We start from the raw sequence: 72,089 nt of genomic DNA, 5'->3' as shown, positions 1-72,089 counted from the left end.
TTTCCGGGTGTTTGAAACCAATTTTTGTCTTTTTTTTGCAATTGTTTTACTGTGCAATTTAATGCGAAATTCTGCTTGTGGAATTTTAAGGTCCGAACCACAGTCTGCAGCTGGTTTTGTCTTCCCATTGGTTAAAGAGCTCGTCCATCGTTTAGTGATAAGAATATAATCTATTTGGTTCTTGTATCGTCCTTCAGGCGAAGACAATGTTGATAATCTTCGCGGATGATGTTTAAACATTGTGTTTACTATACTGAGATCCATATCGATGGTAAATTGAAGGAGCCGTTCACCTCTGTCATTTCGCTCGCCTAAGCCATGCTCACCTATCGTTCCTTTCAAATGTTCGTCTACTTTCGTTCTTCCTATTTTTGCGTTCCAATCTACTATTATCATCATTGGTTTTTTCTTGGGTATATTATAGATGGTTTCATGTATCAGATGGTATGTTTCTTCTACTATATCTTCTGTCGCTTCGGATGTTGGCATATATACCTGTATAATGTGCATTTTGACTGGTTTAGCGTTTAGGGCTATTTTTATTATACGATCATTTACTGGAAGGTATTCATGTGCATATTTTGCCCAACGTTTTTGTCCTGATTTGTTAGATCCTGATATGAAAACTTTATAGTGAGTGCCTTCCCAATGTCCTGGGCCTTCCCAGTGTGTCTCAGATATCCCGCAGATATCTATCTTCTCCTTGATGAGTTCATTTTCTAGTATATACAATTTACCTGGCTCTAGCAGCATCCTAACATTCTGTGTTGCGATGCGGTGTTTTTTACGTAATGCTAAGTTTGATCTTCCAGTATCCCATTTCGCAGATATTGCCTGGTCGTCCACAATCATCTGCCCGGTCGCCCATTTCACACCATTCTACCCGGAATCGATACGGCGCCGGTTGCTAGCCGGATTGCAAAGCACAGAAATTCCTTGCCTAGTCGTCATTTCATAACGCTCTCTGAGAAGATAATCAGGTGGTTTCCCGTTGCCTGTCTGATCGCAGTATCACAGTCGGTTGAACTAAGATGTAGTTGCCGCCTGTAAGTATTTTACACCAGACCTGTATGAATCACACAGCCCCAGTGCAATAATGACGTAGCTGCTGCCCTATGTCATGCCCTCAGTTGATCCGCGGGTACTTATTCGGTTTAACCTTATTCGTACCTGACCTGCATATCTACAGGAACGTTCCCTATCAGCCATTGGGACGCGCCGTGTCGGGGTTGAGGACATCCCCCTCCCAGTTCGTCTTCTGTGAAGTACTGAAGAGCCCCTACTCAATTCAGAGCTCCTCCCCTACGCAAGCTAGGACCGGCACGGTCCTAGCTTGCGTGGCACAATATTGATAGTGTATTTGATAAATAATAATTGATTTAAGACGTAAAATTAATAGAAAGTTATTTATTATTTATTATTAATGGACTATCCAAGCACAGAATACACTAGGGTATATTTTGTGATTAGTGGAGCAGATATGTGAAACAATTGTGCATTTAATGATAGAAGTATATAATTCGGACCACATATACTACACATATAAAGGTTTAAAATCAGATGGGAGGCCATCTCAGATTTTGCCTTTTACAAAAATGGCGGGGATTCAAAATTTCGACTATACATTGTGACTAATAGCACGATAACTTTTGAACGAGACTTCAGATTTCAACCAAATTTGGTATATAGGTTTTTTTATGTATAAAATCAAGGTTTTGAACCGGAAGCATCGGTTTACCAGAAGTTGTGTTTTTCTTGGTTTTTATGTAAAAATATGCTGTTTTTTTTTCAATTCTTTCACCCTGTATGTATTCATTTTTCAAAAAGTTAAAACCACCATTGAAAAGAGCGTAAAAATATTGTTTAGGAAGTATTAGTAGATGATCTAAACGGGTGTCACTACAGATATAGGGAATTCTGTGTGTTAGAGAGAGAAGTATATGATGTCACAGCTGATATAGGGAATTATGTGTGTTAGAGAGAGAAACATGGAACTATACGTATCTCTGCTGCTATTGGTCCGATTTTAACGTGCGACGGCTCGTTGGAATGGGGGTGAGATAACGAATACAAAAAAACATGGCGACGTAGTGCCAAAAGGGCGCTTTCCGATGTGATGACGTTCGATGGGGCGCGTTCCGATGTGACGGCGTCCAAGCGCTGGTTGCGCGATACCAGATGTGCGATCGGTACCTAAATTTTTCGCGGAAGCGCGAACCAGATGCGCGGTCGGTACCTTAAGTTTTTCGCGGAAAAGGAACACAGCACGTCAACGCGTCATGTAAAAACGTCACATCAAAACGTCACGTGGGCTTATGAAATGTCGCGTAGGCCTTATGTCACGTGAAAGCGTCACGTCAAAACACGTCAACGCGTCACGTAAAACGTCACATCAAAACGTCACGTGGGCTTGTGAAATGTCGCGTAGGCCTTATTGTCACGTGAAAGCGTCAGGTAAAACGTTACATCAAACCGTCACGTGGGCTCGTGAAACGTCGCGTAGGTCTTATTGTCACATCGGCACGGGGGACTCGGTCGCAAGACCTGATTGTCACAGCGCGACGTGAGGTAGTAACATCATGTCTTTGAATGAGTATAGACGTAAATTAGCAGAATTTAGAGAAAAACTGACACAGTTAAGAAGTCAGGTTTTATTTTATGAGGATAAAAATAAGGTTATAAAACAAATAGAGAACCTAACACTTATTGGAAGCAGCATAGACTGGGCACCTAAGGAATTTAGTCAGCAGCTGCGACAAGAATATTCAAGTGCTGCGGATTACTTATTTAGGGAAACTCCAACAAGGCGAATTCATCCAATTACTATTAATGATGTTATCGACGCCGGCGCCAACAACGATGAACAAAGAAAGCATGAAAAGTGAAATAGATAATGTTTTTGCAATGTCTTGTGTAATATTAGCTTCAGTGTTTATTTTAATTATAAAGATTATATTTAAAATTGTTAAGAGAAAATTTGAATCATCATGTAATATAAGACTTGATCAATAAATAAGACGTTTATATAAAAAACCCATAACTCTAAAAAATATTTATTTTGTACACAGAAAAATTACATTGGCATTATTTTATTGACAAACCAGTCACGCAGGCGATTCACATTTGTTTCTGCACATGAAAATAATCCAGCGGCATGACATGGGGGGTTTGCAGTAAAACCAAGATTTCCAGCAGCACGAGGCGTACCATCAAACTTGCAAACATCAATAATATGAGGAAAAATTCCAAAAACGTGGCGTTTCTCATCCAAATATTCTGCTTTTTGTTTCCCTCGAACGTAGATACAGTCAGCTGTATATAACAACTCGGTTTGTAGTATCTTATTTATTTCAGATAGTTCAACTTCTCCATCAGAGTACCGGATGCCTAGCAGATTCTTCTCCACGTATGATGCAGTCTTCTTATCCACATTACTTAGCGCATGGAATGGTTTCGGAGGCAAAAAGATGTAATGACTTCGTTTATAACCTATTTCAATGGAAAGTTCTTTAGGAACAAACCACCCATCCAGAACGAATCCCTGAATATCTACGAATGCTATTCTCATGATGATTGCTCGTGTACTACTGACACCTCATGCATCTAATTTAGACTTTTTACAATTTCGGTGAGAGGGAAGTACTCCATTACACAGTCGTGAATAATAATACAATAGGCCTTGGTATTGTCGGGAAAACCGTTATTCGCTTCAATATCGAGTTTTACGTCAACGGTGGATGCTTTCATGCTTTCTTCTTGTTTCGAACAATCGATAACGAACAATGCATGAGTCTTAAAAGCTGAGAAAATAGGCTTCATTGTAATCGGTTTTGCTAAAATCCAATTGCATTCTCTCGTTTGGCCAGTATTCTCCATTTAACGATAATCTAATACTTTGGATGTTGACATTGTCAAATAAAGTAGGATCAGCTGTAGTCTTGTCGCGTTTGTTGGTTTGAAAGAAAACAACGACATAACGAGGTCTTTCAACTGATGTGCTAGTTTTAACAGCCCAAACTTCACGCCTGGCACCTCTCGTAATAGCAGGTAATTCATGCAATTCCCACTTTCTAAACGGAATAACTATAGGTTGATCTTGTTGAATGGATTTCATGAGTTCCAATTTAATATCATCATTGGGGAATATGTGCTTCACTCTAAGCTCAATATTGGTAATGTTAATCTTAGCGGTTGTAACAGTTGTAGTTTTGTCAGCGTTTTGTTTTTCTTTAATAACTATGCAATCGTTGTCATTTCGAGCTCGAACTAGTCTTATTGTTTGACGACCACACGTAATCAATGGATAATCATTAAAAATGTTGAAAACACGCTTAAGAGGCATCTGTATGCTGAATGAATGATCTGCAGCGTTTAGAATTGGATCCTTAGGGTAATTCCATCCAGCCATAACCATATAATTAGAATCTTCTTGCGTATAACATGTCATGGCACGTACAGCACTTACGATGCCAGGATCTCGCACTGTTTCCATCTCCCTTGCGCTTTCACTGTACGTACACGAATCGAAAAGGAAGCACCCACATTATTTGCTAGTGTGACGTCACCATTTCCAGTTATTTCGAGTGATCCTTTAATGCATAACAAGGTTTCGCTCATTGCAAAAAACGAGTCAACTTGATTAATGCTAAATTCAACAATATCATTGCAGTTGAATGATTTTATGAATGGTGCATAAGTTCGGTATTCAGCCTTTCGAATCGATTCATCTGGCTTACGATAAATATCAAATATTGGAGGCATTATGATGTTGTTGTTTGAACGTGTTCGTTTTCCATACATTGTAGTCATTTTTTCAGTTTAAAACCAAACGTTTGTAAAAACAATTTGTTTGCAGACGTAAGATGTTGCTGCTTAGATGGTTGCACAACTAATGACGTTCTCTGGGTAGATTTTTTAAGATATTGCTGCTGAGATGGTTGCACAACTAATGGCGTTCTGTAGGTAGATTGTTCTATTACTAATCCCATCTGCTTTTTGATCTAAGTTCCAGCACCAATGTGCTCTCTTCTCCTCTAAAGTTCACAGGTCGTCCTTCTTGATCGACAGCCAACACAGTGATATTGGTAATTTCACGCTGTGGCACAACAGGTAAATACAACAAATTGTGAGGGGTTTCGTCAATTGCGTACCCAGGATTTGATTGTATGACAAATTCGTAGAGCGTGTGAGCAGGTCTGTTACCGTCGAAAGCTCCGGTACTAATGTTGCATTCAAAGCGTATGCTAGATACTTTAATAATCCTAACAGGTAGATCTGAAGAATGTGTCTGTCTAGGATTTAGTATTACAGGAGAAAACCCTAATATTGTACCAAGACTATCATGTGGCTTAAATGAAATTTTAAATTGACTGAAGATTTGGCACTGCAACGTATTGTGGTTAGGTTTTAGACTAAATATCATTTCCGGTTTAGACGTATTGGCAGCACCCAATTTCTTTTGTATGTATTCCTCAATATCTATAATTTCATAACATCCATCGGGAAAATCGAAATGTTGCAGTTGGTTATTGACATCGTAGTAATAAAACTTGCAATTTTCGATGTTTGGTATACTGTTGTAAGAATGGAAAAATCGAAGAGCTATTTCGTAATCTTTTTTCGGATCTAATACGATCGGTGTGGGAGGTTGAAACGAGAATATGTAATTGGTGCTGTTTACTCTCAACAACTGCGACATGATGACTGATTCAGGTCAATAGATTAATAGGTTTATATACAGTAAAAAAAATTTTTTATTCACATTTTTTTATTTGTTCTAAAGCAAGTTTACATAAATGACAAGATGCTTGAGAACCGGGTGGGCCATCCCAATGAGTCCTCCAATCAGGTCTGTTGTAATGCACGAAGCAGGGAAGTAGTATCTGCAGGTTAAATTCTTGTCGATATTCCCCAGGCAATTTATGCCATATATATAACAATTCTATAGGTTCTACAGTTCGTATAATATAATCTAGCGGTATTAATTTTAGTTCTTCTTCACTGAATTCTTCAAAACGTTTTTTGTGAAACATATGGTCTATAAGCAGTTCCATGCCTTTAATATGCTCCATTATATAAAAACTTTAAGCATAAATGTCCACAAATGATTTGATTGTAGGTTTGATACTGATGGTTATTATAGAAAATTTTTGTTTGTGCACCTAGATATTTAACAAGTTCTTTGGTCGGCTTCAAATTACCAAATGAATCGAAATACTCTACGTCGTTGTTTATCTTTCTATATGCTACCCAATGTGTTCCGTTGTGTGTTGATGCATCTAGATTAACTATTGCGCATTCACGTTTTCGAGGACCGTGTCTAGGCAGAGTGTCATTCATAAAAACACCTCGAAAATGTGGTATTTTAAGTGTTTTCGCGTAATGCGCAATCTCTAAGTCGTACAGCGGACGATTGGGTAGCTTTATTGGAAGTTTTTTTTCAGATACAAACCGAATCCGCCTCTTGGTTTCTTACGCAGGTACAGACCTGAGCCGATGTGTTCCATCGCCTTATTATGACGCATATCCTCTTCCAATTTCTTTTGGGCGTTCTTTGCGTCAACCACAGTCTTCGCCACCCCTGCTGCACCGCCGGCTAAAGCCCCCAATGCAGAAAGACCTGCAAATAGGGGTATGAGGGGTAGGAAACCTCCAGATTTTAGTGGCAATACTCGTGGAAGATCAACTTTTTTTCGTCCGCCAAGTCTTTTAATTACCGATTTTGCTATTCGTACAGCTGTCAAAGCAGTATCTCTTAACGATGCTCCTCTCTTCATGGACTTTGCAATTTTAGTTACCACATCACGATTGAAAGAATAACGTCCCTTTCTTCCACGACGACGAGGGCATCCCATTCCCAACTTTCTTTTCGTTTTCATTCCACCGGTTACAAGTAAAGCAGCACTTTTTTCACCAAAGCTAGCGTCCTTAGACTTGAATCGCTCCCAAGCCCTATCGTCCAATTCTTTATCGGCCTTGTGACGTTCTTCGAGAGATGTATGATGTGAATAAGCGATATCGTGTTGTTTACAAGCTGCGTCTAATGGATTAATTCCTGGATCTCCGCGTGCAAGGCGTTTTTTTAGTTTAGTTCCAGGTCCACAATACTGATAACCAGGAATATGAAGCTCAACTGGAAGTTTATTAATTAGAGAGTTCAAAAGACCTTCTCCTTTGAACACCAACATTGGACTGATGGTCATGCATGTGGTGACATTGGTAATATATTGTTCATCTTTTTACTATGTTTAACACACGATGAGAGTCATTCAACAAGAGCAGACGCTACCAATTGATAATCTAGATATTGTACAGAAAGCAACCAACAGTAAACATGGAAAATTATTACCAAACTCATTCAGAGCCATTATTTGTGGTCCAAGTGGATGTGGAAAAACTAACGCCATGCTATCACTTTTATTTAGTCCAAATGGCGTCAAGTTTAAAAATGTCTATGTTTATTCAAAATCCCTCTTTCAACCGAAATACCAACTATTGCGAGATGCAATAGCGCAAGTCAAAGGTGTAGGGTATTTCCATTTAAAGACAATGAAGAAATTATTGATCCCAACGAAGCTCAACCAAACTCTGTGTTTTTATTTGACGATGTCGCATGTGATGGCCAACACAAGATTCGCGAGTATTATTCCATGTGCAGACATAAAGATATCGATGCCGCTTACTTATGCCAAACATATTCAAAAATACCGAAGCAGCTAATCAGAGACAATTGTAACATGATTGTACTGTTCAAGCAAGACGAGATAAATTTGAAACATATATTTGATGAACACGTATCGCCAGACATGTCATTTGATGAATTTAAAAAAATGTGTTCAGAATGTTGGAGAGATAGGTATGGTACTGTGGTAATTATGAAAGATTTTGCTCTCAACAATGGACGATATCGCAAAGGATTTGATAAATGACTAAGTTTTCACTCTAATGGCATATAACATATCCCACCAGATTGAAAACGAAAAATGAGTTCGTTGGAACTTTACCGCGCTGAGCAGATGTGACGTGAATTGTAAATTGTAGAATTCCCTCATCTTCCTTAGTCTCAGCATCCGTATGGCTTGCAAATTGTAGAAGCCTCGGAGGTGTAACCAGAGAAGGTTCCCACTGTTTTCATTCTGGTGGGATATGTTATATGCCATTAGAGTGAAAACTTAGTCTTTTGCTAGCAGTTGCCGCTAGGGCATCTATGCCATTTCGTTCGTTGCAATTCGGGACTGCACGCTGGGGTTTGTTTTGGTTGGATCAGGGAGAGCAGCATATGTGCCTCCTGATGAGAGACTAATAAGTTTCGAAACCGGTAGAGGTGCTTGCGGCACTCTCTGATTGGACTGGAATATGGTTCGGCTGTATTTTCGTTTTGCAACGAAATTGAAAATGGTTATTCATTTTTGATTTGATAAATATATAAAATTGTAAGTTGTTTGTTTAGTCGCCAGCAAAATGTCAGATGATACGGTCGCCATTGCCCTTAGCAAGAAGAAAGTTACCGAATTGGCTAGATCAATTCGCAAAAAATATTTGGCATTGAGGTTAGGTAGAACAGAGCAAGATGAGTCACTAAATAAACTTTTTAAACCAATCTCGAAGCCTCTCAAGGATATTGCTCAATCATCAAAAACGTTACATCATACTATCACTAACAAGTTTGGACATGTTAAAAAAGAAGAGGTGAAAAAGGAGGAGGAGGATGAGGAGGATGTATTTCTTGATGCACCCGATGTAGCGACACCTGATGAAAACATTATTCAAGAGCCAATCTCCGGCTCTAACGAGATTCCGATGGATGTCACAGACGAATATATCGACCACTATCCTCCAATAAGTCACAAGTACATAAAAGAATATTTGATAAGAGACGATAAAATCGATAAAAACTATGGTCCATTTTACGATAGTATTAGTGGCTGGATATTGGGAAAACGTCGAATAAACTTTGACAAAAACAATGGATACATAGTAATAATTCGAGAACGTGATTTTGAAGAACGTAGGTTAAGTGGTACGCCAGGCCTATATCACCTTTTATTTTATGCCAACCCAAACCCAGAACAGTATAATGATGAGGATTTACAAAAGTATAAAACACTGTTGATTAACACAGAGATTCATCTGGATACCTTAGGACGCCTTAAAGGTTCCAGCGGAGAAAAATATCATGCTATTATTAAACCTCTATTCAAACCATCTGATGCAACAATGAAAAAGCATGCAACTCGTTCACAAAAAGAACTCGAACACAGAACGAAAACAGCTCGGTCAGCATCTTCATCTACGGTCAAAGGAACGGGGTTGGATGACTCTCGTTTAACATACAACGCTGCACCCTTATAGTATATTTATTGGGATGACGTCAATGAGTTAGTTGATCGTCTTAAACTCTTGGTGGCTTCTAAAGACGCCGGCAACACATCTCACGACAACGAAATCGTGGCTATCATCAATGAACTAAAAGAAGCCAATATAATAGAGTAACTGAGAATGATGGCATCATTTCCATTATGAGTGTCGACAAATTCGGTCATCACTCTCGTAACAGTATCACCCAAAAGGGAGTACGAGTTACATTTCCACATACTCCTGCCGGAAACATTAATGCCGAAAATGTGAAAATTTGTAATGTTAAGGACCCATCAGAATATAGTGATGCGTCAACGAAAAAATACGTTGATAATCTAATAAATGAGATGCGTATCGTATACTTTCCAATAATTAAAGCCCATGATGTGATATTAGATCAAAAGTCCGTTAATATACAAGATTTAACAATCGGACTAAACGAAGTAAGAAAAGAAATTCCACTGCTCGAGCAAAAGCTACAAAAAATAATCGCAGATGCTATGAATACACTAAAAAAGGATACGGAGAACAATATAAATAAGTTGTTGCAACAAAAAACTAATGATATACAGGATTTAGCCGTCGGACTAAACGAAGTACGAAAAGAAATTCATAAAACCACAGTTCCACATTTAGCGATCGAACTAAATCAAGTAAGAGAAGAGCTTCATAAAACCACAGTTCCACTTCTCGAGCAAAAATTGAAAAAAATAATCAAAGATGATGTGAATACACTAAAAAAGGATACGGATAAAAGCATAAAAGAAGCTGCAGAAACAATTGCAAACCATACGATGCACGATATGAAGATGGAACAGAGGTTAAAACAAGTGGAGCAAACATTACAGGGTATAGTACATAATATTGATCTATTGCGCACACATGTTGTAGATGTAGATGCTGGAAGTCGTTAATAAGAAAATGTCTACAGAAAAGGAACAGGTGGTGAACGAATTGCATAAACCAGCACGAAAAAACTATCCTCGTCGACGAACAATAATTAATGGAATCGATGATTTGTGGCAAATGGATTTGGCCGAAATGCGTCCTTATGCACACCAAAATAAAAATTATAAACTAATACTAGTCGTAATTGATTGTTTTTCAAAATATGTGTGGACACGCCCTCTAAAGACCAAGACTGGCGAGGAAATTACTCAAGCATTTTCGAATATTCTCGCCCATACTCGACGACTTCCGAAGAACCTCCAATCCGATCAGGGAACAGAATTTTACAACAGAAAATTTCAAAATTTAATGAAAAAACACGAAATTAATCATTACAGCACCTACACGATTAAAAAAGCCGCCATTTGTGAAAGAGTCATTAGAACGTTAAAAGCAAAGTTGTACAAGTATTTCAGTTTACATGGATCATACAAATGGTTAGAAGCTCTACCTGTAATTACCGAGGAATACAACAATACAAGACACAGTAAAACGGGATACAAACCATCTCAGGTCAACAAATCCAACGAAAAAGCTATTTTAAACAAGAGTTATAGTCATTTAAAAATTGCTGGCCCAAGAAAATATAAAATTGGTGACATTGTGCGTGTCTCAAAGACAAAACATTTATTTGAAAAGGCCTACACGCCCAATTGGACAACGGAATTATTTAAAATTGTAAAAGTTAAGATAACAAATCCTATAACGTATTTGCTCGAAGACATGCAAGGTATACCGATTAGCGGAGGGTTTTACGAAGAAGAATTACAGAAAACATTAAACCCTGACATTTACTTGGTTGAAAAAGTACTTAGACGAAAAGGCAATAAGATGTATGTGAAATGGCTCGGTATGGACAGCAAACATAACAGCTGGATTAACGTTAATGACGTAGTTTAGGAGGATCTATCTTTTAATCCGCCGCGTAGCAATACATTTTTTGCAAAGAGGTTGTTGTTACCACAAGGAGTAGGGGAATATAAAAGAACTCATGCTTCAGTATCAATGTCAGTACAAGTGAACATGAGCTCTCAAGATAGTGGGTATTCTTCAGGTGGTTGTGAATTTAGCATCGATATGCCTAACAACGAAGACTATAATCAAGAATTAGATAGAGCTTTGGAAAATTATGAGGCTGCCGCCAAATCAGAAGTTTTCTACCTGCTTGCAACAAAATACACGTTATCGGGCTATGAAGTACAATGTGGTATAAGCCCTGCAAGATCATTTTCGTCTGCAGTGATTTTATCTCAACAATATAAACCTACCAGAATATCACTCAGCGCATACGAATGGTATTCCTTTATTTCAATCATCACACAACAACTAATTGATTTTTTCCAATCAACTGATGACCTCATGCACCCAACTTTTCCATGCGAAGAATACTGCACTGTTACCCCGATAGTTTACGATGATTGTAAATTCATTATTGTTAAGAAGCATGGTGTGGAGTACTATATGGAACCCATATTAAGCTGCACCCCCCACCATGGCGAATAAAGTTCGGACTAGGCAAAAAATTTAGTGCTATTTAGGTGCTAATTAGTTGCTCTATTCCGAATTTTGTTGCTCAAACCGTTTACCAGGAAATCGCGTTGAAAGTGGGGGGGGGGGGCTGCAGGTTAATGTAAAGCTGCACCCACCCACACCGAAAAAAGCTCAAACTTCTTGATTTTTTGGTGATAAATTTAGTGCTATTTATGTGCTAATTAGTTGCTCTATTCCGAATTTTGTTGCTCAAACCGTTTACCAGGAAATCGCGTTGAAAGTGGGGGGGTGCAGGTTAATGTAAAGCTGCACCCACCCACACCGAAAAAAGCTCAAACTTCTTGATTTTTTTTGGTGATAAATTTAGTGCTATTTATGTGCTAATTAGTTGCTCTATTCCAAAATTTGTTGCTCAAACCGTTTACCAGGAAATCGCGTTGAAAGTGGGGGGGTGCAGGTTAATGGAAAGCTGCACCCACCCACACCGAAAAAAGCTCAAACTTCTTGATTTTTTTGGTGATAAATTTAGTGCTATTTATGTGCTAATTAGTTGCTCTATTCCGAATTTTGTTGCTCAAACCGTTTACCAGGAAATCGCGTTGAAAGTGGGGGGGTGCAGGTTAATGGCAAGCTGCACCCACCCACAACGAAAAAAGCTCAAACTTCTTGATTTTTTTTGGTGATAAATTTAGTGCTATTTATGTGCTAATTAGTTGCTCTATTCCGAATGTTGTTGCTCAAACCGTTGACCAGGAAATCGCGTTCAAAGTGGGGGGTCCAGCTTAATGGCAAGCTGCACCCACTCACACCGAAAAAAGCTCAAATTTCTTGATTTTTTTGATAAAAAATTTAGTGCTGTTTATGTGCTAATCAGTTGCTCTATTCCAAATTTTTTGCTCAAACCGTTTACCAGGAAATCGCGTTCAAATTGGGGGGATCAAGCTTAATGGCACACTGCACCCACCCACACCGAAAAAACTTCAAACTTATTGATTTTTTTGGTGATAAATTTAGTGCTATTTATATACTAATTAGTTGCTCTAATCCGAATTTTGTTGCTCAAACCGTTGACCAAGAAATCGCGTTGAAAGTGGAGGGTGCAAGTTAATGGCAAGTTGCACCCACCCACACCGAAAAAAGCTCAAACTTCTTGATTTTTTTGGTGAAAATTTAGTGCTATTTATGTGCTAATTAGTTGCTCAATTCCGAATTTTTTTGCTCAAACAGTTGACCAGGAAATCGCGTTCAAAGTGGGGGGGTCCAGCTTAATGGCAAGCTGCACCCGCTCACACCGAAAAAAGTTCAAACTTATTGATTTTTTTTGGTGATAAATTTAGTGCTATTTATGTGCTAATTAGTTGCTACAATCCGAATTTGTTGCTCAAACCGTTGACCAAGAAATCGCGTTGAAATTTGGGCGGTGCAAGTTAATGGCAAGTTGCACCCACTCACACCGAAAAAAGCTCAAACTTCTTGATTTTTTTGGTGAAAAATTTAGTGATTTAGTGCTATTTATGTGCTAATTAGTTGCTCTAATTCGAATTTTGTTGCTCAAACCGTTGACCAAGAAATCGGGTTGAAAGTGGGGGGGTGCAAGTTAATGGCAAGCTGCACTCACTCACACCGAAGAAAGCTCAAACTTCTTGATTTTTTTGGTGATAAATTTAGTGCTATTTATGTGCTAATTAGTTGCTCTATTCCGAAATTTGTTGATCAAACCATTTACCAGGAAATCGCGTTGAAAGTGGGGGGGTGCAGGTTAATGGCAAGCTGCACCCACTCACACCGAAAAAAGCTCAAACTTCTGGATTTTTTTGGTGAAAAATTTAGTGATATAGTGCTATTTATGTGCTAATTAGATGCTCTAATTCGAATTTTGTTGCTCAAACCGTTGACCAAGAAATCGCGTTGAAAGTGGGGGGGTGCAATTTAATGGCAAGCTGCACTCACTCACACCGAAAAAAGCTCAAATTTCTTGACTTTTTTGGTGAAAAATTTAGTGCTATTTATGTGCTAATTACTTGCTCTATTTCGAATTTTGTTGCTCAAACCGTTTACCAGGATATCGCGTTCAAATTGGGGGGTCCAGCTTAATGGCAAGCTGCACCCACTCAGACCGAAAAAAGCTCAAATTTCTTGATTTTTTTTATGAAAAGTTTAGTGCTGTTTATGTGCTAATTAGTTGCTCTATTCCGAATTTTATTGCTCAAACCGTTGACCAGGAAATCTCGGTCAAAATGGGGGCGTCCAACTTAATGGCAAGCTGCACCCACCCACACCGAAAAAAGTTCAATCTTATTGATTTTTTTGTGGTGATAAATTTAGTGCTATTTATGTGCTAATTAGTTGCTCTAATCCGAATTTTGTTGCTCAAACCGTTGACCAAGAAATCGCGTTGAAAGTGGGGGGGTGCAGGTTAATGGCAAGCTGCACCCACCCAAACCGAAAAAAGCTCAAACTGCTTGATTTTTTTGGTGAAGAATTTAGTGTCATTTATGTGCTAATTAGCTAATTAGTAATAAAACTATGGTTTACAACAATTACGTTACGACTATTGCTGATAAATGTACTTACTTGAAAACGAATTAATTCAAAATTCATTCAAATTTTTTGCATATAAAGAATATATTTAGTCGGAATGAGCGAAGCGATTTCTGAAATTCACATGAGTGCCTTAAAAATGTACTTTTTAACACGTATATCATACAATATTTTTTCTACAAACGTTATAAATATATAAAATACAATATTTTTGTTAATTGCTGAAACCATGAAACCTATCACCCGTAAAAGGTAGAACTGGTTGTCTACACTCGAGGGGAATATCTAAAAATTCTTAGCGAAAATATTATACCGTTATATAAACTTGTTTTTTCTACAAACGTGTTAAAAATGCAATAATAGAGTTTAAATTAAATTTTAAAAAACCTTTTAAACCACCTTTTCAAATTGTGCAAGTTTTACTACTAATATTAATGTTAGTAAATGAAATATAAATATTTTGACTTTTCACAATTTGACAATTCACTTTTAACTGCAGTGCCTTAAAAATTTTAAAGCACTAGTGCTATAAAGTAGCATTTTTAACGCTCCAATGGAGTGCTAAAATAGCTATTAATGAAACAGTTCGTGAAGTATGCTTTTTGCGATCGCACGCGATTTTTAGAGCACGAGCGACAACGGAGCGAGTTCGCAAAAAGTACTTCACGCACAGTTTCATACAATATTTTATCTACGATAAACAAATAAAAAAAGCTGTAACTCTTCTATTCTACAATTTTTAGAACTTTGAAATTTAAAAATTACAACTACTTTCAAACCACAAAACTGTCAAAACTCTTGTTATAATTCATTGCTCATATTGTCATCACTATGACAACGCGAAAATTAAGGATTGTCACCATGACAACTCGAAAGTTACAACAGTGCGAAAAAGTAAATCCCATTTAAAATACATTGTTACTTAACGCCAGGGGCGTAGCTACCGTCGTATCAACCGTATCAATTATACGGGGCCCCCGACATTCAAGGGGCCCCCGACATTCAAGGGCCCCATCGCGGCATGTCGAAACAAAATTCCATTTGCAAAGATTGAACTAAATATTCTACAGGTATTTCACTATTAAAACGCTTTGAAACAGTGTATGTTGTTTGGATATCAACATTTTGGTGTAGTGAATTCTTTATATATACCTATATAAATCATACTTACCTATTATCTATTCTCTGCCCCATAACAACAGAGCTTTATTGTTTTCAAGGTATCTCTCATTGTCAATTCCGTTGGCTGTGTGTGAGTTATTGTATAATGTATATTGAAGAATGCCGAATTGCAATTTTTGTAATCGCTTTATCTTTGAATATTTGAAACAGTATGTATTGTTCGGGTATATTATGTATGTTCGTATAATCTGTTCTTTATCTTTATTGTATTTATGTATATCTACATTTCTCCAAGAAATTAACGTATCACCTTAAAAATTGGTCATTTTTTATGTCTCATATTTCCTAAACCTGTTTTCGATATATTTTTGAACATTTTCGTTTAATAATATTGTTGCTAGACAGGTAAATAGACGACCGGAGTGTGACGTCACAGCCAACTGCGGCTATATTCAGTGTTATGATGATCACTTGCAAACAAAGATTGTAAACACGTTGAAAAGTAAGGTTTTACCGAATCTCAAGACTTTTTAATTAGTATTCAATCTAAAAAAATAAAATAAAATATAAAATCTAAAATTTATAAAAAACAAATAAATTGTAACCTTACTTCACCGAGACATACATTTTATTGTTATTTATATAAAACGTCATGCTTTATTATTTACACAACCTTCTAAAATTGTTGTAGTAACTATAATAATACTTAAATATTGCATAAAACGGAAATATTCTCTGTAAAAACTGAAAAAAACAATAAAAAATACAAATTTGCCACACTAAACAACGTTTGTTTGGAAAACTCTGACATGACATATGTCAATAAAAATTGACACTTCTACGTCATCACTCCGGCTGTCCATTGTTATTGTATACCGGGTGTACCAATCAAAAGTAATTTTTTCTCAAAGTCACCACACCCTGTGGAATATTCTTGCATTTATAAAATACTGAAATTAAAACCCAACTATAGCCTCATGTGTTCTTAACATTCTGTTTTTCGATTCATTCGCTTATATTGGATAGTAAAAAAGTTAGGTAATAATTTAACAACTCGCCTTATTTTTCATCGATACAGGGTGTTTTTAAATAAGTATGGCAAACTTGCAAACTTTATTGCAGCTTCCAGCTTCTCTTGTACTACATTGCTACCTTGTAATGTCATATTTAAATTCTTGAAGAAGTCAAAAATATAACAAATTTACGCTACCTTGATTAACCGATTGGCATCATGAAAACTGTCTTTAAATTGAAATATTGCATCCCTAGCCGTTGGTGGATGTTGTTCTAAGAATATTGAAATTTCTTCCTTGAATTATTCAATTAATTCAAAATAAGTTTTCTTTAAACATTCCCTTTTGATAGTCAACGCACTTCGCAGTCTAAAAGAAGATGTTCATGTGAAACGGCGAGGCGAGGCGACCCGGCATTTTGCTTTCGTGGCCCGGTACCGGGTCGCGACCCACCATTTGGGAAACGCTGCTCTAGCGCGTAGTTTGATTTTACGCTCGTCGTCCGTAGCAACCGTACAACCATACAATACAATCACATTGAACATTCAAACTAAAAGATATAAAAGTTAATGTTATGACATTATAACGACAGATATAAAATAGTTACAATAAAGTTAGTGATTTAAAAATAGTTTCATTTTATTAAGTGATTGTAGAAAAAATGTTGTCTGTATTACAAGCGCAAAGTGACATTATTTCTTTCGAGTAATTACCGCTCTCCGCTATGGTCGAGTGGTAACCCTTACTCTCAAGGAATAATGTATCACTTTTCGTTCTTAATACATAAATAACTATTCAATTTGAATTTTCAAATTGTACGAGTATTGTATGGTTGTACGGTTGCTACGGACGACGCGCGGTAATCAAACTTTAACGCGCTAGCGCTATAAAGTGACGGTACTCAGTAAACGTTAACTTTTCGTTGCCATTGACAAGCGAAAAAGTCTTCTTTATCAAGTGATTGTAGAAAAAATTTAATAGATTTGCTTGAGTTTTACCGCAAGTAATTTGTGCTATATCAAAATTTATTTTATTTCTGTTAATATAATAATTAATAAATGTAAGATATTGTATTAGATTTTGTAATAAAAAACTTTAAAACTATATTAGTGATTTCTATAAAACACTCACCAGTGTACAGTCGGGCCAGATTCAGTGTGTATTTGAGATTTTGGATGTGCACTAATGTTTGGCGTTCGGGTTTTCCACATTTTCTGAATTTTGGTACCGTGCAGGTATTTTACTTGACGAGATGTTATCAAAATAAAAATCACAAAATTTGGAAAATCCGAAAGTCAACAACAATGCGCATCCAAATCTCAGATACAAAGTGAATCTGGTCGGACTGTAAGATACCTCACCGAAGAATGAAACTTCAGCCGCTTCAACACCACCTTTAAGACTAATATTCAATTGTTTTATTTTTAAAACATTCACAAGCCACAAAGATTTTGTATTTTTTTTAGAAATTTATAATTCACACTCGTATTCGTATCTTACATCAACATGATGGTTACTTGGTGAAAGTTTGTATGTTTATTACAAAATGTGGAAGTATGTATATAGTCCATATGGTGAGACCGCTCCATATAGTCCATATGGTGAGTCTGAAAACATTTCTGATTCGGTTTCTTTGTGGATTCCTATTAAAAAATGTCCCCTTTAAACAAATCTGAAGGGTACCGATTATCAGAAACAAATATTACAATCAAACGGCAGAAATCAAAATAGAAGACCAGTTAACTGATAAAATTGCAATAGAACGAGGAGTACGACAGGGCTGTATTTTATCTCCACTACTATTCAACATTTACTCTGAATGGATATTTAAAGAAGCTTTAGACGGTTGTGCGAAGGGAGTATTAATAAATGGTGAATGGTTGAATAACATTAGATATGCAGATGACACCATAGTTTTCGACGATAATCTGAATGATTTACAGATATTAACAAATCGTATAACAGAAGTCAGCAACAGAAGAAGACCAAATTTATGACAATTAGTAAAAAACCAATATTAAACGCTCAACTTACAGTCAACCAACAGAATATCGAAAGAGTTGAGCAATATACATATCTGGGTACGAATTTAAATAGCCAATGGGACCACTCGACAGAAATTAAACAGCGAATAATAAAAGCGAAAGCAGCATACGTTAGAATGAGACCAATTTTCAACAGTCGAGACATATCATTAAAAACAAAATACCGTCTGTTGAAAAGCTACATATTCACAGTTCTGCTCTACGGAATGGAAGGTGGACACTAACTGTTGCATCTATGAATCGGATCGAAGCTTTCGAAATGTGGTGTTATAGGCGCGTCTTACGTATATCCTGGGTTGAATGAATTAATAATGTAAAAGTGCTGCGTAGAATGGGGAAAGACTGTGAAATTCTCATAACCATCAAAACAAAAAAATTAGAATATCTAGGACATGTAATGAAAAATCAAGAACGTTACGGCCTTCTCCAACTGATTCTCCAAGGGAAGGTAAATGGTAAAAGAGGGCCGGGAAGAAAACGCATTTCCTGGCTTCAAAATTTACGAAAGTGGTATAACACCACTACCACTGAACTGTTCCGCGTTGCGGTAAACAAAGTCAAGATAGCCATGATGATCGCCAACATCCGAAACGGATAGGCACTTTAAGAAGAAGGAGGATATATGGCGGAATTTTTGGGCAGAAATTGTTTAAACAATTTTTTTAAACAAATACAAAAACCACCTTTTTTGCCCTGGAACATATATTTCTAGATTGTAAACTAGCCCTAAGAAAAGATAAGAATAAAAAATCTCCAGGCGAAGATTGTGTAATTACTGATGCAATAAACATCGGAGGCACTTGTCTTCTTAAGAAAATAAAAGACCTTTTTAATATGTGCCTTTTAGATAGCAATATACCCGACAAATGGCATAATGCTCAAGTAATTCTATTGTACAAAAAAGGAGATCCCCATAAATTAGAAAATTACAGACCTATAAGTCTTCTTAGTCACTTATACAAGCTCCTTACAAGAATAGTAATGAATCGTCTTGAGAAAAAATTTGATTTCTACCAGCCAATTTGGAACAAATGATCACCCACAGAGCATTAAAACGGTAATAGAAAAGACTATCGAATACAATCGACCACTCGTTTTGGCTTTTGTAGATTTCCATAAAGCCTTTGACACGGTAGAATGTGACAAAATTCTGGAAGTACTACAAGCATGCCGCATTGACTACCGATACACAAGTTTAATTTACAATACATAAAAGAACGCAACTATGTCGGTGAAACTACATAAAAACACGGACCATATCCCAATCGGCAGAGGAGTCCGAGAGGACGATAACTTATCGCCTAAACTCTTTACCGCAGTACTAGAATATGCTTGTAAATAACTTAACTGGGAAGAGCGAGGCCTGAATATTGACGGTAGAAGATTAACAAATTTGAAATTAGCAGACGACATAGTTTTGTTCTCTGACAACCTCAAGAAGATATGTACCATGCTACATGAACTTTAGTTAGTGTACGCCAGTGTAGGTGTCTCAAAATAAACATCTCCAAAACAAAATTCATGACAAACCTAGTACCTAGCGGAAATATCAATATTGGAGAAAACGAAGTAGAGCTAGTGGAAAAATACATATACCTTGGACACGAAATAAAGATCACAAGAGACAAAAAAATATGCAAACTACGAAGAAGAATAAACCTACCATAGGTAGCCTATGGAAAACTCAAAGACCTATTTAAAAGCGACATACCAATTTCTCTAAAACGTAAAACATTTGACCAATTTGTGTTGCCTATGATGACTTATGGTGCCGAAATTTTGACATTGACAGCCACAGCTTCTAAAATGCTGCAAATAGCCCAGAGGAAAATGGAAAGGTCAATGCTGAGTATGTCGCTTCGTGACCGAGTTAGAAATGAAGACTTAAGGCGAAGAACAAGAGTTACCGATGTAATTTCCCGAATTGCCACCCTGAAATGGAACTTGGCCGGACACGTCGCCCGAATCAGTGATGGGGAGTGGACGAAGAGTGCAGGCCGAGATTAGACAAAAGAAGTAGAGGAAGACCATCTACTCGTTGGACTGATGAACTCAAGAAAATGTCAAGAAATTGGATGCAAAGTGCTCAAAATAGAGCACAATGGACAAAAATGAGGGAGGCCTATGTTCAGCGGTGAACGAAAAGGGCTGTATGATGATGATAATGATACGTACTATCGAAATATATCGGTATCCGATTTTGTTGCTAACCGTAGAACTTGCAAATGCATTAGTTAATCCCACCCGACCTAGCTCCGCGCTATACATATGTGTCTCTGTTCTATGTTCAATAAATAAGTTACTCGTACATATTATTTGGTACTAAAATAATTTAGGGAACACGTACCATCAAATTATACTTCTATCTGATTTTATTTCTCAATGTTTTAGTGAACATACAAGTGTTTCGTTGTGCGTCTAATGAGAAACTGGCACCCCCCCCCCCCTATTTGAACGCGATTTCCTGGTCAACGGTTTGAGCCACAAAATTTAGATTAGAGCAACTAATTAGCACTAAATTGTTCACCAAAAAAATCAAGAAGTTTGAGCTTGTTTCGGTGTGGGTGGATGCAGGTTTGCCATTAACTTGCACCCCCCCCCCATTTTCGACACGATTTCCTAGTCAACGGTTTGAGCAACAAAATTCGGAATAGAGCAATTAATTAGCACATAAATAGCACTAAATTTATCTCAAAAAAAAAATCAATAAGTTTGGACTTTTTTCGGCGTGGGTGGGTGGAATTTGCCATTAAGTTGGACCCCCCCAATTTGAACGCGATTTCCTGGTCAACTGTTTGAGCAACAAAATTCGGAATAGAGCAACTAATTAGCACATAAATAGCACTAAATTGTTCACCAAAAAAATCAAGAAGTTTGAGTTTGTTTCGGTGTGGGTGGGTCAGGATTGCCATTAAACTGGACCCCCCAATTCCAACGCGATTTCCTGGTCAACGGTTTGAGCAACAAAATTCGGATTAGAGCAACTAATAATTAGCACATAAATAGCACTAAATTTATCACCAAAAAAAAAATCAATAAGTATGAACTCTTTTCGGTGTGGGTGGGTGCAGCTTGCCATTAAGCTGGACCCCCCAATTTGAACGCGATTTCCTGGTCAACGGTTTGAGCAACAAAATTCGGATTAGAACAACTAATTAGCACATAAATAGTACTAAATTTATCTCAAAAAAAAATCAATAAGTTTGGACTTTTTTCGGTGTGGGTGGGTGCAATTTGCCATTAAGTTGGACCCCCCCAATTTGAACGCGATTTCCTGGTCAACTGTTTGAGCCACAAAATTCGGAATAGAGCAATTAATTAGCAAATAAATAGCACTAAATTTTTCACCAAAAAAAATCAAGAAGTTTGAGCTTGTTTCGGGGTGGGTGGATGCAGGCTTGCCATTAACCTGCACCCCCCACTTTCAACGCGATTTCCTAGTCAACGCTTTGAGCAACAAAATTCAGAATAGAGCAACTAATTAGCACATAAATAGCACTAAATTTATCACCAAAAAAAATCAAGAAGTTTGAGCTTTTTTCGGTGTGGGTGGGTGCAGCTTGCCATTAACTTGCACCCCCCACTTTCAACGCGATTTCTTGGTCAACGGTTTGAGCAACAAAACTCGAATTAGAGCAACTAATTAGCACATAAATAGCACTAAATCTTTCACCAAAAAAATCAAGAAGTTTGAGCTTTTTTCGGTGTGGGTGGGTGCAACTTGCCATTAACTTGCACCGCCCCAATTTCAACGCGATTTCTTGGTCAACGGTTTGAGCAACAAAATTCGGATTGTAGCAGCTAATTAGCACATAAATAGCACTAAATTTATCACCAAAAAAAATCAATAAGTTTGAACTTTTTTCGGTGTGAGCGGGTGCAGCTTGCTATTAAGCTGGACCCCCCCCCCCCCCACTTTGAACGCGATTTCCTGGTCAACTGTTTTAGCAACAAAATTCGGAATAGAGCAACTAATTAGCACATAAATAGCACTAAATTTTTCACCAAAAAAATCAAGAAGTTTGAGCTTTTTTCGGTGTGGGTGGGTGCAACTTGCCATTAACTTGAACCCCCCACTTTCAACGCGATTTCTTGGTCAACGGTTTGAGCAACAAAATTCGGATTAGAGCAACTAATTAGCACATAAATAGCACTAAATTTATCACCAAAAAAATCAATAAGTTTGAACTTTTTTCGGTGTGGGTGGGTGCAGTTTGCCATTAAGCTTGACCCCCCCCCCCCCATTTGAACGCGATTTCCTGGTAAACGGTTTGAGCAACAAAATTCGGCAGAGAGCAACTAATTAGCACATAAATAGCACTAAATTTATCACCAAAAAAAATCAACAAGTTTGAGCTTTTTCGGTGTGGGTGGGTGCAGCTTGCCATTAACCTGCACCCCCCCCCACTTTCAACGCGATTTCCTGGTAAACGGTTTGAGCAACAAAATTCGGAATAGAGCAACTAATTAGCACATAAATAGCACTAAATTTATCACCAAAAAAAATCAAGAAGTTTGAGCTTTTTTCGTTGTGGGTGGGTGCAGCTTGCCATTAACCTGCACCCCCACTTTCAACGCGGAGCAACAAAATTCGGAATAGAGCAACTAATTAGCACATAAATAGCACTAAATTTATCACCCAAAAAAATCAAGAAGTTTGAGCTTTTTTCCGTGTGGGTGGGTGCAGCTTTCCATTAACCTGCACCCCCAATTTCAACGCGATTTCCTGGTAAACGGTTTGAGCAACAAATTTCGGAATAGAGCAACTAATTAGCACATAAATGGCACTAAATTTATCACCAAAAAAAATCAAGAAGTTTGAGCTTTTTTCGGTGTGGGTGGGTGCAGCTTTACATTAACCTGCACCCCCCCACTTTCAACGCGATTTCCTGGTAAACGGTTTGAGCAACAAAATTCGGAATAGAGCAACTAATTAGCACATAAATAGCACTAAATTTATCACCAAAAAAATCAAGAAGTTTGAGCTTTTTTCGGTGTGGTTGGGTGCAGCTTTACATTAACCTGCACCCCCCCACTTTCAACGCGATTTCTTGGTAAACGGTTTGAGCAACAAAATTCGGAATAGAGCAACTAATTAGCACATAAATAGCACTAAATTTTTTGCCTTGTCCGAACTTTATTCGCGATGGTGGGGGGTGCAGCTTAATATGGGTCTATATGGATGAAGAAGAAGTGAAGCAAATTGTTGAACTTAACACCAGTGTGATATCGCCTCGTATGCAGTTGTTAGAAAATTTGAACTTTTGTGAATATTATTATAATGTTTTAGATTTTTGTAAAAATGCTGCAGATAGTTTAAACCCCTTGCAAATATTGTACGAGTTTTGTTCTATAATGTCAGATGATATGACAAATAATGCTCTTAGGGAGTTCATTTATTTTTATAAAATTAAGGTAATTAATGATTTAAATAAATGATAAAAATTGCAAATTTGGAGTTTTATTTCACATAAAACGTGACGTTTTATCGTAAAACATATAAGATTCACATAAAACGTAACGTTTTATCATAAAAAGTATAAGATTTTTATTATGATGTGATGATAATATGAGGGAAGTGTTCATAATAAAACAAATAAAAATGTCTACATATATCTTTATTAAGAGAGAGAAAGAAAAACATTTATATATGTTATATCCGTTTTTATCAACTAACCTTAATAATGAAGTACCTACTTATTTCCCATCAGGATATATCAGGTGTCAGCCATCTGAATCGACGCATCCAGTTTCAATGCCAATGTCAGCGAGAACTACTACGTCCAGGCTTTCTCACAACCTCAGCATTTTGTAAATCATATAAAACCATTTGCCGGTGTTTAATATTTGTTCGTAATAATTTAGATTTCATTCATGTAACTTTATTTCTTGTATTTTCAAAATAAAATATTTTTTAAAAAGTCAAAAAAGTTTTAAGTGATATAAAAATTGGCGCAGTCAGTAGGATCTGGAAACGTTGTTAGAACACGGAAAGGCCTAACTAACAACGGTGGATTCCAATCCTTTGATTCAGAAACGAACCATCCAAAAGGCAGAGCCGTCATCACTTTGCAGATATCTACGGATTAGGAACACCTGGTGAAGCCCCTGGTAGAGACGCTGTCGAGAACAAGACGACTAGATGTTTTTGGATTTAGTGTAAGTCTAATATTGAATCATCTCGTATATTATTATTACATTATTTTACAATATTAATATTATTATTATTGAATACTGTTCGATATTCCAATATTGATTATACTGAAAATCAATAAAAACAAGTACATATTTATTCTCATTATTTGACGTTTATACTGTAAATCGTCAATTTTTTTTTATTATTTATTGTTATTATAAAACGCCTGAAACACGCACTTTTCGCTCATCGGGCAGTTATTATAAGAACATTTTTTTTAATACTAAATACAACCACTAAATATTTTTCTGATTATCTTTTAACTATTTGACGTTTATTCTGTTAATCGTCATTCCTTTATTTTCACTATTGTTCTTATATACACGTCTGAAACACGCACATTTCGCTAATCGGACAGTTGTTATAAAAACATTTTCTGATATATTTTTTATTATTTCTGATTATTATTTGATATTTAAATTGATTTATTTGACTATTTTTATTTTTATTTTTGATATATTGATTACCTGTTTTATTTAAATTTATTTGATCATGACTGACAACAGTAATACTTCTCGTCCCGCCGTCCCCGTATCTCATATCGAGAATGAACCCGAAGTAGAACCTTATAAACTATCCGAAATATTTTCGATCGTACCCGAATTTGAAGGCGATCAAATATTTTTACAAACTTTTCTAAATGCTTACAATATGTCTACGCGTGATCAAAAACAACTATTAGTAATTCACATAAAAATAAACTTCGCGGAAGAGCAGCGCAACTCATAAGCTCTAGAAATCCCTTAGCATATCTAGAAATTAAGCAACTTCTTAATTCCCACTTTGGAGACACTAGAGACCTATCTTCTCTCATACAAGATTTACAGAGAGTCAAACAACTTCCAAATGAATCGGCTCTTACATTCCTCAATCGTGTCCAAGTCCTTAATGCAAAAATGCATGCCAATATCCAGAAATCTGGCCTCACTCCTGAAGAGAAACAAGCCCAAATCGTACTAATCGAATCAATGGCGCTCAATACCTTATTGACCGGCCTAGATCCAAAAATTGCACATATTGTTCGTGCTAGTAATCCGAAAGACCTTCTTCAAGCTCAGGTCCGCATCAGACGAGAGCTACAACTATCTTATTTCGAGATACAGAAAACCAATCGCCCCAATCCTCCAAGACCCAATCAAAATAATCAAGCCATTAGAAGACCAAACTTTCAACCACCTAGATGCACCTTTTGTGGACGCATTGGCCACTCAAACAACGAATGTCGCTCTAGACAGAATTCCCAAAACAATCCCCAGAATTTTAACGATACTCGAAATTTCAGTAGCTATCAAAACTTCAATACCGCCCAAAACAATGGCTTTCAGAGGCCAAACTTCAGCCCTAATAATAACTACCAAAACACTAGACCTAACGACCACCAGCAAAGACCTCAATTCAATCAAAATAACTCACAAATACGTCCTTCTGTAATTCATAAAAACCCAAATTTTTCGAATGATAGACAGAGAGCTCATTTTGTTAACTACGAACCTGACTATGTTCATGATTATACCCCAGCTCCAATTGAAAACTATCATTACGAAGATTTCTCCGATAATAATTATTATCCACCTCCTGATTATTACAATTCATTCGATGAATCGATTGATTTAATTGATAGCCAAGACTATCAGGATTTTCTCACAGTTCCAAATCAAAACCACCCACCAGACAATGCCATTTCAATCAGCGAACCTTTGTCTCAAATAGAAAATCAGATCCAAACTCTAAATTTGGACGACATGAACCCGTCTCTGAATTTTCCAGAACAGAAATTTCTCTGAGCCCTCCTTTTGCTCTAAACAATAAAAATCTTTATTATATAACAGACGCATCAAACAAGTTTAGACTACTTATCGATACCGGTGTTGGTATCTCTATTTTTAAAGAAAATACCGCGAAAAATTTCAAACCGCTTTTTCCCGAAAGTATTAACATACAAGGTAGTACAGACCAAAAACTTCTTATCACCGAATCCACTTTATTCCCTTTCCAAATGGGAAACGCCCATAAAGTATTTATCTATAATTTAGATATTGATTTTGATGGAATCTTAGGCCTCGATTTTTTTGAACATTACGAATGTACAATAGATTTCAAGAACAAACAACTAATCACAAATTTTCAAACATTACCTCTCTACAAAGTAGAAACTAATTCGCTTAACAATGAATCTCCTAATCAAATTAAAATAGATCCCAGATCCGAGCAAATATTTAATCTAACATGTCATCTGTCGAATACAGATGCAATTTTGCACAAAAAAGATAATGATAAAGTCCATACTCCCAACGCATTAGTACACGTGAATGAAAAAGAAAAATTTCTGACATCTATTATAGTAAACTCAAACACAATCCCCAAAACTACCGATTTTTCTGATACCGCAATAATTGAACCCTATTCAAACTACCCGATTCTAAATTTCCAGTCAAACGATAACTTAATAAATTATTGCTCTGATAAAATATACCGAAACGACAACATCAAGTCTCGACTTCCAGTACAACATATTAACAAGGAAGAACGAGACCTAGTAAAAAATCTTTGCTTAAAATATAAAAACAAAAGAGCTAATCAATCTGAAAATATCGATGAACATCCTTTCAATATCCTGCCTTATGCAATTATTTGTCCTAATAACACAAAAAACAAAACTAACGAATTTACACCGTACAAAATTATTTTTGGATATACTTCTATTAGACCACCCGCAATATTTTATAATGCGAAAACTCACGGATTTATGCCCTACGAACTCATTTTTGGTTATAATTCCATTAGACCACCCGAAATATTTTATAATGCTATAACTCACGGATTTATACCGTACGAACTCATGTTTGGGTATACTTCTGTTAGACCACCCGAAACATTTTATAATGTAAATTTGCTTATATCAAAATACTTTAGGAACTTAGGTAATCCTAAAGGAAAACCCAAATTAAAATTATTGTCCCTTTCGAAACCCACGTAAAGTTTGTTACTTTATTAAATACCAAATCCAATAGTAGTAAATATCAAAGTAAATTTTGAAAATTCATCTATCATGAATTCTCTTTCAAATTCCTTAGACTCATTTCAGTCATCCACTCCCAGTATATGTTAACCCTAATCAACAACACCATTGGAATCTACTTTTATGAAGAATTTATTTTATTTATTAAGCTCCCTTGAGAACCCTTGAATGCATAGAGCTGAGAAATTTAATTTTCCCCACAATTAGTATTAAGTTATTAAGTACATAATAATATTACACTGTACAACTATAATATAGACTATAGACAATATTACATTTATTTTTATTAAATACTTAATATTTAAATATTTACAATGTACAAATTTTATTATAGTCTTTCCATACATTTTTTCTTAACTACTTGTTTCCATTGCTTTCTGTCTAAAGCTTTTTCTTTCCAATTCTCGATATTTATTACTTTTTCGCAAGTCTTCATATACTCTGACATTTAATATCCTTCCTGTTCTATCTTTTCTTCTTGATGTATTGATTTTCGTGATAGTACCATCTTCAACATTCTTTCCTTTCCCATTCTTTCAATTTGTCCTAAATATCATATTCCATATGCTCTGATTGACATCATTATTTTATTATTTTTGACTCGTTATTTAAGTCCCTTATTCGATACAAAAAAAAAACAAATAGTCTGGCTAATTGACTAAGCCAAAGCCAAAGCCATTATAAAAAAAAGTCTCTTATTATTCCTTCTACTCTATTAATAATTTATTTTCACACCTCTGTATATTGCTCTTGCATTTTCTCTCCCATCTCTCTAAAAAGTCTATTTCTGATTTTTGTACCTATGTTTCACATGCATATGTAGCTGTATGCCTGACAACTGTTTTGCAGATTATAATTTTTGTTTTCTTGAGACATATTCGAATTTCATTAATGATCGCCACACTCCATACTTTTTGTCTGCTTTTACTATTTTTATCTTTATCTTTCCTTCCCCGTGTCCCTTTTCACATAATTTCAGACTTACCTGAGTAAACTTTGAAACTCATTCGAATAGGCATTTTTCGCATCCTGTCTAAGGAGAAATTATCTTCCTTTTTATCTCTTTCTCCCTTTATCATGCATTTTGTCTTTTCCTTATTTATTACTATTTCCTTATTTATTAGAAGACTAAACCTTTTGCCTCATTTCTAATATTCTTGATTAATCCTCTTAGTTCTTTCTTACCTGTCATTAATAGTGTTAAATCTATACATTGCCATACATTGATGACCATTTCAAAGAAAATATTTCCTGCATCTTTATTTTACTTTTTCTAATTACTCCTTCTAGTATCAAAGTAAAAAAGGGTCATTGATAATTTGTACCCTTACTATAATCCTTCGTTTCTTTCAAAATTCCTTGGTTTATGCCCTTGCCCTTGTTTGCTATTTCGTTATTGTGTTATCCATAGGCATTTTGTTTTCATCATGACGATTTTAATTAGTAGGCTTATCTCTTTCATTAGATCGTATATCTGTTGCCACTTTACCTTATCTTAGTCGTACTTGAAAAGTCAACGAACAGGACATAATACTGAAGTTTATATTCGTAGCACGTAGTGCGGATTCCTTTTAGCGCAAACTTTTGGTCTGTCGTCGACCTATTATTTCTAAATTCTGCATGATATTCGACCAATATGTTTTCCTTATATTGATTTAGCTTTTTCTTATGATTTGTGTCAAGATTGTCTAAACTAACTACTTATAACAGCGCGATATCTCTATTATAGTTGTCTCTACTATAATAGTTTTCACCTTTCATTTCGTCAAATTTTGTGTATAGGACATACCCCTGCTATCGCACACTCTGTTGACGTTTTTCTGTTTCCCATGTGCTTTTATCAAGTTATGTATCTCTTTGGGTAGCCTTTTTTCTTCGGCTATTATCATTTCCGCCGATATTTCTGTTATTCCTAGACTTTTATTTTTTTTCGTCTTTTTATTATATTTTTTATTTCTTCCATTGTACAAGTTTCTATTAATATAAGGTCATATTCGCTTTCATGGATTATTCTCCTTCCTTCTTCATTTTTGTTTAGCAGTTGCAAAAAGTAAGTTTACCAATTTCTCATTAACTCCCTGATTTATTTATTAATGTACCCACCTTCATCATTTTTCGTATATGGGATATTTTTCTTATATCCTCTTTCCATTGTTCTTGTTTCCTGGTAAAAGGATTTAATGCCCTTTTGTTTGGAATCTTTCTTCGACCTCTTTGAGTTTATCTTCATTGTATTTTCTTTTGTTTTACACATTATTTAATCATTGTCCTCAATTCTCTGAATTCTTATCTACTACAGTCACTATTATTGGTTAACTTTTAATTCTTATTTTTCTAATTGCTTCTACCAATTTTAGCATTTCCCCCATCACACCATTCCTTTATTTTTGTTTTCCATTTTTAACTATTAACTAATTAATTTAACTAAGGTAACTTTACTAATGTTTAACACTGCTTCCTGTATGTTTTCACTAAATCTTTTAAATCAAAATTTCAAACGACAAATGGACCCTCCTGGTATACAAAGACATGTAACCATTCAGAGATTTTATCGACAAAACGACAGAATCTTAGCCAATTAATAGATACCACTGAATAAAATGTAGCTTGAATACTATCATTCAAATCTGAAGTCCAAACTCACATACGTCTCCTCAAACAAATCTCTAGTTCCGTTATAGTCAAATATACAGAAATAATCGCTGATACAAAACAATACGCTTTCCGAGAAAAACATGAACTTATTAACGGAATAGGTTCAATATGGAAATCAATAACAATAACCGGAAACTTAGATTCGTCAGATGACGAATATTTCAATGAATGTATAAATTTAATAAGATACCCCGCGATGACTATCAAATCGAAAACTTATTAAAAATTCAAATATCGGTTACCACTTCTTTCATTAAGAGTTTCAACGCGACAATCCGAAAATTACAAATAGATGAGGAAACCTTCAACAATAATATTAAAGAAATTAGAAAATCAATAATGAATATCTCTGACCAATTAAAATTCTATAAATCTCAAATCGATATGCTGAACTTTTGTGAATTGCTAATGGAAAGCTATTCATTTATCAAAGATTCGTTAAATGATATAGCTATAGCTATAACTTTTGCTCGATTAAAAATATTACATAGTTCAATCATTACCCCGTTTGATTTAATTGAATCGCTTATATTAGGCATATATCACAATCATTACAGAAAAATAATCTTCCCTATCTATCTATACTTCAAACCTCCCTCAATATCTCGATATTATCGAATTACATGCCTATCAATTAGACACAAGAATTGTGTTCTTCTTAAATATTCCTTTAACTGTTTAACTGATGTAGAACAATATACTTTATATTATCTCTATCCAATAACAATACTGGATAATCGAACAGGTTTAAATTCGATATTAACAACAACTCATAAATATATTGCGCGAAACGATGATTCTTTGTTATACCTTACAATAAATAGATAGCCTCGAGTCATGCAAAACACTTCGAGCCAGAACCAAGATCTGTTATCCAATCGACAGCGACGCCATATGCGAAGCCCAACTTCTGAAGCGACAAGAACGCGTTTCTAGGACATGCCAGACTTCCGTAATATTTGCCAAAGACTACACCATTCAGAAGATCAGCTTGAATTTTTGGCTCGTAACAGTTTCTGACCCACTGCCCAATAAAATCAAATGCTAATTCAGAGAAGTCAAGTCAGAAATCATCAAAACTAACCACGTGCTCAAACTACAACCCACTTGCGATGCCCTTATTGGTAGTACAAGAGTACACTCCCAGAAATTGATTGACGCTTACGACAATGTTACGTACTAAAGTCATCCAGTTCAAATACCATTCAGTTGTTGCAATCACTTCTCAGACAAAATCTTTCCAAGACAAAGACCCAGTATCCACCTAAGCGACTCCATAGACGAAGAAGAGCAAATCGCACTGAATACCAATAAACAGACACTCTGGAAGTTGCTGCCACGCGTCAACTTCCTTCTAACAAGGGGAGCTGTTATATCCGTTTTTACCAACTAACCTTAATAATGAAGTACCTACTTATTTCCCATCAGGATATATCAGGTGTCAGCCATCTGAATCGACGCATCCAGTTTCAATGCCAATGTCAGCGAGAACTACTACGTCCAGGCTTTCTCACAACCTCAGCATTTTGTAAATCATATAAAACCATTTGCCGGTGTTTAATATTTGTTCGTAATAATTTAGATTTCATTCATGTAACTTTATTTCTTGTATTTTCAAAATAAAATATTTTTTAAAAAGTCAAAAAAGTTTTAAGTGATATAAAATATATATATATCCTTATTTTTATAATATAAAAGAGAGAAAGAGAGATAGTAGCTTATGGATATTCGACACTATCATTCGTCTCAAAAGAATCAATATTACTGCCTACTTCAGACTTCTGGTTCAGAATCATCAAACCTGTTATTTCTAGGCATTTCATGTAATGCATTAACGCAAGACTCATAATCTTTTAAATCAAATAAAACGTGTGTAAAGCAACTATTGCACCAATAATATGGTTGCTGATATACGCATTCAACGATCTCATCAGCATCATAAACTTCGTGAGTATGATCGTAACGCACCAGTAAAAATTTATTTAAGGTCTCATGGGCATTTTTGAATGCAAAAAAACATGATTTGCACACGTTTAGGCGATGCTGCTGAAGATAATATCCACTAACCCATACACAATAACTGGAGTGTTCATCTTCAAATATATTCCCCCAATCTGACTTTCCTAATACGGCATTTCTTAAATGTGCCGGTATGTGTTTAGAGCAAGCAATGAATTCTATTCCTTGATATGAAGGAATAGAATCATTTTTAGCACTGCTTATCATCGCTTCCCATTTATATAAAGGAAATTTTTTTAAAATTATTTTTGTTAATTTCCACGGCAAGGGGGACTGCTCAATGAAATATGATGCTGATACTGTTGTTTCACAGATTTTTTTGATAGACAGGTCGGCCAATGATGGAACATTCATCTATAAAAAAAAATCTATTCTAAAATACTGTAATGCCCCAATGGTAGGGTTCTAAAACTATTTGGAATTAAATATCTTTTATCGTCATAAGGACTTAGCGCAATTTTTGTTTGTTCTATACTATAGACGTTATGGCTATATGACCGAATGGAGTGTTGAGTAGCAGTTTGTTCCTTAAAATCATTTAAACAGTTTACATAATCATCGAATTTTATAACATTTTTTACTATATTATATTTAGTCCCTTTTTGCTTTTTTAGTGATTCGACCAGATTGAACTTTAAAAGTATACATTTTTGATCGTAATCCCACAAATTTTGTCATAATTTCTCCTTTATTTTCATCCTTCATTACTCCTAAAACTTTTTTATTTACGCGAGGAATATTATAGATATTATCTACAGCGTAATCGGATGTATCAAATTTTGATAGATCTTGTTTTATTACTTCCTCATATGCATCATGACAGTACAGTTCATAAATAAAGCTATCGGTATCCATATACATTAAATTACATTTTTGCCCAATTTTGGAAGCATATAGTCGTAATGAAATTGGTACATACATAATTTTGATATATCTAAAACAGTCATGCCAATGTATAAGGGTTTATTAAAAACTAGATCTGATTTAATCAGTTCTATAGCTACTAAATTTTCATTAAATATCTTTCTGCTATGAAACCTGGCACTAGAAATTAAATTTTTAGCACCATATCGCCCATTCCATGATCTGACTAGTTTTACTATTCTATGTTTCCTTATATTCTCCATAGTCTTTCCAAATACACTATTATTGGCCAATTTGTATAAATTTCTTCCAAAATCGTTCGTAGCTGCAGCTCTAAGTCGAGTATTTAATTCTATGTAGGGTCGCAGCCACGCAGACTGCTTAAATTTCAAAATTTTATGAATCTTTTTTAAAACTAACCCATTAGCCAGCATTTGTTTTAAATTTCTATAATGAACGATATATTCTTTTTTATTATAAAGTGTTGTCATTAGTTTAGTATGATTTCAACCCAAAGTTTTGCGGTGTTCGGCAGCGAATGGAAAATCGGAGTGCAGATCATGTAATTTGCGAGGATAGTCCAAGTCAACTTGTAACATGTACCCTACGGGAGAGTCATCAGGTACAGACATAACATCAATGTCTTTGTCATCCATCCATTCGAACCCTCCGTAGGGTAAGGGTTCTCCCATAGCCCACCCATATAAATTATTGTTATCAAAATACATTAAGTATTTTGAGGGCTGTGCGGGGTCATAATTAGGCATGTACTTATTATTGGCCTCCGACATTCTACCGCTACATATTGAAATTCCTCCACGAATTGCTTTCTCCATAAATAGTATCATGTCAACGTCACGCAATAACTCGAGGTTACACCCCACGTATTTTAACATACAATCCCAAGAATAACCGGGCATTGTGTAGTACCAGGCTGGATCTAACCCATAAGTTATAAAACATTTTTTGCGGAAAGTTTCAAAAACATCTGCTAAAAGCAAAATATCGGTCTTTAAGTACAAATCTGAATATTGACCTAAATTTTCAATGTTAAAGGTATCCCAAACTATTTTAGCATGAGCATACTTCTCATCTGTAAGATTCGTATCGATTAGTTTATTATAAAATGCCTCTATTGGAGGTAAATCGGTAATGTTTAATTTTTCCCAACAATCAATAAAATCATAGCAAAATACCCCTTTTTTAGTTATTAATTTAAATTCATCGTCACTTAACCTGCTAAATTCTCGCTTGCAAATTTTAAAGTCATTTTTATTTAATGTTGCTGCTAATTCATCTAAAGAGGCTCCTAAAAATCTTAATGAATCAATAAATCGAAATTTTATATTAGTAACTGCATCGTTAAGTGTAAATGAAATGTATTTTTCTTTATTGACTGGAAGTAGACTAATATCTCCTTTTTTGCTTAACTCTGAAATTATAAAATGACTGTCGTAGCCACTCATATTGTGAAAAATAACTGGGACGACAAACAATTTTTTAAAATTTAAATTACATGCTTGGTGGGCGAAATTTCTGAACTCCCCCGTAAAATGGTCGTGGTCTTTAACAATGATATCTGTAGGAGAAAAACATTTTTCGCATATGTGACACCTTGTAGCTTTACTGGTACAAGGGTTTTCCTGTATTGGTATAATTTTCTTAATTTTCGAATGAATACTTTGAGCTAAATTTGGTAATTCATTAGCAAACCACTCCGTGCAGTCAATGCCTCTATAACTCTTAAAAAAAGACAACTTTTCATCATAGCTACATTTTACATAGTATCCAGCACTATACGGAATATGTTTTTGATATTTTTTAGTATAACAGGATGTTTGGAGGTCTGTAACTTTTTCTAACATGCACTCAAAATCTGCATATATGACAAATGGCGTTGTTTGTTTATAAGTATAATTTTTAAAACTAACAGCATCATATTTAGGAAAAGACATTTTACAATTATTCATATCTGCACACATTTTTTCATGTTCCGACAATTTCCCTTCAGTTGAAAAATAATTTAAGCATCTATTGCAAAGAAATAATTTGGTCTTTCTTTTATTTAATTGACCAGCAACTAATTTAGACATATCCGTAATGTGACAGTAGTGGTACTTAATTTCTGAATTATCATTATCCACTGGAGGTGCTTCATAATCGTTTAATTTAGGAAAATAGTGATTTTGAATTAAAAGAAGATTTACATGTTTGGCAACGACTGTTTTAGTTAATCTTGCTGGATATACTGTGAAAAATGACTTTTCATTATCTTCTATTAATTCTAAAGCAAATACATTGACTGATATATTATTTAATTTTTCAAATTTTGAAATTTGATGTAACGGCATTGGTGACTCTAGGTCTTCTGTTTTTAGTACTGTACTGTACCATGGGTATGAGGATGGGAGTTCTTTATGTGCTTTAGCTGGATAGAGGGCACTAACTATTGCCCAATAGAAACATGCCTGATCAGAATTTTTTACGTTAATACAAGCACGCTTTTTTTGAATAGACTCAGGAAGTTTAATATAAGATGAACCATTTCCAATTTCATATCGATTAATATTTACTTCTAAAGATACAATTCTATTTAATGCAAAACCAGAGTCCCTTTCCTGAAACTCGGATAATTTAAGATTTATTTTATCTTTAACATTCTCAAAAAACCACCGCTCTGTATCGGTAGATACGTCTAGTACAGCATTTTTTTTATTAAAATATTTAAAATTTATAATTTCCTCCTCCTCCGATTTTTTAATAAATTCTCCACAAAAACAAACATTAACCTTAACAACTTTATCTACTTTCAAAATTTTTCTGATTTTATTTTTAAAAATAATATAACAATCGTTTAGGAAATGTGCTAAGTCCTTATGCCATAAATTAACTATAACTCCAGTTTTAATTCGACTCTTAAACGCGGAAACTACATTTTCCCATTTAACTCTCTGTTTTAGTTTGTTGTCTAACCCCATACCTACATGTCTATTGAAAATAATCTGTTTAAAATGTTTAAAATGCCCTACATGCGTTTGCAGTTTTCTAATTGTACCTATAGGCAAATTACGTTTTTTTATTACTTTATTGCAAGTTGTGATTTGTTTCGTTAAGCGTTTCACCCAAATTTCTTTGTCTTTAACCGTGAATTTATCAAAAACAATCTTTTTGACTCTTTTGATGAATAACAGTAAATTTTCACATTTTTTAACAATATCCATAATGCTTACCTCTCTTTCTCTCAGTATTTTCACTTAAATGATTTTAAATGATGTCATCGGTTGGTACTTCGGTCCGCAGTCCACCAGGCCGTGAAATACTATTGAGTATTTACCGCTCGAAAACTCATCGATGACGGGGCTGTAGGTATCTGTCACTCTTGGAGGTAAAAACACTACCTCTTCTCCCAGATCCAGTAGTACTGCTTGACCAAATTTTGTTGTCACAATCCGGGCTCCCGTAATTGGTACCGGAATGTCGATGGGCAGATCTTTCAGTTTCTTCACAGGTTTCCTCGCTACGACAGATGCCACATTAATTTTTGTTAAATCCATCTGAAATGAAGGAGTGTTATAAATAACCAAGCAAAAAAACATTGAGTTGTATTCAAAATCAAAACCCGAAAAGACTTAACAAAGAATAATTACGAAGAATGACGAATAATTGCCATTCAGCAAATATACCTAACATTAGGTCTATTTTGTAGACAATCAGATGTTGAAATAATAACTCCCATCTGGAATGAAGGGATAAATAGCAGAGCAGAAAACATTAATTAAAAAAAATCAAACAAGAAAAACCGAACAGATTTAACAAAGAATAATTGTGAAAAAATAAAAAAGAATAATTGTCATTCAAAATGCTGGTATGAGGTCTTTTTGTAGACAATCAGGTGCTAAAATAATAAATCTCATCTGGAATGAAGGAATTTTATAAATAGCTGACCAAAAACTTGAAAAACCGAAAAGATTTAAAAACGAATAATTACGAGAAAATAAAAAATTAATAATAATTGTCTTTCAAAATGTCGACAGTTAGACAATTATTTAATGTCGAAATAATAAATCTCAGCTGGAATGAAGAGATTTTATAAATGGCAGAGCAGAAAACATTAAGTTTTATTCAAAATCAAACAAAAAACATCGAAAATATTTAATAAAGAATAATTAAGAGAACACTTACCTTTCAAAACTAGTTGAACCACAACGAGCGCACACTAACAGTATGGAACACTAACAGTATGGAATAGACCGTCCTGAGGTGCATTTTGAAATTTATATGGTTGCGTGCCCCACCCTATGACGTGTTGTAGAATGTTTGCGTGTGCAAAATTATATTCAGTTTTATCATTGTCATTGGTTTGAAAAATTCCAACATTTTCTATGCACATGATAAGAAATATAGCTCAATAACAAAATGCGGTATGATAACGAAAAATTGCATAGTAATGAGATTAGACCTTCAACCGCTATTTCCTATGCGATATGTGAATTATTTATTTTAATTATTTTCAACGATTTTTACTTCTAATATTTTCTTAAATAACTTTACCAAAAAAATCATAGTAATGCGATTAGACCTTCAACCGCTATTTCCTATGGGATATGTGAATTATCTATTTTAATTATTTTCAACGATTTTTACTTCTAATATTTTCTTAAATAACTATACCAAAAAATTTTGGGTTTAGTATAAATCGAGATGCTTGTCTGTTTACATGTCTTATTGTTGCTCTCTGTATCTGTGTGTGCAGAGAATAGCACTCTGGAGTATGCTAGTTCTTTTCTTAAACGATTTGGATATCTAAATACATCAAGTAATGCTATTTCTAGTATAGATATGGCCTTAGTTGAATTTCAAGAAAGATACAATCTTCCGGTGACCGGAACATTAAATAATGATACTATGAATATGATGATGAATAAGCCTCGATGTTCTGTTGGCGACAATAACTATGCAATTCATTCGAAGTGGAATAAAACGACATTAAGTTGGTATTTTCCTCAAGCTGTTAGTAATCCCGTTTATATACATCTTGCTGAAGACGCTTTCGTTAGATGGGGGAAAATATCTAATTTAAAGTTTAAACGAGTAATAATACCTTCTTCAAAGCCGGATATTACTATAACTGTGGTGCCAAATAATCATAATTTTCGAGCAAATTGTCAAGGAACCTCTAAATGCCCATTTAATTTCGATGGTCCTGGAAAAGTATTGGCCCACGCATACTATCCTGGCGTAAACGAGTGTATCGAAATCCATCTTGATGCTAATGAACGGTGGTATGCAGGTAATGGTAGAGCTCCTGATGGTGAAGCCAATTTTTTGGCTGTCCTAATGCATGAAATTGGTCATACCATAGGACTAGAACATAGTAATAGTGATTCGTCTATTATGTATCCTTGGTATCAACACGATGTGACAAGTTTTGGTGATGATGATAAAAAGGCTATGAGCATGCTATATGGACACACAGCAGCCCCCTATTCGATGCCAACAGCCTCCTCTTCGATGCCAACAGCCCCAGTTACACAAACAACAATTTCGCAAAACAGGGTCTATGTGTCGACAACACCTGCAATAAAAAACATCTGTCTAATTCATTATCCCGATTTCATGTTTCTAGCTACATCTCCACAGTTTCCAAATTATCGCATGTACGTTGGGTCTGACAAATATTTATGGAAGTTTGATTTAAGTGAGATATGTCTTCCACAGCATCCAGAATTAATTACCGATTATCTCCCTAAAGAGTTGAGGTTTACGAAAGTTTCACATGTTTTTCAGAATTCCGAGGGGCACTTAATAACTATAAGCAATAATCGGTATTACGACGCATCTTTCCCTAATTTACAACTTCAAAAAAGTTTTGTGTTTCCTTCTATACCTACGAGAACCAAAATAAATGCGTTATTTCAAACAAACAGCGGTCAAACATATTTATTGTACAATGATAATTCATACATTGAATTTAATGAAGCTGGAGATGTCTTAAACCGTGGCCCAATAAATGATCTCTTCCCCGGAATACCGAATAAAATAACATCAGCATTCCGGTACACGGATGGGTTTATTTACTTTTTTCAAAACAATACCTATTATAAGTACAGCGAATACACACGTAAAGTTGTAGCAGCAGGAACGTTCAGTTGGGGACTTTTTGGGATACCCTGCCCTGAAGACGGTCTATTAAAACAATTAAAAACTTTGTTAAACAAAATTGTAACTATATACGAATAAAGATTGTTTTGTTCCTTTTTAGTTCTTTTAATAAAAAAATTGCATTATGTTGTTGTTTTATTTAAATTCCAAAATAACCAGCCGCGCGCTTCGTATCTAAGAGATCCTTCCGCGAAAAAATTAAGGTACCGACCGCGCATCTGGTTCGCGCTTCCGCGAAAAATTAAGGTACCGATCGCACATCTGGTATCGCGCACCTTTTAATAAAAAAATTGCATTATGTTGTTGTTTTATTTAAATTCCAAAATTACCAGCCGCGCGCTTCGTATCTACGGGATCCTTCCGCGGAAAACTTAAGGTACCGACCGCGCATCTGGTTCGCGCTTCCGCGAAAAATTAAGGTACCGATCGCACATCTGGTATCGCGCACCGATCGCGCAACCAGCGCTTGGACGCCGTCACATCGGAACGCGCCCCATCGAACGTCGTCACATCGGAAAGCGCCCTTTTGGCACTACGTCGCCATGTTTTTTTGTATTCGTTATCTCACCCCCATTCCAACGAGCCGTCGTACGTTAAAATCGGACCAATAGCAGCAGAGATACGTATAGTTCCATGTTTCTCTCTCTAACACACATAATTCCCTATATCAGCTGTGACATCATATACTTCTCTCTCTAACCGATACGATACAATACCGATACCGATACAATACATACCTTAGCAATATTAATGTCGATACGATACTCAATATCTGAAATCAATACAATACTCTTGTATTGTCGATACGCTTGCCTGGATATTATTGAAAATATCGATATCGAGAAAAAAATACGATTCTGCAACCCAAGCATCAGCCGTTAGAATATTTTAGACTTAAGTGTTTGAAATTGAAACTCTTGAGAGTGAGTAAATAAATGGACTGGTATGATTACACTGTTTATGTAATATGACATTCGTGGCAATATTATAGAAGTGAGTGATGAGTGATGATGACGCAAAAATAATTTTCAACAAATACTGAATTGCGATTTATTCCGAATCTCATGGGATTTTACTATCTTTACAAAAGTAGTTTTTGCAATACAGAATTGGTAAGTATTAGCGTTGATTGAATATAGTTAGGTATATGAAATATTCGTAACATTTTTAGAATATTGTCCATAATGTAAGATAGTTTGGGTGATAATTCTACATGAAATATTATTAAAAGAATTCAAAAATTGCACAAAAAAATAAGAAATTCCGAACAAATGACAAATAAATTGATAGCATTTTGGATATCAAATATAAAAAACCGATTTCTGACTGTAAGACTAGATGAAACAACCGGTGTTGAGCTGCCCCCCCCCATTTCCAAAAATCAAAAAACAAATAGCCCTAATTTATGAACTTTCATATTCCGCAAACTAAAAATTTTGAGCTCGTTCCACTGAGCAGGAATTTAATACTTTATTGGGGGGCTGAGTCAGCCCCCCACTACTTAAAAATAGGAATATTGAATCGGTTTTTGCGGCAGAATTACAAGCTATTTATGAGCTCTTGAAATTATATAGTTTCGATTTTTGAGCTCATCCCCTTCACCCCCAAACAACCCTTTAATTGATTTAACTTAAGAGAAAAATGCTGAGAAAACTTAAAACATATTGTATTGCGGATATAATTCCTATAGTTTATATACTCTAAGAATAAACTATTAAATCACGTGCATTTCGATTATTGACCTACAACCCCTTCGCAAGAAAACCACCCTATCTTCCCGGCTTAAGAGAAAGTTATACTTAAAACGCATTAAATTAATTATTTGGCGACTACATATCATTTAATAATTTATAAGCTCCAAATTACGCGCATTTAGATCAGTAAATTGCAATTTATTTTGTATAGTGCAGTCACTGAAGGTAAAAATTAACGATTACCTTCAATTTCGGTGAACCTTCATCGATTTTCACGAAAATTGGTCAGTGGTTAGAGGATACTTCAAGAAACAAAGGTGACATGGTACCGCTATGCCCCTTTACCCTGAGGGTGGATACCGCCCCTTCTCGGGGGTGAAAATTATTTTATAAAATATAACTGCACAAATCAATAAAAGAACAAATTAAAAGCAAAATTTATTATATAAAGTTATTAAAATAAGTCAATACTTTTTAAGTTATTAAAGATCAAAGATTTTAATTACTCGTGAAAAAAAATGCATGTTTTGAGGCGGTTTTTCGTAAATCGCTGAAAAACTGTAAGTTTTTACAAAAAAGTTAATGGTAGTTTAATTCGTATAGCTTATATTCTAAGAATAAACTCTTAAATCACGCGCCTTTCGATTATAAAGCTACAAACCCGTCGCAAGAAAACCATCCCATATTCCCGGCTTAAGAGAGAGTTGTACTTAAAATAATTTAAATTAATTTTTTGGCGACTACATATCGTTTAATAATTTATGTGCTCGCAAAATATACGCATTTCAATTATTGAATTGCCATTTTCTTTCTATAGTGCAGTCACTGAAGGTAAAAATCAACTATGACCTTCGATTTCGGTAAATCTCCATTCATTTTCACGAATTGACAATAACAACTTGCGGTTTTAGCCTGGGGTATATGTCACCCCTTCTCGGGGGTGAAAATTACTTTATTAAAAATAACCCCACAAATCGAGAGAGGGACAAATTTTAAGCAAAATTTGTTATATAATGTTATTAATAAATCAATACTTTTTGAGTTATTAAAGATCAAATATTTTAATTTTTGTGAAAGAAAATGCATGCTTTAAAGCGATTTTTCATAAATAACTCAAAAACTGTAAGTTTTTACAAAAAAAATTTCATCACTAAAATTGAAGCTAATAAAAAATATAATAAATTGCTTACTTGAAAAACCCTTTAATGTTAATTTAAAGTAAGTTATTGGTAATTAAATGTATATTTTTTTCTGCGACTGTTCAAATCTAAGGATTCAAGCTTAAATAACGGGGAAGAGATGCATTTTATAACACTTAGGTACTAAATACTTGTCAAAGTACTTAGAAATACCTATCAAAAATGAGCTCCAAGAAAAGTTGATAGCATCAAAATCCGCTCACCAATTTTCGTGAAAATGAATGGAGATTTACCGAAATTGAAGGTCATAGTTGATTTTTACCTTCAGTGACTGCACTATAGAAAGACACTGGCCATTCAATAATTGAGATGCGTATATTTTGCGAGCTCACAAATTATTAAACAATATCTAGTCGCCAAATAATTAATTTAAATTATTTTAAGTACAACTCTCTTTTAAGCCGGGAATATGGGATGGTTTTCTTGCGAAGGGGTTGTAGCTCAATAATCGAAAGGCGCGTGATTTAAGAGTTTATTCTTAGAATATAAGCTATATATACGAATTAAACTACTATTAACTTTTTTGTAAAAACTTACAGTTTTTCAGTGATTTACGAAAAACCGCTTCAAGACATGCATTTTTTCACGAATAATTAAATTTTTTGATCTTTAATAACTTAAAAAGTATTGACTTATTTTAATAACTTTATATAATAAATTTTACTTATAATTTGTTCTTTTATAGATTTGTGCAGTTATTTTTTATAAAATAATTTTCACCCCCGAGAAGGGGCGGTATCCACCCTCAGGGTAAAGGCGCAAGGTGGTACCCTGTCATCTTTGTTTCTTGAGGTATCCTCTAACCACTGACCAATTTTCGTGAAAATCGATGAAGGTTCACCGAAATTGAAGGTAATCGTTGATTTTTACCTTCAGTGACTGCACTATACAAAATAAATTGCAATTTACTGATCTAAATGCGCGTAATTTGGAAGCTTATAAATTATTAAATGATATGTAGTCGCCAAATAATTAATTTAATGCATTTAAGTACAACTTTCTCTTAAGCCGGGAAGATAGGGTGGTTTTCTTGCGAAGGGGTTGTAGCTCAATAATCGAAATGCACGTGATTTAATAGTTTATTCTTAGAGTATATAAGCTATAGGAATTATATCCGCAATAAGATATATTTTAAGTTTTGTCAGCATTTTTTTCTTAAGTTAAATCAATTAAAGGGTTGTTTGGTGGTGAAGGGGATGACCTCAAAAATCGAAACTATATAATTTCAAGAGCTCATAAATAGTTCGTAATTCTGCCGCAAAAACCGATTCAACATTCCTATTTTTAAGTAGCTGATTCAGCCCCCCCCCCCACTGACTACCCCACCCCAGCCCCACCCCACTAAAGTATTAAATTCCTGCTCAGTGGAACGAGCTCAAAATTTGTAGTTTGCGGAATATGAAAGCTCATAAATAGCTCATAAATCAGGGCTATTTGTTTTTTAATTTTTACAAGTGGGGGGGGGGTGGGCAGCTCAACACGGGTGATGAAACAGCACATATGAAACGTTAGCTGTAGCTATACATTTGAAAGATGCTTTGAATATTAGGGTGGTTCGAAAAAAACTTTTTTTTTTCAGATCGCTATAGTGCGCAAAAGTTGCCATTGGTATAGACTTGAAAAAAACACTAATTATTATTTTTTTATTAATTTGTCTTCCGGTCGCGCAATGCCATCGAAGTTAGCAAAAATTGTGAAAAACTTTAATTTTTCAATTTTTTTTTTTTTAAACAGGCCAGATGGTTTTAATTGCGTTCCTATACCATGAATTAACTACTAAAATTATGTAAAATCAATATAAATGCACTTATTTATTATACATTTGTTTCATATCTTCCGGTCGCGCAAAGTAATACAAAATGAGTGAAATTAGTAGTTTTTGCAAAATTTAAAAGTTTGACTGTTTAGTACAATTTAATCATACAACTTTTAGAGATGCTATAGTTTAATTCAATTACAATAATATATTTAAAATCCAAGCATCTAAGATACATTTTGATATTCAAGTGGAACTAGGTCGCGCAGCTTCGTCAAAAACAGCAGAATACCGAGAGGCGAGGCGAAAGTGACGAATTCCAGAGAAGCTCGCGCAGCCACAAATAGAGATACATGTGGGAAGACCTCTACAATGGAGTATTTGTCTTCTCCATTGCAACGAACTGCCATTCCGCCACCTTTTCCAACACTTAGATGGAAATACAACAGGCACTATAGGAAATCCGGACCGATTGGAAAAGCCCTACCTGATTGTGAAAGACTACCAGTTGTTGTTGATTTTAATCTTTGGCATCGCTGAGCGGTGCAATAATATGGTTCTAATATAGCCGTCTCTGGAACTGTGTCCACACACTTTACTTGAAACTACGGTCACTAGCTTAACACATCTTTCAACTGCCTGTGTATGGCATGGCAAAGTATCTATACTCATAACAGGCTTGAAGTCATTGCTCACATACTGTTTTGTCTCTTCATTAGTCAATGTTCTTAGCAGTAGAGGGGAGTCAGTGTACTGGTGTTCCATTTGATAATTTCGTAATACTATTTAGCTTCAAAGTTTAAGTTTGGTGGTTTAAAGATTCTGATAGAGTCACTTTCAGATATTGCTTGCTTTTCCTTCATGATACGCCTAAAACCCAGCTCTCGGATATGGTTTCTGTCATCAGTTACCATAGCCAAAAGTAAATTTTCGGGATGGGCAAAGTAAGCATTCTGTTGTAAAACGGGATCAACAACTTGAAGAAGCTCTTCTAGTAAGTACCTTGAATATTCAATGATTTTGTAATCATGTCAAGGCCCATCTGTGAATTTGTGGTTTATTTTGTGGCAAACCACATAGGCATATTGTAACATTTGAGAATGAATGTGACAATCTCTCTCAGATTTTCAGAATGGTGGGTCACACTGATGTACAAACGCAAAACTCGGTTTGCAGTAGTAAGCCATCTTGAATGTGACGTTGGGATAGGATCACGTACCCACTACAAAGTCTTCTGAACAATGTCCTGACTTGATGACTTCTGATATCTCAAGCAAGTGCAATTAATTATTGGATACGCTTGTCAACTTTTGGAATCTCACAATCGATAGGATTAAAATCAGTGGTAGTCTTTCACAATCAGGTAGGGCCTTTCCAATTGGTCCGGAATATCCTATTGGGTCTGTTGTATTTTCATCTAAGTATTGGAAGAGGTGGTGGAATGGCAGTTTGTTGTAATAGAGAAGGCAAATACTCCATTGTAGAGGTATTCCCACACGTATCTTTATTTGTGGCAGCGCGCGCTTCGCTGGCATTCGTCACTTTCGCCTCGTCTCTAGGTAGTCTGCTGTTTTTGACGAAGCTGCGCGACCGAATTCCATTTGAATATCAAAATTTATCTTATACGCTTGGATTTTAAATATATTATTGTAATTAAAATAAACTATACCATCTCTAAAAGTTGTATGATTAAATTGTACCAAACAGTCAAACTTTCAAATTTTGCAAAAACTACTAATTTTACTCATTTTCTATTAGGTTGCGCGACCGGAAGATATGAAACAAATGTATAATAAGTGCATTTATGTTGATTTTACATACTTTTAGTAGTTAATTCATGATATAGGAACGCAATTAAAACCATCTGGCCTACTAGAAAAATATATGAAAAATTAAGGTTTTTCACAATTTTTGCTAACTTCGATGGTATTGCGCGCAGGGCCGCGTTTAGGTCAATTGACGCCCTAGGCAATTCTCTAGTAGCCGCCCTTCAAGCATGTACCATTTTTGCGAAAAAAAAAATTGCAAGCAGATTTTTTTATTTAAATAAGAATACATAAAAATTGTCATTCCAGTTCGATCACATCAGATTTCTTTCTGGATTTTTCTTTGGAAAAATCATCTATAATGTCATAATTTATCGCCTTTGTTACGTCACTTTCTATGGACAAAATCGACAAATTGTTAACACGTTCTTGCGTCATATTTGATCGGAAATTATTTTCATGACTATTTTAAATTCTTGACATTTTCGAAAATGACCTTTCAGCGGACACGTTGGTTGGCAACTGGGAGGCACAAATAAATGCGCAAAGCAATATCAAAATTAGGAAAAAAATCTTTCAATCCAATCTCCTTTAAATATTTAGATATGTCAATTATTAGTGATTGGTGATTTTATTGTAGTATCCAAATGAACCTTTAAGTGAATGCATTCATGTATGAATGATCTAGGTATCTATTAGTGCAGTCAGTGAGGGTATTTGGCTCCGAATTCCATCCTACTGCATCAATTTACTTGATATTTTCACTGTAAGTAGGGAATAGCTCAAGACACAAAGTCTCCGCTATATCCTATGACGCTTTTAACTTAGGGGTGGTTCCCACCCGTTCTCGGGGGTGGAATTTTTTTTATCAAACTAACACCGGAAGTGGCCAGAGAACCTAATTCTAAGCAATAACTGTTTTATAAATTTTTTGAACTAATACTTTAGGCGCGATTGAGAGTAAAATTTCATAATACTGCGCGTATGCGCACACAAACAGTATAGCGTTTAGTTGCTAAATTTTTCAAGTTATATATAAATATATCAGTGCAAGAAAAGTTGTGAAAAGAATATATTAGTGTTTTTAGTAAATATATTTATTATAATTTTTGTGTCTTTGGATTTGTCTTCCTCAGTAGTAAGATGAGTATTATTAAAACATTTTATTGTATATTTACTATACTTCACCTTGTCTGTTTGTTACCGTGAATTGTCATTAGGTACGTCCGAACCGATACAGACACAGTCCTCGTAGCGTATTTGGTATAGAATTCGGCCAGAGATCGAGAGATCTTGAGTTCGAATCCTGAGCAGTCCTATACTTTTTTTTTATTTTTTTGAAAGAGGTAAGCACAAAATTAGTTTGGTGTTTAAAAAAAATCAAAACAAACTGTTTAAAGTATGTTTAAGAAATCATATAATAGAAGTATAACGTCTTACGTGCGTACAAAGTACACATACATTCTTTTTTGAACACTCAATACCTTTTGAGTTATTCGTGGTTAAAAATTTACCATTTTCATTTAAAAATGACACTTTTCGGAGACTGTTTTTTTTGGAATACCATAAAAATTGTGCATCTATCGAAACAAACTTTATAAACTATTTTTGTATTTTATGAAAAAATTAGTTATACTGAGTTAGTGATAAATTATACAATTACGTGGCTAAAGGTTCTAGTTCTAAACCAAGGCCAGAATCAGAGAAAAAAAAAATTTATGAAAAATCAGAGAGATTCATTTTTTCATAAATCTTCTAGTTTTAATAAAAAAAAAGAGATGGCTGATGAAAAAAGATTTTTTTAGTGCATGCTCAAATCGGTATATTTAACTTAAAATAACAGAAATTGTCGATTTTAGGGGGATAATGCTACAAATACCGTTTGTAGTGCTTGAAAAGACCTTTAAAACGAGAACTGTTAAATGTCGGTTACATTCAAACTAAGCGAGATATGGTGCAAAAAAACTTAAGACTAATGTATTTTATGGAAAAATGAGAAGTATATTTAACCCCTCATCCACCAGAATTTAAATGCATCGTTTTTCTTCTAGAATACCTTCTACCATAGTATTATTTCTATATTCAAAAAGTTGGACAGGTTTAAAATGAATGGTTTTTGAAAAGAATAAGATCAAATTATAGAGCACATTTTTAAATTTTCTTAAAAATCTTCCTTTTTCTCCATGTAATTCTAAAGTGATAAGGATAAGAGATACGTAAAAAAATACCTTACAAAATGTAGGTTTTCTTTTAGATAACAATTTTATTTTTCTTTCTTGAATGCTCTCTATAATTTGATCTTATTTTTTTCAAAAACCATACATTATAAACCCGTCCAACTAATTGAACATAGAAATATTACCATAGTAAAAGGTATTGTAGAAGCAAAACGATGCATTTAAATCTGGTGGATGAGGGGTTAAAATATACATACTTCGCATTTTATCTTAAAATAAATTAGTCATCCTTTTTTGTTGCACCATATCTCGCTTAGTTTGAATGTAATCGAAATTTAACACTGCCGTCGTTTTAAAGGTCTTTTCAGGCAGTAGGTACTTCAAAAAGATATTGAGAGCATTATACCCTTAAAATCGACCATTTCTCTGTTATTAAGTTGCCCACACCCATTTGAGCATGCACAAAAAAATTTCTTTTCACCTACCATATCTTTTTTTATGTTATCACTAGAAGACTTTTGAAGGAAAGAATCTCTTTGATTTTTCATAAGCTACAAAAATGTTTTATATACTTTTTTTCGTCAGATGCATAATTTTTAAGGTGTTCGCAAAAAACCGTCCGAAAAGGCGTCATTTTTCAATGAAAATAGCACATTTTCAACCACGAATAACCCAAAAGGATTCAGTTAAAAAATTATAGAACAGTGCGCCCGCCGCCTTTGCGGTGCTGCCGACGGCCCAATAATCCCTAAATTTACGACTTCTGTCCTTTTTGAATGAATAGTGTTAAGAAAATGGAATTTGTTTTCTAGAAATGAATGCCCACTTATATTTCATTGATGGATGTACTATGTACTTAAATGTTATTCGATTTTAATTTTTATATACAAATATTTTTTGTACAGTATTTTTGCGCCCTCTCATAATTTGCCGCCCTAGGCAACTGCCTATATTGCCTAATGGATAAAGCAGCCCTGATTGCGCGACCGGAAGACAAATTAATAAAAAAATAATAATTAGTGCTTTTTTCAAGTCTATACCAATGGCAACTTTTGCGCACTATAGCGATCTGAAATAAAAAATAAATTTTTTTTCGAACCACCCTATTGAATATGCTGGGCGAAAAAAACAAAAATTTAAATACTTTTCTTAAAAAGAACAATGAATGGAAAATTGTTGAGAAAATTATTAACCATTTGAGTAATTTTAAAATAGTCACCGAAAGAATTAGTGGAGAAAATTACGTTACACTTCCAAATGCGGTGATAGCGTTTAATTGTTTACTCGACTACATTGAAAAACAATCTTTTGAACTTGATTGTAATAACAATCGAAATGATGAGGATAAAAAATTAATCAAGGCATTTCAAACTGGAAGAGACAAGTTGATTAAGCACTATGCGAAAGGCAATTGGATATATTGTGTCTCGTTGGTGGTTGGTGCTTGATCCACGAATAAAAGCTGACGGATTAGGCCTGACTCAATGGGAAAAAGAAATAAAAAAGAACACACTAAAAAAATTGAATAGTTTGTATAAAACTTATGAAAAATTTGGCTATCAAAATGGCGATGGAGAGCCTGCTCAGAAGAGACGTAAAAAGGATGATGAACCCAATTTACCCGATAAGTCAATCAATTTCAATGTTTTATTTTTAAAAACACCGAATAATATCGATGTTTTTGAAAAAGAAATCAAAAATTATCTGCAACCTCCAGGACCTGGATCAGACACAGATATTTTAGTATGGTGGAAATCATACAGCAATGTTTTCCCCATATTATCTCGTTTGGCCAGGGATATTTTGTGTGAACAAGCGACCTCTGTACCAGTCGAGCGGCTTTTCTCTGAAGCAGCACTAGTACTTACAAATAAAAGATGCCCTTTAAAGGATAAAAGCATCAAAGAACTCATCTGTGTAAACAGATGGATGAAGAGTTCTTTAAAGGGTAACATTTGTGAGGTTGCAATGTAATTAATCATTTCTTGTATATTTTAAGAGCTTTGTTTAATAAAGATAGTGATATAGTTGAAAGTTGAATAAAGAATAGTTTTTTTTATTAATTTAATGCCCTTTTAATTACCTATGTCAAGGATTGTTATATTTATTAATAATTCTTTTTATGTCGATATTTTATCGAGTATTGTATCGATATCGTATCGATATCGTATCGAAATCAATATCAATACGATATTTTTATAAGAGAGTATTGTCGATATCGATACTCGATACGATACTCCATTGGCATAACCAATACAATACTCAATACTTAAAAAAAATCGATATTGTATCGTATCGTGAAGCTCTAGGCAGATTCGTGCAAATATTATAGGAATTATTGTGCATTTAATGGTAGAAGCATATAATTTGAACCACATATACTACACATATAAATGTTTAAATTTAGATACGAGGCCATCTCAGTTTTTGTTCCTTTTGCAAAAATGGCGGGCATTCAATGGCGACTATACATATGTGACTAATAGCACGATAACTTTTGAACGAAACGTCAGATTTCAACCAAATTTGCTATATAGTTTTTTTTTTTTGATGAATAATATCGAGATCTTGAACCGGAAGAACCGGTTTACCAGAATTTTGGTTTTTACTGTTTCTTTATGTGATAATATGTTGTTCCTTTTTCAATTCTTTCACCCTGTATATATAAATTTTTCAAACAGATAATAACGCCATTGAAAAGAGTGTAAATATCTTTTTAGGAAATATTTTGAACTTTTCAGTTGTGTTAATTACCATTTAATAAATGCAAAACGTATTTTCACATGTACCTATAATGCGGCAGATTCGTGCAAATATTATAAGAATTATTGTGCATTTAATGGTAGAAGCATATAATTTGAACCACAAATACTACACATATAAATGTTTAAATTTAGATACGAGGCCATCTCAGTTTTTGTTACTTTTGCAAAAATGGCGGGCATTCAATGGCGACTATACATATGTGACTAATAGCACGATAACTTTTGAACGAAACGTCAGATTTCAACCAAATTTGTTATATAGGTTCTTTTTTTGATGAATAATATCGAGATTTTGAACCGGAAGAACCGGTTTACCAGAATTTGTGTTTTTACTCTTTCTTTATGTAATAATATGTTGTTTCTTTTTCAATTCTTTCACACTGTATATATAAATTTTTCAAGCAGGTAATAACGCCATTGAAAAGAGTGTAAATATCTTTTTAGGAAATATTTTGAACTTTTCAGTTGTGTTAATTATTACCATTTAATAAATTCATAACATATGTTCACATGTTTGTACCTATGGGCGGCAGATTCATTTTGAATGCCCGCCATTTGTGTAAAAGACTAAATCTGAGATGGCCTCATATCTAAATTTGAATCTTTGTATGTGTAGTATCACACTAATAATACAATAGTGTCGTAACTCAAAAAAGATGATTTTTCAGAATCAACGAAAAACTCATTGCTCATTTCCTATTGCAGGTAAACAAAAAATTAATGCATAATGTGTTTCTAATTAATATTAAAGGAAGTTTCTTTGTACTCTTAGTTAAATAAAAATACTGTCAGTGAAGTTATTTAAGAATTTTGAGTTAAAACGGTATTGTTCTAAGCAAAATGTTCGAAATGAAATATTACCTATTTTTAGTTATGACATTATTTATGAAATATTTTGTGTTACTACAATTTGTTTTACTAATTTTTTTCTGCAGTTTACGTCAGTTTTTGGGAAATTTTGCGGACTCTTTGTCGCTCATTGTAAAATTAAAACAGTTAATTCTACTTTTATAAAAAATAAAGAAACTTGGCCTCTTGGTACTGGCAGCTCAGCTTGCAAGTCATATATGGCGAATATTGTTAAATCTATGTTAGCATTTTTGTCTTTTTCTTTCTCCTTTCTGGAAAGTTCTTTTTCTTTCAAGTGGTTTCGTACGTTACAACAATACTGTTTTTTCCATCCTCTTCAGCATTTTTGAAATTTTCACAAAGATCACATTGATCTTTTTTGTTGTATGGAAGGAGATGGTAAAGTCTTTAGTAAAAATGCTGTTAAAAGTAGTTGCAGACGCAAATGATTTGAAGTTTTCTTCTGTACATTTACCTTTATAGTCTCGATATAAATCAGCTAGAGAGTTGTCACACTGGATATATTCCCGTGATGTCTGAGCTCTAAGGTAATGTAGTTCGACAGGTGGTATAGCATTTATAAAATGTTTGACACCTTCATAGATCTCCGGTTCCACAATATGTTGTTTGCCATGTTTCCCGCGTAATTTGCCATGTTTTCTGCGTTTTACAAGAGCAACTAGTAGAAAAGCTACTCAATGAAGAGCTTCTTGAAGAAGAGCTCTTGAGGAGGAGCTACTTGATGGTTTTATTGTTCGACATCGAAACAAACTATAAGTTTTCCTTTGCACAACAGGCACGAAATGCGGATCTCGGTCGGAATCATTGGAATCAATGTCGCTCTGGTCTGAGTGCACCGGTGAAATGTGATATTGCCTTTGGTTGGATTCTGTAATAGCTTTAACATTACTGACCTTACTAGAGGTCACTGTTTACGTCAATTTCTTGAAGTACTTTGATGACTCGTAAATGGTGAAGGTATAGGTGCCGGTTGTACTTTCGTAACGTCACTGTTCTCTATCGGGCTACCAGGTTCAATATTTTTCCTCACCAGTGGAAATAACGACGGTGAAGAGTTTTCCTGCTCGCCATCCTCAACATTTGTTGCCATACGATCGCCCACGATCACTTGTTGCTATGAATCGCCCCCTTAAAAATGAATTAAGTAATTATTAACATAGGTAATTGACGAAATGAACAAAAATGTCACGAAGAGTGTGGTAACTCTAAATTTATAAAATAGTTAGTATTTAGTAAGCTTTTTTAAAAACACTGCTGCACGTTTTAAATGAGTTATTCCTATACGTTGACTGAAAAATACATAATGAATAATACATGTTTTAAAAACACCAAAAAAATGGTTTAAAATTATGACTCAACAATAGTGTAGCATGTCAAAATTAATAAACTGAACCAATAATAGTGTCGTTAGTAAAAATATTATTTTAAAACGTGCTTATGTAAATCAGTAATAGTGTAATAAGTAGAAAAACAACAATGTTATGGTTAGGTTCAAATCAACGAGACTGCAATAACTCAAAATATAGATATGCAAATTACATACCTGATTTAGCAATAACGTGGAAACTCAAAATGATGACCAAAGCAACACGTACGTTCCCGATCACTGTTGACCGCAACTAAAAATGGCGCATTATTGTGAGGGCGATAACGACAGCCGGTCAGTCATGAATAACGTCTTATGGTGCCATTTCTTATTCATTTTTTGCACTATTAAAACGACGGTTTTATTGACTTGAACGGAACTGAATTTTACGTCTGAATATAGTGTTATGTCAAATTCGAAACATTTTGAGTTACGACACTATTGTATTATTAGTGCGGTATGTGTGGTCCAAATTATATGCTTCTACCATTAAATTCACAATAATTCTTATATTATTATTTGTACGAATCTGCCGCACATAGGTACCTACATGTGAAGATACGTTGTGCATGTATTTAATGGTAATTAATATAACTACAGAGTTCAGAATATTTTCTAAAAAATATTTTTACGCTCTTTTCAACGCCGGTATCACCTTTTTAAAAAATTGATATATACAGGGTAAAAGAATTGAAAAAGAAACAACATATTTTTACATAAAAAAAAAACAGTAGAAACACAAATTCTGGTAAGCCGATTCTTCCTGTTCAAGACCTCGATATTATTCATCAAAAAAAGAAGCTATAAACCAAATTTGGTTGAAATCTGACCTCTCGTTCAAAAGTTATCGTGCTATGAGTCACATATGTATAGTCGCCATTTTGAATGCCCGTCGTTTTTTGTAAAAGAAACAAAAACTGAGATGGCCTCATATCTAAATTTGAACCTTTATATGTGTAGTATATGTGGTCCAAATTATATGCTTCTACCATTAAATGCACAATAATTCTTATAATATTTGCACGAATCTGTCGCATATAGGTACATGTGAAGATAAGTTTTGCACTTAATAAATAGTAATTAACATAACTAAAAAGTTAAAAATATTTCCTAAAAATATCTTTACGCTCTTTTTAATGGCTGTATTAACTATTTGAAAAATTAATACATACAGGGTGAAATAATTAAACAAAAAACAACATATTTTTACATAAAAACCAGGAAAAACACAACTTCTGGTAAACCGATTATTCCGGTTCAAAACCTCAATCTTATACATCAAAAAAAGAACCTATATACTACATTTGGTTGAAATTTTAAGTCTCGTTCAAAAGTTATCGTGCTATTAGTCACATATGTATAGTCGCCATTTTGAATCCACGCCATTTTTGTAAAAGGCAAAATCTGAGATGGCCTTCCATCTGATTTTGAACCTTATATGTGTAGTATATGTGGTACAAATTATATGCTTCTATCATTAAATGCACAATTCTTACAATATTTGCACGAATCTGCCGCACTAGATCCAAGTATTTTGTTGTTAGAGATGTTCAAAATTTATCTAAGCGTTCCACAGTAAAACTTTATCGTTAAAATCACTTTATCACTTTTTTCCTTTTCTTGATTATTAGTTTTAATTGTATAGTATATAAATTATGGTAATCACTGAATACAGAGATTTTTAGTATTTTTAGTAAAAAGATAATCGTATTAACTGAATATTTAAGCAATTACACAACTAAGGTTATCCAAGAAAATTCAAAAACTGAACGAAATAGCCATCTCTATGTTAATAATGACAATGTCAGTGTCAACTAATGTTTACATCTCCATACCAGTGAGAATTTTTCTACACGTAGTTTGCCGTGTAAAGAAAGAAAAAGTAGGGATAGCCGTAAAATATTTGCGCTTACGCTCTTATTTTTGAAAATCCACTCAAAAACCTGCATTTTTTATGTAGGAAATCATCAGTTTAGATCGTGAATAACTCTGTACATATCAACTTACCGAAAAAGTATAAATAACATTTTGTGTTTAAAATTGAACTATTTATCGATTTGTGATGTTATCTTTAGGTTAAATAGTTTCACCCCCGAGAAGTGGTGGTACTCGCCTCCTGGGCAAAAGAACATATCGGCACAGTATCACTGTTTTCTTTGACATGTTAATCAATTAAAGCGGTTCTTTATAGCACCGAGTAAAAACAATGAATAAATGGGCTACTACCTATTACTGAATGAAAAAACCGATTGGAATAATATCAATTCAAATCCCATAAAATCAAAATATCATTTGTCAAAGTTTCTGCTCCATCAGATCAAATTAGCCGCGACCAAGTTCCCTCTAACATAAATAAAATAATGCTGTAGATTTAGGCCATAGATAATATATCAATCTTTATTGGTAATAAACGTCAGATATTCTATTCTAACCCCACTACCCGCTCAACATTAGTATAATAAAATCGTATATCTACTGACATCGGCTGGATTTTTCTTTTATACCGACTAGATAATAACCGCGCAAAAAACGAATAGGGGAAACTGGGCTCAGTTGTCACCAATAATAGTCGCGCTTAACAATCCCGTTTCCAGTAACACATTACAAAAAATAGATTGCTACGTTTCCTTTTAGCTGGCAGTTATGACTAAATCGGTAAAAGAAGAAATCTATCAACAAATCGATAAAAAATTACAATTTTTTTTAAATATATTTGTTTAAAAAAAGGAACAAAAATATTTGTTCCGTTGTATTATAATAATAAAATATAGGGAGGTAATAAGACATAGATTTAGTAACATGAAACAAATTATACAAAAAGATAGACAATGAAGATATTTAAATTAAAAAAAAACTGAATGTTAGATATAGAAAAAGTTTTTTATATCGTCTTTATAATATAGTGGTTCAACGGATCTTTGCACATGCATGAAATTATTTACGAACTTCTTTTTATATTAGGTCCCTTTTTTACTCACAAAAACTGGTATCGCAAAATTAATGTATCTTTGATACATTATTTGAACGAAGACATGTGCTACGATCGAGAGCAATGGCGATTGGGAATCGGAAGACGTCGTAGAACGTTATGAACCGATTATATATATATATATATATATATATATATATATATATATATATATATATGATACATTATTTAATAAGAATTCTGGCTTTTATCAATTTCCTTTAGTCTTTGTTTGTAAATTTAATTGTAATTTTTATTTTCAAACATAATTATTGGAACCACTAGCTGTTGCTCTCTTATTTGGTTACTTCTGGTAGTTATTTATTTTTGAGCTATCGACACAAATAATATTTTTTAACCTACAAATTATTATAATACTACATGAGTCTGGCTATAGTTCTATCGAACTAAAACTGATTGGTTTATTTTCAAGATAACTGTTTAACTTATTGTTTTTTTTTTGAATTATTTATTACCGTTCTCTATTTCTCTTTATATTAGTATCTTTATAGTCAGTATGATGTTCAGGCTGTTCATCAATCGTCCTCAACAGTGAAAAAAGATCAAATACTTCAATTAAATAACTTTATAAAATACGTCCACCGTGATGGTCCACTAAATGTACTGGCAGTTGCACAAGTATGCCGGCCAATAAAAAGAGAAAGAAAAAGAAGATTTTATTTAACGTGTTTCAAATCAATCATTAGGTTTGTGCAAAGATCCGTTGGAACGACTATAAATTATGAATGATGAAATTTATAAATATTTTAACACATCTGGATGCAAGAAAATGAATGGATATTGACTCTAGAAAAAAGATTATATCTTCAACAAAAAACACCAAGTTAATAAAAGTAAAAAAATGCAGTTAATAAAGTTAAAATTAAATAGTAAATTAAATAATAAATAAAATCAATGAAGCAGCTTATGAAGCGGTGGGCACGATCCAAAAGATCACAAAGAATAATGACATTTCTAATGCAATACATAACAAGAAACAAGCATATCCAAAGTACATACAAACAAATGACCCAGATGATAGACGAACAAAAATATGCAAGATCAAACAGTGAAGTGAAGCTAAATCTAGTAACTAAAGCAAAACAATATTTTTTTGGAAAGTAAATGCGAAGAGCTCAAAAAATATATAGGTTTAACAAGATCAAGTAAAGCATGGAAAACGGGAAAAGATCTAAAAAAAAAAGAAGTGGGTAGAATATATTTAATTAAAAAAAATCTTGAATTGTACATTACTCAAAACTTCTGACTGAAACAACACCGCAGTTCACAAACACCATAACAAGAACATTAACACCTAAAAAATCGAAAAGCACAAAGCGGACCACAGGGTATACCGAACTAATTACTTAAATACAGCCCACCAGTTTTACGGGAATTACTACCATATGTTTTCGCCTTATACTATAAAGGACATAACTTAGCAGCGAAGTGGACAAAATCATATATTAAAAACATCTACAAAAAGAAGATAGAAAGAATTGTTCAAACTCCAGGGGGCTACGTGTCCTAAATTCACTCTTACCCCCATCAAGGGACACAAAATTTTACGAAAACCTCCAAAAAAATAAAGGACGGATGAAAATTTCGGAATAGGTAGTTGAAATTGTCTATTATTATATAAGAAAAAGTTTACAATTCTACATCCCCTCCATTTTACAAAAATTGGGAAATACGGGGTGAAAAATATTTTCTCGGGTGAAGAAATATACGTTCAAAATAAGTCCGAAATTGTATAAAATGACTAATTCTACGTAACTTTTGTTCTATAGAGTTTTTTCACTAAGTTAATACTTTTCGAGTTATTTGCGATTGAATATGTTCATTTTTAACAAAAAAAAACATGTTTTTTGACGGTTTTTCGCAAATAACTCAAAAAGTAAGTATTTTAGCGAAAAAAAAAATTCTTAGTAAAAATATAGCATATAAAACTCTGAAAAAAATGGTGTATGCATGAGGTCTGTGGACCCAGTAGAAGTAGAGTTGTAGCTAATGAAAAGTAGGTTCTTCTTCGTCAAATTCCAAATCGAATATTTAAATTTGAAATAACCCAAAAACGCAGCTCTTTTCGGGGAAAATTCATTAAAACGTTTTTAAAGTGTTTAAAAAAAGGTTTATTTTTGTTTTTAAAAAAAACTTTTGACATTAACAGTAAGTGAGTTACGCTCAAAATATTGCTGGTGTTTTATATTTTTTATTAAAAAAATCGCGAAAATCACACTCAAATTAGCTTCCTAAATAAAATTAATCGTTACCGCTTCACAAGTTACTTTACTTATGTATTTTTTATATTATCTGTAAGTTTCATTGGTTCGAGGTGCTCATTTTTGAAAAAAATTGGGTTTAAAATAAAACGGTTTTTTTAATTTGAAAAAAATGGAACTTTTTATGGAATTAACTTAAAAATTACTAGTAATACCAAAAATTTCAAATAGTAAAAAAATGTTCGTTTTGCTTTTCTGAATATTTCTGATCTTTTATTTTCTTGTTAGACAAAAATTGGTTATTCTATGGCTGTTCAAAATTTTCCTAAACTAGTGATTAGTTACTCGTTCAAGCCATTTTAACTACAGCTTTTTCAAAAATAAGCACTTTAAACCGATGAAACTTACAGATCATATAAATAATACATAAGAGAAGTAATTTGTCAAGTGGTAATGATAAAATTTATTTGTAATGCTAATTAGGGGGTGATTTTCGCGATTTTTTTTTACCAAAAAATAAAAGGGACCAACAATATTTTGAGCGTAACTCACTTACTTTTAATGTTAGAAGTTTTTTTTTTAAACAAAAATAACTTTTTTTAAACACTTTAAAAAAGTTAAACTGAATTTTCCCCGAAAAGTGCTCCGTTTTTGGGTTATTTCACGTTGAAATATTCGATTTGGAATTTGACGAAGAAGAACCTACTTTTCATTAGCTACAACTCTGCTTCTGATAGGTCTACAGACCTTGTGCATACACCATTTTTTCAATTTTTTATAAGCTATATTTTTGCTGAAAAAATTTTTTGCAATAAAATACTTACTTTTTGAGTTATCTCCGAAAAACCGTCCATAAACATGTTTTTATTCGTTAAAAGTTAAAATTTTCACTCGCAAATAACTCAAAAAGTATTGACTTAGCGAAAAAACTCTATAGAACAAAAGTTGTTTAGAATAAGTCATTTTATCCAATTCCAGTCTTATTTTGAATGTATATTTTTCACCTTCGAGAGGGGGTATTCCCCTCCATTTTTGTAAAATGGAGGGGATGTCGAATTGTAAACTTTTTCTTATATAATAATAGACAATTTCAACTACCTATTCCCAAATTTTCATCCTTCCTTTATTTTTTTTTGGTCAGATTGTTCTTTGATCGGACTATCTCAAGACTATATGCAAAAATAATCAAAAATAAAACTAAAAAGAGATGGCAGACGTAGAAGAACTAAATGGTGCAGGCAAATCCTGTAAAGACAGCACATAGTTAGACTCCTTAAGCACTCTATTTTTCAATCTTATAAGGAATGAAACCAAAAACCAAAACTAAAAAATCAAAAAGGAAAAACCGTGTTTTGAAGACAAATAGATCAGGAGAATATGTGAAGAATATTATGAATAAATGCTATTCACTACGGAGAAAACACACTCCGATGAAAGTAAGACCAGCAGTACAAGATAACGATGAAGTGAAAATTCCCTCAGAAGAAGTACAAAAAGAAATTAAAAACCTCTGAAATGGAAAAGCAGCAGGAGAAGATGTGGAATAATCCATAACATACAGAGAAAGAGAATTACATAAAGAAATAAACCAGCTAATACAATAAATATGGACACAAAATAGACTACCAGACGATTGGAACAGAGGTAAAATAGTCTATCTATCTATCTAATCAGCCCTAAACATCCATCCTTGGATACAGGCCTCCTTTTCCTTCTTCCATGCCTCTCTATCTTGGGCAATTTGCATCCATTTTGACCCAGTGTGTTTCTTCAGGTCATCTGACCATCGCATCTGTGGCCTTCCCCTTTTTCGTTTGTGGTTCCATGGTCTCCAATGTATTACCATCTTAGTCCATCTTTCATCCTTCTGCCGTAGGGTGTGTCCGGCGAACTTCCATTTAAGCTTTGCTACTTGGGTAGAGACGTCTTTCACTTTTGTTTTGTTACGGATCCATTCGTTTCTTTTCCTGTCTGATAATTTAATGTTCAGCATTTGTCTTTCCATGGCTCTTTCTGTCTTTGCTATTTTTTCCATATTCTCTTTTGTAAACGTCCATGTCTGAGAGCCATATATTAAAACAGGGAGTATACATTGATTGAAGACTTTTGTTTTTAGGTATTGCGGGTATTTTCTGTTCTTTAGAATATAAGACAGTTTTCCGAATGATGCCCAGGCCAACCTTATTCTTCTCTTTATTTCCTTCTAGTCTGATTTTCTCTATTTAATCTAGTGATTTGTCCTAGATATATATATTCTTTTACTTGTTCTATTCTTGTATGTGCCACTGTAATTACTAGTTCTTCTTGTTGATTGGTCATGGTTTTTGTTTTACTGTAATTCATCTTCAGTCCTATCTTTGTCGATTCTCTATCTAGTTCTTCCATCATTCTTTGTAATTCTTCACTTCTTTCTGCTATTAATACAATATCATCAGCATATCGTATGTGATTCAGATATTGCCCGTTTATGTTTATACCCAAACCATCCCAGTGCAGTTGTTTGAACACATCTTCTAGGTAAAATAGTACCTATATATAAAAACGAGATCGGAAGGAGTGAAAGAATTACAGAACAATAACTTTATTAAACACCGCATATAAAATTCTAGCAAACATACTAAACATGAGACGTATGTTATGCGCTGAACGAATATTAGAAGAACACCAAACCTAGTTCAGACAGGAATATCAGAGGATTGTTCCTAATAGTCATAGATTTCAAAAGCGCTTTTGTCACAATAAATCGGACGAAAATGATGGAAGAGCTAGAGAATCTTGGAATCCCAGAAAGAATAAGCGAATAATAAGGAAGCGAAGAGAATGAGGTTAGAGATAAACCAGCACAAAACAAAATACATGACGATAGCGAAGGACGACACAACTTCAGAAATATCTAATAACACAGAACCATAAATTTGAAACTGTATTCACCTTTAGCTACTTGGGAGCAACAATAGGGAAAACCGGAAAAAAGAGAAGAGAGGAAAGTATTCTGAAAGCCAAAAAACCATATGGAATGAATAAAACTCTGCTGAGAAGCAAGACTCTAAGTAAGAGAACAAAGATGAACCTATATAAGACCTTAATAAGATCTGTTCTTACATATGGGATGGAAACAACGACGATTAACAAAAAAGAGGAAGATAGCCTTCTGAAATTTGAAATAAAAATAATGAGAATAATACTGGACCAACATAAGGGAAAAATATAAATGAAAACTAATGCCTAAATTGAAGAAGGGTTAAAGAGAAAAAATACAGTCAGATACAAAAAATCTCTTCGCTTAGAATGGATAGGATATATTATACAGAGACGCCCACAATCAGATATGTTGAAAAGGATAACTAACTGGACATCACTATGGCCCAGGTGTAGAGGAAGACCCAGAAGAATATGGCTGGATGATGTAGAAGAAAGTATAAGAGCAATGAATATGAAAGAATCGAAAGTTCAGTGCAAGTACAAAAACAAATGGAAAAAAGTCACGACAGCAGCAAAGACACACAGCAAGCTATAAATGACAGAGTAGGAATCCACCTCACCCAAGAATAAAATTTTGAACGGCATGGCGTTAGCTATAATCGGCTAGATGTAAAATAGCAGCTGATGGAATCACCATTGAACATATATTATGGAAAATCTTGAATGGGTTGCATGTGAGAGTTCATTTTAAATGAAGTAAAAGTCAGACTTACTCTCAATCTTTATTATAACTTCCGACGACCGGTTTCGCTCTTTAAAATTTGTAGAGCATCTTCAGGTCAAAGGTAACAAGTTACAAAATGCTACAAACAAAAACCAGAGTTAGGACATTGTCTGGTTGTAAAAGATGCTAAAGATCCATGAGATCAAGCCAATGTTGAATAACATACATAAAAGTAGCGAAATAGCATACCAATGCACATGCATGCAATCATGGGGGGGGTGGTAAAACTTCCCCCAAGCGCACAAACATGTGCAGAAGTATGCTATATATATAATAATGCAATCATAACGTGTCGTACTTACATTCGGATAGAAGGTGCTACCAACTCAGTATTCATTATCATGATGTTTCTGTTGAAGTTATGTTAACGGGATATGGTGGAATAGACGGAGGATGCAGCAAAGGTAAACAAATTTATGGGATTTAGGAATTCTTGAGGGTGATGAGATAGTTGGTGTAAGTCAAACAACAAATCTGTGCCTGTTATAATGTTTGTGTAGATCAAATGAGTGAATGACATATATACAATTTTAATGTGTGTTGATTTTAAAGATTTTGTTTTAATTTTATTTATATTTATATATATATATTAAAGAATTCTATTTATTAGTAGATGTAAGTTGACAACGTTTGGATCACAAATGTAGCGAGTATTTATTGTGTATATAAGAACTGGATGTGCAGTTGCAAACTCTTTCTTACATACACAATAAATACTCGCTACATTTGTGATCCAAACGTTGTCAACTTACATCTACTAATAAATAGAATTCTTTAATATATATATAAATATAAATAAAATTAAAACAAAATCTTTAAAATCAACACACATTAAAATTGTATATATGTCATTCACTAATTTGATCTATACAAACATTATAACAGGCACAGATTTGTTGGTTGACTTACACCAACTATCTCATCACCCTCAAGAATTCCTAAATCCCATAAATTTGTTTACCTTTGCTGCATCCTCCGTCTATTCCACCATATCGCGTTAACATAACTTCAACAGAAACATCATGATAATGAATACTGAGTTGGTAGCACCTTGTATCCGAATGCAAGTACGACACGTTATGATTGCATGATTATATATAGCATACTTCTGCACATGTTTCTGCGCTACAACCAGACAATGTCCCAACTCTGGTTTTTGTTTGTAGCATTTTGTAACTTGTTACCTTTGACCTGAAGATGCTCTACAAATTTTAAAGAGCGAAACCGGTCGTCGGAAGTTATAATAAAGATTGAGAGTAAGTCTGACTTTTACTTCATATATTATGGAGATCAACCATTTACCAGATCAACCAGTTAGGGCAATGTAGAAGCAGAAGTTAAAAAAAATGCAAACAGCAAAAGGATATCTAAACAATAATTGGAAATCGAAATGTCAAATCAAACTAAAATTATGGTTTCATCCCATTTAAAAAATATCAAACTATATGAATATTCGATTCACACTGTCATTTTTCAGTCACACTTTTAACCGATTTTTAATTTAGAATTGCACTGCTGAACTACACTGCCCAGACCAACTAACTTCGTTACTTCTATTACCTTCAGTTAAAATAAAAATAATGCTATGTTGGCTTTTATAAAGTTTGTTCAGTCGCCCCCCTCAGTAGAAAAAAATTAACAATCGCTCAGAATAAATTTAAGCAATGATCCTAAACTTTCCACTTTTTGCCGAAAATTCTCATAAACAGTCCTGAATGTGCTTAACTACCAACGTGGTTTTCTAGTCGTTAGTTTTTCATCAGTTCGTATACATTTGAGGATTATTTTATGGATCTTTGAGATAAAAACGTGTAAAAGCTAGACTTATTTGGATATCGAAGTAGGAACATTTGAATAAATAATAAACGTTCACGATTGAATTTTCTTTCCTTTTGCTGTTGTTCGCATGTTTAGAATGATGTGTCTGAATGATTTTTTGAAATCATCATGTACATTTCATATAATTTATGAAAATTTTATTTCATATAACGTCAATATTATTAGATCTATAGAATATTTATACCGTTTATCTAGTAAATTGTACATTTTTCTTTCGAAATATTATTTAATATTGAAAAAGTTTAGCTTTTTTTCTTGTTTAGAAAAGTATTTAGTATATCTTTGAATATTTTGTATATAAATAGTTTAATATATTTAATATTTTTATTATATGACGTAATCTAAATACGTAACTATAGTCTTTAATTTTGTTTCGTTAAAATGGATGGTAATTCATACGTCTTTACGTACAATATGCCTTTACAAGGCATAAGGTTTTTAAATATATATATATATATATATATATATATATATATATATATATATATATATATATATATATATATATATATATATATATATATATATAGCTCGACAAAAGTTCAAAGTGTTTCACTTCTAATCAGCCCAAAACACATTGACTGCATTCCCCAAAATTATTCATTATGTATATATATATATATATATATATATATATATATATATATATATATAATATATATGATTGTTAATATGTAATGACTGTTGGAATTGTAATAAAAATTTTTTTAGGGAATGCAGTCAATAAATTTTTGGGCTATTCAGTGAAACACTTTGAACTTATTAGTCGAGCTTTCGAAAATTTTATTTTCTTTATCAAGACTATCTACAAATAAAATTGTTTAAATTTAGATAAAACTCAAAAAAAAAAACTTAACTTACTGCTCGTGGTTACAAATTAATAATTATACAACTTATATAAAAACATGAAAATTTCTTAAAAGTAATATGTAAACGTAAAAGTTTTGATAGTATGTCAATTCGACATCACTCAAAAAAATGTCGTTGGACTACTATAATAATATTATAATTTTACGTTTACATATTACTTTTAAGAAATTTTCATGTTTTTATATAAGTTGTATTATTATTAATTTGTAACCACGAGAAGTAAGTTAAGTTTTATTTTTTGAGTTTTATCTAAATTTAAACATTTTTATTTGTAGATAGTCTTGATAAAGAAAATAAAATTTTCGAAAGCTCGACTAATAAGTTCAAAGTGTTTCACTGAATAGCCCAAAAATTTATTGACTGCATTCCCCAAAAAAATTTTTATAAACAAAAATTTTTATTATAAAAATTTTCATTATATATATATATATATATATATATATATATACATCCTACTATCAATTTGGCATCGATACATTATGCATTTACCATCGATTTGGCATCGTCTTGCAAAGTGGCATCTGTATATCGATGCCACTTTACACTACCTTAATAACTTTATTCCTGTACTTGCTACCAGAAGTCTAATCAGCTCGGTAGTTAGAGATTTGATTCCTTGATGTTACTTTAATATATCAGCTTTCCTTGTTTACCTCTTACTAAGTTATATAAGTTTATTCCATAAAATGTTTGAGTCCAAAATGATCGTACAGTGAAAATATTATATACATTTAGTTCAGTGTTTTACCGTTTTGTCGCTGCCGTTATATACATGAAAACGTATATCCCACTTTCATTATCAATCATTTTGGCATCAGAAATTTGGCATCACTGTTGAATACAATATTATTCACAACGAAAAATAGACAATTTGAGAATGTATATATTATTTTCATAAAGAAATCAGTCTGGCATCATGTTTTATTGTTTTCACCCAATTTTGAAAAAATGTGAAAACTTTGTATTATCCACGTCCGTCTGTCTGTAACCACAACTCCTCCGTCAATATACCAGCTAGAATGACAAATGAGGTATCAAATGAAAGCTGATAATCCAAGGATGGTACTAAAGGTGAGATATTTGACCTTGGCGGTCTGTCCGTCGGTCTTTACGACCGCGAATATAACTCCTCCATCATTATACCAGGTAGAATGACAAATGAGGTGTCAAATGAAAGCTGATAATCCTAGGATGGTACTAAAGGTGAGATATTTGACCTAGGCTGTCTTTCCGTCGGTCCCTCCGACCGCGAATATAACTCCTCCGTCATTATACCAGGTAGAATGACAAATGAGGTGTCAAAAGAAAGCTTATAATACAAGGATGGTACTAAAGGTGAGATATTTAACTTAGGCGATCTGTGCGCCGGTCCCTCCGACCGCCAATATAACTCCTCCATCATTATACCAGGTAGAATGACAAATGAGGTGTCAAATGAAAGCTTATATTCCAAGGATGGTAATAAAGGTGAGATATTTGACCTAGGCTGTCTTTCCGACGGTCCGTACGACAGGGAATATAACTCCTCCGTCATTATACCATGTAGAATGAGAAATGAGGTGTCAAATGAAGGCTGATATTCCAAGGATGGTACTAAAGGTGAGATATTTGACCTACATGGTCTGTCCGTCGGTCCGTCCGACCGCGAGTATAACTCCTCAATCATTATACCAGGTAGAATGATAAATGAGGTGTCAAATGAAAGCTTATAATCCAAGGATGGTACTAAAGGTGAGATATTTGGCCTAGGCAATCTTTCTGTCGGTCCGTACGACCGCGAATATAACTTCTCCGTCATTATACCAGGTAGAATGACAAATGAGGTGTCAAATGAAAGCTTATATTCCAAGGATGGTACTAAAGGTGAGATATTTGACCCAGACTGCCTTTCCGTCGGTCCGTACGACCGCGCATATAACCCCTCCGTCGTTATACCAGGTAGAATGACAAATGAGGTGTCAAATGAAAGCTGATAATCCAATGATAGTACTACAGGTGAGCGATTTGACCTAGGCTGTCTTTCCGCCGGTCCGTACGACCGCGACTATAACTTCTGCGTCTTTATACCAAGTAGAATGACAAATGAGGTGTCAAATGAAAGCTGATAATCCAATGATGGTACTACAGGTGAGCGATTTGACCTAAGCTGTCTTTCCGCCGGTCCGTACGACCGCGACTATAACTTCTGCGTCTTTATACCAAGTAGAATGATAAATAAGGTGTCAAATGAAAGCTTATAATCCAAGGATGGTACTAAAAGTGAGATATTTGGCCTAGACAATCTTTCTGTCGGTCCGTACGACCGCGAATATAACTTCTCCGTCATTATACCAGGTAGAATGACAAATAAGGTGTCAAATGTAAGCTGGTAATACAAGGATGGTACTAAAGGTGAGATATTTGACCTAGGCGGTCTGTCGGTGGGTCCGTCCGACCGCGAATGTAACTCCTCTATCATTATACCAGCTATAATAATAAATGAGGTGTCAAATGAAAGCTTATAATCCAAGGATGGTACTAAAGGTGAGATATTTGAGCTGGGCACTCTTTCTGTCGGTCCGTACGACCGCCAATATAACTCCTCCGCCATTATACCGGGTAGAATGACAAATGAGGTGTCAAATAAAAGCTTGTGGGTGAAAACCTAGGACTTACGAAGTCCAATTTAAAAATAGGGCATATCAGAGATATGCCTTAGACATCATAGAAGACAATGACACAGAAAAATCAAACAAGCAATATGTCAAAAGGGCCTTAGTTATGTATCTTCGGTCCTGTTGGTCCAATCGTGATGTATAGCACCTCAAATGATAGGATTTGACAAACAGAATACAATGAGAGAAAAATCAAATACAACCTCATGTCAAAAGGGCCTTAGTCGCGTATCTTCGGTCCTATAAGACCAATCGTGACGTACGGCATCTCAAATAATAGGACTTGACAAATAAAATACAATGACACAGAAAAATCAAATACAGCAACAAGTCAAAAGGGCCCTAGTTATGTATATCTAGTCCTATTGGTCCAATTGTGACGTACAGCAGCTCAAATGGTAGGGTTTAATGAACAGAATACAATGACACAGAAAAATCAAATACAGCAATATGTCAAAAGGGCCTTATTTACGTATCTTCGCTCCTATTGGTCCAATCGTGGGGTACAGAACCTAAAATAACTGGATTTGACTAATATAATACAATGACGTATGAAAATCAATTACAGCATTATGTCAAAAGGGCCTTAGTCTTGTATCTACGGTTCTATTGGTTCAATCGTGACGTACAGCGTCTGAAATGATGGGATTTAACTGGCAGAATAAGATGGTGTAGACAAATGAAAATGACGGCATGTAATAACACTTTAAAATTGTAGAAATAAAATGGATTAACACGCATGGTATGACATATTAGGTGAGAGTATTTAACAAATAGAATACGATTACATACGTCCAGGTTTTGACAAGCGACTTCTCTACATATGATAAACGCGAAAGGGCCCCAACGTTCACTGCTCGACATAGGCCTCCCGTTCACTGCATATACCCACTGCTTTCTGACGCTGTGACTTGAGAGGATAGGATTTAACGAATAGAACGACAAAGAAGACTAAACAAGGCAGCTCACGGGAAAATACAACTGTCCGTTTTATACTCTACAGGGAAGCATCAAATATTCAACGTAAGAATATATTAGAGTATAACGGTATGATAAATCTTTTTCTTCTTTTTTTCATTTAGTGCATTCCGTACGTTTTTTAAACATAATCAGGAGAAGTTGTTGAATTTCTGAAGTCTATAAAAGAATTTCTTAACAAACCTTTTTTTAATTGTGTTATGGATTATTTTTAAGAATGTGTTTAAAAGGCAGTTCGCAGGCTTATTGTTCAATGGTATTATCACTTTCAAGCGCCTGTCTTTTTTGTAGGACTATTAATTGTTACTTGTGATTTCAACCATTCTAGCGGGGCAATGCCTTTTCTATAACTGAAATGAATATTATTATCCATTTAATTTTTTTCCTCAATTAATTGAATGCCTCCTACTGGTGTTTGGTCTAAGCTTACCGCTTTTCCCCATTTAAGCTAAACTGCTCGTCAAAAGTTAGGGATATAGAAAATTATGCTCATTTTCATAGCTAATTTTTTCGAGAACAGATTAACGGATTCCACTATTTTTTTTTAATATTTTAGATTTTTCTTTAGTATTTACACAGTTGTGCAAAGGTTTACACAAACTTCTTTTTTGTACTTATACCGAGTGGTAGGTATAAGTACAGAAAAGAAGTTTGAGTAAACCTCTTGATAGGTATTAGTTACGTATCTTCACTCCCATTGGTCCCAACGTGTCGTACGGCGGCTCAAATCATTGGAATCAGCCAACAGAATACAATGACTAGGGAGCGGATTTATATGCGATCAATTTTGATGAAATATTCGCATATATATGCGGTAAAAAATTACGAAATATGCGCAAGATATGCACAAAAATTCAAAAAATGCGCATTTCGGGAAACCACAAGCACAAATTTTCTGTCTTATTTAGTAATCTTATTTTTATTATTTTTCAAATAAAATCATTTTTTATATATGCAATTTATTCACAGTTTTTACAAAAACTGCTACCAATAGTTACCTATTTAAAATAAAACAACAATATCACTATAAATATATCTTCGACTATAATTCACTACAATGTGTTTTTCCAAATTCTTTACGAGGAAACATATTCTTTGATCAGACAAAATATTTTTATAACTTGAAAAACTCCTTTCAACATCGATAATTGGTGCGTATTTAAAATAACTTGTTAATTTCCGTTAGAAAATCGTAAAACTTTGGCTAAAGGTGTAAATTCTCTTAACAATAGAGGATTTAAAAAATCACCAGAATTATAGGTAGGTACCTACCCTAAGAGCACAAGGACGTCCAATGGACGTCCTTCACGGACTTTAGGGACGTCCATTGGACGTCCGTTTTCGTCCGAGGAACGTCCTTTATACGTCCTATTTTGGTCCAAATGTCGCGCTACCGAACGTCCATTGGACGTCCATCTAATGTCCGAGGGGACATATATTGGATCTTAATCGGACGTAAATTGGACCTTAATCGGACGTCCTAGGGGACGTAAATTGGACCCTAATCGGACGTAAATTGGACCTTAATCGGACGTAAATTGAACCTTAATCGGACGTAAATTGGACCTTAATCGGACGTAAATTGAACCTTAATCGGACGTAAATTGGACTTTAATCGGACGTAAATTGGACCTTAATCGGACGTAAATGGGACCTTAATTGGACGTAAATTGGACCTTAATCGGAGTAAATTGGATCTTAATCGGACGTCTTAGGGGACGTGAATTGGACCTTAACAGGACGTCCAATTTTGGTCCAAATTCCACGTTGCCAAACGCCCAATGGAGGTCCACCTAACGTCCGAAGGGACGTTCGGTGGACGTCAATTGGGCCTTCATAGGACGTCCCAGTTTGGTCCAATGTATTGCTGCCGATCATCCATCTAACGTCCTGGGAGGACGTTCGGTGGACGTCTAGAGACGATATTTATACCTGTGGAGAATATATTGTGGGAAATAAAAAATATATTTTTTAAGGAACTTATATTACATCTTATATTAATTTACAATTATTGGATATTAGATTATTTACATTAAATTATAATTACATTTCTCCAAGAAATTAACGCACCATCTTAAAAATGGGCCATTTTTGATGTCTCGAATTTCCTAAAGCCATTGTCCCATCTAAGTGATTTTTTTAATAATATTATAGCCTAGGCTATATGGGCTACCTCCATAAGCTTGTCATGCACGGGGAGCTATACTGTAATAATATTATATCACATCGCTGAGGGAACTCTACATTACATATACTTTTCGAATCAAAACTTTTATTCTCTTAATATTATTACTTAAAAAATATATACTACATTCGTCTCGCTAAACTCGAAAAATAACTTATAAACCATAAAAATCTCCAAAAATATAAATGACATAAATGAGAATTGGCACAATTATTATTATGGTTTTAAGTTGATTTTTCGGATTTAACTACAATATTATGCAAAAAATTATATTATATCGCAGATTTAAAATGGGTTTATCTCGAAAACAGTTATATTAAGTTTAGCGAGATGATTGTAGTACACTTTTTTTAAGTAAAAATATTAAGAGAATAAAAGTAGACTGGTACGCAGTCTGATTTTTGCATAAGAGTTTAATGAAATGGTAACAAATCAATTGGAAGTTCTGTCCGACAAAATACATGGAACGTTTTCGGTAGTCTGATGTTCCAAGTTTTTAACCTCTTCCACAATTAAAACTTCCCCGGTTCCAGTATTCCCGTACATCAAAGTTTGTCCGACTAGACACCGTGAAGCTATTAACAAATTTTCAGCTTGCTGTTAATCAACTTTTTTTATTACGCGGGATCCAGGTCTATAAATGAATACAATAAATAAGTAGGTAGGTACATATTATACACTTATTTATACGAGTACAATTAATAGTAGAGCTGGTTTTTGGGATGTTACAAGCAGCATTTGCATTTCCACAGAGATACTTATGACAGAAATAATAAAATACCGAGACGGACTATTATTATAATAATTTACAATAGGACCCGAGGGCCGACGCTATAGGGACAGGTAAAATTTATGACTGAACAATGCACCGAGCATCGATACAAGCAATATGTACCGGTCGAAGGTTATTTTTTATTGTGCCAAATGGACGTATATAGTAGCTACCTTTAAAAATCGAATACACAAATTAAAAGATATTTAACAACCATAAAGATTTGTCAAACTCTATCACCGACTTCATGAAAACAAGTATTACTACATTCTTTGATGGTTTTTGCTGTAAATTTTAAAGGATTGACATGAAATTTGGCATACGCATAGCTAACATGCCAAAGAAAAAAAGTGATATTGTGCCAATGTGTGCTATTGCCCTGGGGTGAGTTTCACTCTTTCTCTGGGGTGAAAAACGTTCAAAATAAGTCCGGACTTCGATAAACTGATTAATATTAAGCAACCTTTATTCCATACTTACAAAGTATGTGTACTTACAAATTAGTATGTGAATTTGGGGGGTGAGTTTCACCCCGAGGAGGGGTGATATACAAAATATAGATAGATACACAAAAGATATACAAAAATGTTTCAAAACATCGAAAAAATGTGGTAAAATGCAAATATACATATCATATTATGATAAAATTGCGATTTTGGCGATTTGCCTTTTTGGATAGAATGATGATGATGTTGATTAGGATAAAACTGCGAAGAATTTTTTTATCGAAATATAGTAAAAAATATGAAAAATATACCAAAAAGCTTGAAAAAATATGTAAGTATGTAAGGAAAAACATAAATAATTAAATAAACTTTTGACAACACAACACAAAAGTTTGAAACACTCACTATTTGGATTGGTTGTCCT

General features: G+C 34.1%; 2 protein-coding genes across 2 annotated transcripts; one reads left to right on the top strand and one right to left on the bottom strand.

Moving 5' to 3' along the window:
- Positions 1-33,776: 33,776 nt before the first annotated feature.
- Positions 33,777-36,248, bottom strand: LOC126886165 (uncharacterized). Its single transcript, XM_050653017.1, has one exon. It carries the CDS (start codon positions 36,246-36,248, stop codon positions 33,777-33,779), a length of 2,472 nt encoding a protein of 823 aa, XP_050508974.1.
- A 1,861-nt stretch (positions 36,249-38,109) lies between these two features.
- Positions 38,110-39,510, top strand: LOC126886164 (matrix metalloproteinase-2-like). The gene has a single exon (XM_050653015.1). It carries the CDS (start codon positions 38,110-38,112, stop codon positions 39,508-39,510), a length of 1,401 nt encoding a protein of 466 aa, XP_050508972.1.
- Positions 39,511-72,089: the final 32,579 nt, after the last annotated feature.

This window comes from Diabrotica virgifera, chromosome 6, assembly GCF_917563875.1.
Source record: "Diabrotica virgifera virgifera chromosome 6, PGI_DIABVI_V3a".
NCBI lineage: Eukaryota > Metazoa > Arthropoda > Insecta > Coleoptera > Chrysomelidae > Diabrotica > Diabrotica virgifera.
The sequence above is the reverse complement of the archived record's forward strand: the minus strand, read 5'-3'. Positions and strand labels throughout refer to the sequence as shown.

What these genes read in the sequence shown, in the direction of transcription:
- LOC126886165 (XM_050653017.1), bottom strand. Translation starts at nt 36,248, where the DNA reads ATGGGGTTAGACAACAAACTAAAACAGAGAGTTAAATGGGAAAATGTA.
- LOC126886164 (XM_050653015.1), top strand. Translation starts at nt 38,110, where the DNA reads ATGGCCTTAGTTGAATTTCAAGAAAGATACAATCTTCCGGTGACCGGA.